The sequence below is a fragment of the Oreochromis aureus genome, linkage group 8 (genome assembly GCF_013358895.1).
Source record: "Oreochromis aureus strain Israel breed Guangdong linkage group 8, ZZ_aureus, whole genome shotgun sequence".
Lineage (NCBI taxonomy): Eukaryota > Metazoa > Chordata > Actinopteri > Cichliformes > Cichlidae > Oreochromis > Oreochromis aureus.
Window position 1 is genome coordinate 10,452,191 of NC_052949.1, and position 68,608 is coordinate 10,520,798.

At 41.5% G+C, this 68,608-nt stretch overlaps 3 protein-coding genes across 16 annotated transcripts; 2 read left to right on the forward strand and 1 right to left on the reverse strand.

The window, feature by feature from the left end:
- Positions 1–1,004: 1,004 nt before the first annotated feature.
- Positions 1,005–41,975, reverse strand: LOC116322699 (calcium/calmodulin-dependent protein kinase type II subunit gamma). 14 transcript variants are annotated; one of them, XM_031742838.2, is made up of 23 exons: positions 41,733–41,975; positions 39,614–39,708; positions 31,682–31,741; positions 28,082–28,136; positions 27,794–27,859; positions 23,257–23,329; positions 21,828–21,930; positions 21,282–21,365; positions 20,885–20,979; positions 20,336–20,458; positions 20,108–20,191; positions 18,805–18,847; positions 17,954–18,016; positions 15,316–15,356; positions 14,493–14,576; positions 12,661–12,705; positions 12,475–12,520; positions 12,157–12,237; positions 9,105–9,245; positions 6,657–6,732; positions 6,455–6,549; positions 4,629–4,865; positions 1,005–3,626 (listed from the first exon to the last, which is right to left on the reverse strand). In XM_031742838.2, the coding sequence occupies exons 1-22, from the start codon at positions 41,795–41,797 to the stop codon at positions 4,633–4,635; spliced, it is 1,851 nt and encodes a 616-aa protein (XP_031598698.1). In that variant the 5' UTR covers positions 41,798–41,975; the 3' UTR covers positions 1,005–3,626; positions 4,629–4,632. The 14 variants fall into 14 exon arrangements, with proteins under 14 accessions (XP_031598698.1, XP_031598697.1, XP_031598699.1 ...); XM_031742837.2 differs by having other exon boundaries at positions 12,466–12,520; XM_031742839.2 differs by lacking the exon at positions 17,954–18,016 and having other exon boundaries at positions 12,466–12,520.
- A 10,041-nt stretch (positions 41,976–52,016) lies between these two features.
- On the forward strand, positions 52,017–56,496 carry LOC116322710 (caspase b-like). The gene is made up of 3 exons (XM_031742859.2): positions 52,017–52,323; positions 54,949–55,276; positions 55,797–56,496. The coding sequence occupies exons 2-3, from the start codon at positions 55,009–55,011 to the stop codon at positions 56,015–56,017; spliced, it is 489 nt and encodes a 162-aa protein (XP_031598719.1). The 5' UTR covers positions 52,017–52,323; positions 54,949–55,008; the 3' UTR covers positions 56,018–56,496.
- A 5,521-nt stretch (positions 56,497–62,017) lies between these two features.
- Positions 62,018–64,694, forward strand: LOC116322709 (E3 ubiquitin-protein ligase RNF8-like). The gene is made up of 4 exons (XM_031742858.2): positions 62,018–62,077; positions 62,578–62,759; positions 62,953–63,356; positions 63,898–64,694. Exons 2-4 carry the CDS (start codon positions 62,636–62,638, stop codon positions 64,066–64,068), a joined length of 699 nt encoding a protein of 232 aa, XP_031598718.1. The 5' UTR covers positions 62,018–62,077; positions 62,578–62,635; the 3' UTR covers positions 64,069–64,694.
- The last annotated feature ends 3,914 nt before the right edge of the window (positions 64,695–68,608 follow it).

The window sequence follows — 68,608 nt, forward strand, 5'->3', positions numbered from 1 at the left end:
ATCCTGTGGGACCCACTGGGGTCAATGCAAACCAATGCATTTTGGCACATTAGACCTGGTCAAGACGACCTGCTGCAGTCCAAACTGACCATCAGAAAGGAAAAGAAAGGATTTAAGTGGTCCATCCTGATCTGCTTTTCTGTGATTTTCCCACACAACCATCTTTAGGTTTATAAATAACAGTCTGATTAAAAAAGAAAATCTCCAGTGAGTGGCAGTTCTTGGTGAAAATGCCTGTTGATCTCAGAGGAGAATGGCCAGATTAGAGACAAACCACTCATTTCAGAGGAGCGTCTCTGGACGTACAACACGTCAAACATTTATTAGCACATGGGCTACAGCAGCAAAGATCACATCGGCTGCCAGTTGTGTCAGCTAAAACAAAACAGGAAGCTGAGGCTACAAGTCGCACTGAATTGCCAAAATTGGGCAATAGAAGACTGATCTATGCGGTCTGAAAAGTCTCTTTGGCTGTAATACTTGAATGGTAGGGAAAGAATTTAGGATGGATCCAATTTTTTACACCAATTTGTATTTATAGTTCAGGCTGGTGGTGGTGTAGTGTGCACTGTTTGGCACACTTTTATACCAATTAAGCATTGTTTAAATACCCCATGTCCATCCTTTTGACCTCAGTGTGGCCTTCTTCTGATGGCTGCTTCCAGCAGGATAACATGTCATGTCAGAAAGCTTTGATGATTTGAACATGACAGCGAGTTCACTGTACTCAAAAAGCCTCCAGTCACCAGATGTCAATCCAGCAGAGCACATTTGAGATGCGTTGAACGGGAGCGAAACGTCATAGATGTGCAGCAGCTGTGTGATGCTGTCATGTCACTATGGACCAAAATCTAAGAGGAATGTTTGCCACAAAGAAAAGGAATCCAACTGTACTAACGTGGTGTACTTAATAAAGTGACAGATGAGTGCATCATATTGACATCGGCTTGTGTTGAAGCACTCTGTGACAATCCTCGCGACAATAAATGACTCTGAAGACAGACCAGTGCTGAAATAGTATTTTTATTAAATACTTTCAAGATCCAAGTTCGAAGAATAACAAAGCTATGATGAAGACCAACTAACACTCAGACAAACACTTGATAGTCGTCAATTCATGGTTGTATTTCATTGTACATCATGATCATGCAAAAAAACTCCAGCATCCATGTGAAGGCTGGGGAGAAAGCGCAGCCCAATATTATATCATTACAACGCAGGGAAAACATCGAGGGCCTCATACCAAGCTACGGCTCCTGAATCTTTTTTTTTTTTCTTTAAATTTTGTTTTTTTTTCAAATATTTTTCATGTCCTATTCAACATTCTGGATGGAGGAAATTCATATTTCAAAAGATGCAAATATCATATATTAACACTAGCTCCATCCGTATTCAGGTAGGTACATGGTAGAAATGTGTAACTGAAACATGCATATAACTAGGTCTTCCTGCTCTGCTTCGTGACATGTGTAGGTCCCAAAAACCTGCACGCCCACACCAGAACTTTCTCAAAACTCCTCCCGACTGAGCAGGCACAATTTAAAACCACCAAGGGTAGATTAGATAAATAAATAATTTAGTCCTGATCAACATCTATCATTTCATTGTCTTTACTGCTTCCCTCTTTTCCCTTTTTTAAAAAAAAAATTCCCATGTGCGAGGGACAGTGCAGAACTCCAGCTTGGCAGATCGGCAAATTACCAAAACGACAAAGTTAACAGCAACAACAACGAAAGAACTCAAACCAGTAACACGGAAACAACAGAGAGAGAGAGAGAGAGAGAGAGAGAGAGAGAGAGAGAGAGAGAGAGAGGTACAAATAAACATCTCAAGAGCAGAGTCTGAAAACAGAGGGAGGGGGAGGCGGACACCTTGCAGGTTGGGGGGCGGGGACGGTTTCGGATACAACTGTCGCAGATGGATGGAGACAATTAAGCAGCACGGCGAGGGCGGCGCCGATGGTTGCAGCAGCGGTGTGGATATGTTACACAGCTTAAAAACACCACCAGGCGTGCGCGGGTGCATAATATGATATGAAAAGATGGCTCACAGCATTGTGGGATCAGGACTAAGGACACTATTATGAAGGTCTTCATATCTAAATATGGATCTATTAGGCTGAAAATGGGGGGAGGGGTGCTCAAACTACTTTTCAAACTGTTATTTCTTTTATTTTTATTCCCCGTCTCAAAAAAAACCCAAACAAAAAACAGTCGTACGGCCATGGATCTAAAGCTGGTAGCCTACACAAGCGTGTGTATTCATGTTTGTCGTGACCGATTGGCGAATTTAAATTACAGGGAAACAAACAACAACAAACGTCGCTTCTAATCTACTCGGGGAGGTCACAGAGGTCATGGGGTGATTCCCACTGCCCAAGTGCACAGGATGAGTGTCTCTTAGATACATGTACATATATTACACTTTTCTACATATATCTATACATACACTGTATTTACACAGTGATTATAAACAAACCAGGGCCTTGCAGAAAGCAGAGAAACAGCGTGGGAGGGAAGGTTAAAAAAGAAAGTGGTTAAAAGAGAGAAGAGAGGCGGGAAGGGATTAATGAGGGAGAGGCGGCAGCAGCAGCCCACTCTCTTCCTCCACTGCATATAGACACAACAGAACCTGCTAGCAGCTAAGGTTAACTTTAAATTTGCACAATAAAAATCCCTCATTTTTAAAAACCAAAAAACAACAAAAACTCAGCTGCTTTAAAAGGAGCCAGAAAACATAATGAAGCGAAAAGGCTCCGATTATTCACAGGAACGCAAAAGGGATCAGGATGCTAAAAATGCAACAGAACACATAACCCCCCTCCCCGATTCAGAGATCCCCAGCCCACATTCCCACCCCCACAATAACACAGTTTCCGTTCTGGCGAAAAAACAAACAAACAAAATAATAATAAAACAAGCACACAAACACGTAAAAAGCCTAAAGTTCTACACTTTGGTGCGTCATGTTTTTGATATCAAGTTTCTCTGGTCATCGACTGTCTGACTGAGCCAACCTGATTTGTTTTTCCCTCTTTAATTCAGTGGGGGAAATAACATAAAATAAAAATCTCCCTACATCTTAACAGCAACAGTCCAGGTAGTGAGCACTTTCTACCCAGTAATCCCTAATGTGTCCAAAATCTCAGCTGCTAACTTGACACTCCTCCCTGTTCCTCCGTTATTAGATAGTGAATATAAATGCTTGGTTGGGTTTTGTTGGTTTTTCTGGTACATCTAGTCATAATTTACACAGTATATTCATAACTCATACTCATAAACTGTCACAAGTTCAACTGTAAATCCTCTGCTCCCCCAGGACGTCTCATCTCGCACGGGCAGAAAAAAGATGGCTGCCAGGGGAGGGACAGAGGGCAAAGACGCGCCCTCCAATCAGGCGCCAGATGCATGCATCATCCCATGGGGGCGGAGTCTTGTGTTCAGCCGGCCCCCAGCAGGTCAAAGGAGGGACAGGATTGGTTGGTATCGTGGAGAGGGATGCGATCTCGCCCGGCCGGGCTCCTGGCACTAGCCAATCCACGCAGAGGACGGACCTCTTAAACACGCTTGCTGAAAAAACACTGCCCCCCAAAACACACACTCCAGTAGACTGGAGGCTCAGGACCACTGGGAGAGGAGAGGAAAGGAGAGAGGAGAGGTTGGTACCACAGCTGGAATCATCAGAATGTAAACAGTTCCAAGAATAGTTCGAGTTTATTGCTGGTTCTTATTTTTGTCGTTTCACTAAGTTTGTGTTGGTGTTTTTCTTACAACACAGTCAGTGCTGCTCCAGGACCATCACTGAAATGAACCAATCACATTTTTGCAACCTAGGGACTGCAGGTGTGTCTTCAGGGCGTTCTGATTTACTGGAAACCATCTTCGCCTAAATCTAACCAATCTAACCCAGATTTCTTTTCTTTTTGCTTAAATTTGATCAGATTTGCCGTTTTGGTGGCTCAGCAGTTAGCACTGTTGCCTCACAGCAGGAAAAGTTCTGTGTTTGGACCTTGGTAGGGCCCTTTAGCGTCGAGTTAGACTGGAGGCTTGTGCTAGTGTTCTCTGGAGCTTCAGCTTTTCCTGTCACTGCCCATCTGTGGCCAGATTCTTGATCTCAACAGTTTGGATACAGATGGGCAGGAAAACGGCCACAGATAACGGCTGACGATTTAAAACAAACAAACAAACAAACAAGCAAGCAAGCAAGCAAACAAGCCCCCCCCCCCCCCAAAAAAAACCCACTTGCACATTTTTTAAAAATTGAATAATAGTCCAACAAGTCCTTCCATCATCCATTATCATTTCCTTTTTTCCTATCTTCCTTCCCAATTTACTTCATTTCTACCTTCTTTTCATCCTTCATCCCTACCAGTTTTCCTTCTTTCTTTCCCTTCTAACCTTTTCTCCTTTCCTTCCATCCCATGACACCAAACCAAGCCTTATTTAAGACAGTTGAAATAGTCCATGACGCACCATTAATTTGAATGTCTCAACATTATTGAAAATATTAATATTTTAAATATTTAAAACTGTCTCTTGTGGACTATTTAGACTTTTCTGTAACCCATCATGTTTAACCCAGTAATGCAGAAACAAACAAAAACTCTTGTGAGGAGTAAGGATGTGTACCTGATCACTGTAGTGGTGCAGCAGGCGCTCCCGAGCAGTGGAAGTGGACGTTAAGCCACTTGCCATCGCGGCGATGCCACACTCTGGTCTCCTCTGATTGGCTGGAACGGGGGCGGCCGGTGGAATCCACGAACTGTGTGAGCCGGATGTAGGCGATGCACGCGGCGTCCTCGCCGATCAGGTGCACGTGTGGGTTGAGCAGGGTGGTATGCACGGGCTTGCTGTTTTTGCTCAACACTGCACAAAGTGGAAGAAATGTCCACGGTCAGCAGCGACCTCCAAGTATGACAAATGAGTTGCAGTTCCTTCAATCCATAATCGGGTTGTACCTGAAGTTTCCTCATGTTAAAAGGTCAAATAACCATATTTAAGCCTGGCATAAATTTGTAGGTATAGCTGATTTCCCCTTCATTTTTTAATGTAAACAGTGAAATCACCCATTAGTATTTATTAGTACGTAAACTGTAAATATTAAGGGCTCGACTCACTGACACTATTCAAGTCACTGAGGTGGACCTCTCGATTGAGTCTTTCATGTCACAGTATGCCATTTACGTGTATGTCACAGTTTTCTGTGTTGATGTGATGCAACAGTCTATGAATGCACCATGCTAACAAAGCTTAGCCCTTCACCTTCTCATGCGTACATGATTTCAGTGTGGCTGTGTTCATATTTCACTTACAGTCTATGGATCACAGTCCTCACTGGATACAGAGACACCACAGGATTAACTCACACTGACGGCCAAGCAAAAAATACTCTGTGACTCTTTGACATTCACTGGGAACAATTCAGCTATTACTGGAAGAACATCTCGTCTCATAAACTGTGCAGTTAGCAGACTTGCCAGCTTTACCTGCAGGAGCCTACAGTGCACCTCACTACATGCTTTACAGCCTGGTACTAATACTGTATATGTATTCTTCTGTCATTTGTTTGTTTGCTTGATTAAAAAAAAGGCTGAAATGTGTTGGTCAAGTAATACTACAAGACTTGTTGTAGCTTGGAATTCTTGAGATCATTGTTCTTTTTTTATGCGGGCGATCGTGGCTCAAGAGTTGGGAGTTCGCCTTGTAATTGGAAGGCTGCCGGTTCGAGCCCCGGCTTGGACAGTCTCGGTCGTTGTGTCCTTGGGCAAGACACTTCACCCGTTGCCTACTGGTGGTGGTCAGAGGGCCCGGTGGCGCCAGTGTCCGGCAGCCTCGTCTCTGCCAGTGCGCCCCAGGGTGGCTGTGGCTACAATGTAGCTTGCCATCACCAGTGTGTGAATGGGTGGATGACTGGTCGTGTAAAGCGCTTTGGGGTCCTTAGGGACTAGTAAAGCGCTATACAAATACAGGCCATTTACCATTTACCATGCACTTATTTAGAATTTATTTTTTTTATATTTAAACCGCTAAAATAAATATTTTAAAAATCACAACCATTTTTGACAGATACTCGTCTTAACTATAGGCTGAACACTAGTTCAGGCTGTGGATTGACAGAAAAATGAGGGACTGGATGTGTACCATCATCATGGTTACATTTTCCCTGCTAAATCAGAAATCTTGACCTTCCAAATGCAACAATTTCTTTTTTTAAATTTTTTTTATTTATTTATTGGACATAATTGGGTTTACAACTAATTTGAAGGAGCAACCAAAGCTGTATGAGTTGAGCTTCTTTTCTTTAAACAATTAAATAATTATTAGTTGCAGTCATAAATAGTCCAATAGTGGAGTTTATCCACAGTGACAACTATTCTTGCTATTTCCTAACTTGCCTGGTATTTCAAACTGCTTAAAATAAACTGTATATTATGCAAGTAAAGAAGAAGACTCACAGTTTTCAAAGTAGAATTTGTGAAAGTCCATTCCCTCCACCAGGTTTCCCAGAGCCTCGGGTTCGAAAGAGGTGAGTCCAGGATCACAAATCCTCCTGAACATGAAAAAACAAAAACGAGATGAGCCTGTTACCAAATTGCACTCGTTTCCACTCACAGAAAGCATCTGCTGCTTTTCACTTTTACACACAGTTGTACTCACGTGTAGGCATCGAAATCTCCATTGTTGATTGCTTCAATCAGCTGCTCCGTAATCTTGATGATCTCCTGTTTACGAGCTGCAGACAGAACAAGAGACAGAAAGAGGCAAACAGATGGCAGCTGGTGAGATGCCAGTTGGAAGGTGAGACAATAACAGTGTGGTGGGTTTCTGCACAATGACACTTTGTCTCATCGCTTCAGCTCCTGCCTTCCTTCACGTGCTCTTCCTCTGCGGCTACGGCTCGAGTCCCCTCTTTAACCTGGTCGCCCGGATCCAAAAGCTGCCTCATCACCGGAGCTCGACCCCCATCACTGTCTCTCGCTCAGCTTCTCGCCTTTGCGACGACACAACAACTGACTGAACACGACTCTCCGCCGTGAGCACACACTGCCAACCAAACAGAAGCAACAACTCTGCTTGTAGAGATCACAGCCTTCCTCACTCGAGGCCCACTTAGCTTTCTCCTGTTATGACCAACTGTTAGATGCACAAGTGAGCAAACTTGCCAGACTTTGACGGTTTTATTCACTCAGCTATTCCTAGAACTGATTAACAGTAATAGTCTGATCAACTTCAATCCCTTTCCTCTTCAAGTTTCTTTATATGGTCTTAGTTAACATCTGTTCCACACCAAACAAGCCATAACCTACAAGTTTATCATTTATTTATGTTAGTTGTTATTCAGTGTAAAGTGCCTCACACACTTTTAAAGTAACAGTAAAACCAAATGAAGAGATTACTCGTGGTACAACTTTTGTCTCCACAAAATCAATCAAGCGATATTTTCTTCTAGTCAACAAATTCAATGGAAAACACTAAAACCAGCAATAAACCGAGAGCACTGCATTTTATTCTGTGCCTTAAGAGCTCTACTGATTTCTAAACACATCAGTGAACCACACTGATGGGCCAGACGACATGCTCGGTTATTAAAATCAGCATGAGCGCTACAGCTCATCTTGACTCGTGTAGTTGTTAAGTTGTTCCTTCTACTTTTAAGATGAAATGCAGAAACAATACAGATGTTTTATTTCATTACTCAAAGCACTTAAACAACAAATATCAACGGTTTCCAGTAAATAATCGCTAAACATCCTTTCACCTGCATTGTCAGGATTACTGCTACTATACAGTATTACAGTATTATCTAGGTCAGTTTATGTCAGTAGTTCATAAAAACTTTGTTGCATGCCCCACTTTAGGAGGAAAAAAAAAAAAGAATTCACACCTCAAAAACCACAATTTCTGTTACTAATGATGTAAAAAGTGAAATAAAGATCAGCATGACAGACACTCGGGAAATTCACATTTATTTTTGCTGTGAAAAATAAAATCATATTCATTCATTCATCTTAATCATTTTCCATGTTTTTCTCCTCATCTATGGTGCACCCACATAATTTGAAAATCACTGCCATATCTAATGGCTGCCCATTACGATTTCAGAGATTATTACTAAGAAATTGTAGTTTAATAATACAATTTGCTATAAAAGTTCTTGCCATCTACTACTGTTGTAAATGATCTGGCATGTTTCTATGCATGTGACGTTAAAGACAGCTTTCTGACGCGATTCACTGAATTAAGGGGGCATTAATGTAATTTTTTTCCAGCTGAGAAGTTGTATCATGACTTCAATAATAAGGCATGAACACACCTTTAATCACACACACCATCTGGCTGCCTGAAATACTCAGAAGGGCAACAAAACCAGAATAACCTCTTTTTCTTTCAGCTGCTCCCTTTAGGCGTCGCCACAGCAGATTATCTGCCTCCATCTCACACTATGGTTAAAAGTTAAATCAGCTCTCTGCATGTATTCCTTCAATACATCCATGAAACTCCCCTGTGGCTTCCTCTTTACCTTCTTCCTGGGAGCTCCATCCATTCGCCAATATATCCACCATCACTCTTCTGCACATGTCCAAACCATTTCAGGCTTGCCTCTCTAACTTTATTTCCAAACAGCTCATCCCGAGCCGTCCCTCTGACATCCTCATTTCTAATCTTGTCCATTCTAGTCACTCGCAATTAAAATCTTAGCATCTTCAGCTCTGCCTCCTCTCTTTTTGTTAGCGTCACCCTCTCCAAGCCACACATTATAGCAGGTCTCACTATCAACTTTGGAAATCTTCCCTTTTACTCTTGCTGTCATTGTTTTGTTGCAAATCAGGCTTTGCTTCGGATTGTTGACCCGGGTGTTTAAGCTCATCGGCCTTCACTACTTCAACATGGTACTTAAAATCAAGACAAGTCAACTGTAAAGAAGCAAAACTGGTGACCAGACGACTCATTTGCAACCAGCTTTAAAAACAAAAAACAAACAAACAAAAAACTCAAAAAAACCACTAACACACTCGAGGAATGCAGAGTTTCAGCGAGCAGCAGGTAACAGTGAGGCGATTGCAGGGAAACCGAGTTAGTCAGTTAGTGCGGATGTGTTCTTACTCTGCTTAGTGTTGCTTTTAGCAGCGACAGTGTTGCTCCCTAGTGGAGCGGCAGGTATGGATGACTGTGAGAGTTCAGACTCGGGGCAGGAACTGTTGCCTGTGCTGTTCCATGCAATGCGCTTTACATCATGCGGTGGAACTGAAACACACAAGGGGTGGTCAACAAACAAAAACATGTGGATGGACAACAGACAAAAATGACAGAAATATGATCATCTACACATAACACGCGCACACTTAGCTCATGCAGGATAAAAAAAAGTTGATGAAGGTGATGTGGGTTAGTACATTTGGTAGAATAAGAAAGAAATAAACAGCTAACATTGCGTTTATGACAGACATGCAGATGGGTGACATGAGGACAGGGTGGTAGCTGGAAGCCAGATCAGTGCCGCTCTGATCGTGATGCTGTGCGATGTGGAAGTCAGTTAAATGCCTGCTCTGCTCACATCTACTCTACTCCTAACGGTCATACACATTAACATTAAGCCTCCTCTGATGAACTGGAGCACTGAGCAAAGAGACGATCGAAGCCATTGTTTGTTATTTGCTCAAGTTATGCCTGTGGGGAAACTTAGCATGTTCAGGAAGGAAGGCAGGAGTGGAAAATGCACACAGGAAAGAAGTTAGAAGAGGAGGAGGAGGAAGGGAGAGGGGGAGAGATTAGATTGTACTTTAGTGCAAGTTTGCCTTGCAAGAGCAGGAGGATGAATACAAGAGGTCAACAGACTAGAGGAAAGATGATAGAGAAGATTTGATTGGTGAAGAATGGTGTATTAAGAGAAATGGAAAAGAAATTAGAAGATGAAAATACACACACACAAAAAAAATAAGTACAGGAACACTGAGAAAGTGTGAGGACATGACGCTCTATGGTGTGCATGGTTCCATTAAAGTCAGACAGGCTGCAAGGTCTGTGAGACTGGGTGACTACTTTAGGACGATCAGCTGCAAGGTAAGCAAGACTTCCTCCAGATGGAGCTGTCACATTAGGAGGACAAGGGGATAGATGTAGCCATCACCAAAAAACAAACACACACACGCACACACGCGCACACACACACACACACACGCACACACACACACACGCGCACACACGCGCACACACAGGTTTCAGGGTTCCCACAGTGGCCCCGATGAAAATCAAAATCAAAATCTGTGTTTTTGAAATGACTTTCCACAATTAGGTCGAACACCTGTACAAGAGTTAACATGAGAAGAAAAGAAACAAAAGACAGGGTCTGTTATTTTTTAAAAGTTTGATCAGAGCACAGTGACGTTAAAGGGGACCCGTTATGCTTTTCCTTGTTTTCTGTCTGTTACAATAGTGGATGCTCATGTTAAACAAAGTGTCATATAGCCAGAATAAATTATACGTTTTCTTCTACTCTTGGTTCTAGATGATATCAAAAACATCATTAAAATGGTTGTCAGAGGCACTCGTCCCCGCTGTCCGCTGTTCAAAACCTTCTGTTTGCAAGGGGCAGCCAATCAGAAAGAAGTTAGCATAAAGAAGGGGGGGTTGAAATGAACTATTGATCACACAAAGCAACTTTAGTAGAGTCAAAGCATTAAAAACAAGATGGTGTTAAAGGAGCATAACAGGTTCCCCTTAAAGTGTCCATTAGAAGAAGTTACACAAGATCTGTGTTGCCTTGCTCTCACACAGCGAGCAAGAATGGAGAGCAGGAAGTGTGTCAGCAGTCAGTGTGCTTAAAAAAAACTAACAAACAAACAGCATGTTTGTCATAACTGCTAAAAGATTATTCCAGTTTATTACAACCTAGTTTCAATAAGACTGCATATAAACTAACTGCTCATATGTGGAAATGAAGTGGCACTGTTGAGGTGAAATCCAATAGGCCAAAAAACACAAATGACCGATTACCCAAGATGTAAACCAGTGACTTAGTGATTTGGTGGTTTTCAAAGAGAATATGATGCTGATTGTGTGGTCACAGTAGGAAGACTTTGCTTGAAGCACTTAAATTCTGCCTGTTTACTGTTTTTAAAATTATTGAAGCAGTGTGGGATCATTTTGGCAGAGTAGAGTAAACGGCAGGAATCATCCAAAGAAGAGCTTTGTCCTTCAAGAAGCCTGGGGAACTATCACTGAAGACTACTTAAATGACAAGAAAGCTTACCTAAGAGTTCAGGATATGTTGAAGAATAAAGGCGGTCATACCAAATATCGACTTTCAAGCTTATTATGTGCTGTATTTCTATGCATGTTTGCACATGTTTCAATGCATCGCTGCACCTGTGTCCCATTCTCCTAACAAAATATAAAGAAATGAACCATGGCTCTAGACTTTTGCAAAGTACATGCTACCATCACTCACTGTTTTGTGTTAAGATAATGATTATAGTAATCGACTGTGCAAACCTCAGAAAAATATCTATGTTTTTTTGTGCATTTGTGGGAACGGTGAATGAAATATTAATTAATTATTAATTATCTGAATACTGAAACGTCTCAATGGAAACCTGAGTCGAAGAAATTGTTTTCCTGCTGGGGAAATAAAGATTTCTGTCACTTAATTCAATGACTTGTTTCTACTGGAATCTGTCATTTGTCAATGTGCAGCAAATGCTACTGAAAATAATAGGTTTCAGAGCAAGGTAGTGCTGTCGTGTCCCCATGATCCTGTTAAGAAACTGATTATTGGAGCCGTGTTACACAGCATTAATTGGAAAGCCGTTGCTACAACATGGCCAAATGGTGTCGTTATGCTAAACCTACCAAAATAAGATCAAAAATGCAATAAACTGGAATTAACCTACAGAAATTTGTAAAAGCCAAACATAAAGGTGAATCATTTCAAAAATCTAAAACCAGTGGGAACCCTAAAAGAAAAAAAAGCTTGGTGGATCAGAGTGAGGGTGGGGGCTCAGAGATGTAAGACGTTATTGCCGGTGACTACAGAAAGCCAGGGTGGGAGTGAGGGGGGGCAGGTGGTGGTGGGGTTGGGGTGTGGGGGGTGTGGGGGGGTGTTATGTCCTAGCCAGAGGCGACCGTATAGCTTTCCGGTTGCCATGGATAAACTTACTGGCAGGTGAGCTTTGAGGTGAGGGCAGAAGTGGGGGCATCTCCTCTGTGGCGCTGCTCTGACTCAGCGCCGTACTGTCCGCTAGAACACACATACAAAACGCAGCCACACACACAATAAATACACACATACACACACGACAGACACAGTCAAAAGTGTGACAGACACGCGTCGTATCTCAGCACACCTGCCAGTCAGTACAGTCCAAAAATAAATAAATAAATATATAAATTAAAAAAAACCCTGCACATGTCACTGAATGGGAGACAGAAGAGAGAACAGGATAAAGGGAATAAAACACTAGAGTACCTTTCCTACCTTTCATTTCCTCCTCGTCGTTGGTGGCATTGCTCTCTGTTGATCCCTGGGATGCAGAGGAAAGAGACAGACACATGCTGAAATCAAACGCTGCCAGGATCCGGCAGGATCGAGCCCGTCAGGTGCGTGTGATGCTCTGCGTCGGGCTTTCAGACAGAAATAAAAACAACAAAACACCCATCTCACCTTGACTCCATCGGGAGCATTGTGCACCACTGTGCTTTGAGATTCCTGCGATACAGAACAAAACAGTTAGTCCAAACTATTGTCCTTAAACAGTGCCTCTCAACTGGATTTAAAGTGGGCCCCTTTATTTTTTACCTCAGCCAAAACCTAAAACTTAAACATCTTCACAACAGCTGGTGGATCCAAAACTAAAACACCAGAAAAGAGTTCGTAATTTCCCCAAACGCTGGTCACATACTAAAATGCATCTTCAGATGTTTGTTTGGTCTAAACACAGAGATGCTCTCAGAGAAGACGAAACACAGGGGAATCATTTGCTGAGAGCTCACTCAATCAATTAATAGCCTCATCACTTCTGGTCTGTTATCATTTATCAGATTTTACTGGAACTACACCGAGATAATGAGAGCATACAGAGTTATTGTTTTACAAAACACAGTTAGGAGAATTAAATGCATTAGCTGCAGTTTTCTGTTTTATGTGTCAAAGTATTATGAATATTACTTTGAAAGAAAAAAAGCAGATTCTGTTAGCTTTTAAATAACCTCAAAGCAGACACCTGATACGTGACCCGAGACTTCACAGAGCAAAGAAAATGTGGCCACAGTCCCACAAGCACTGGGTCAAAGAGGTAACGTCCCATTTTAAACTGGAACAGTTTAAATACAACGCCCGAGGCTGCACCCAGAAGTACCATGAGATCTGGCAACTGTTTCTGTCCCATTTCAGGATGGAGCTTCTTTCCTTTCACCACACAGTCTGTCCTTTTTTTGTTTGTTTTCAATTCCGCTCATATAACCGAATCCAATAAATGCATAAATTACTTTATGGAAGGAGTTTTGTACTTTTGAGTCCTGAATGGTAATCCATAAATTAAAAGCTTAATAACTATTATTACTCAGTTTAAAATATTTAAAAAATACGTAATAACAAACCCTCAAGAACGAGAAGCTGCTCAGATTTTGCTCAGTTAAACGGGTAATATTTCATGATAACTGCTGCAGGTTAACAGTAGGTTTATTGGCTCCGTGTAGTTTTACCGTGTATGCATTACATAACTGGGGCACGGCTCTTTGAGCTGATCGTCACTTTCTCTATTAGACGTTTTTTTAAACATAATATCTGTGTCTTTGGGGACCTGTACCTCCAGTTGAGAAGCACTACCAAACCAACCCGACTGTTATCCAACCACAACACTACAAGATGTAATTTAATGCATGCTAGTAAAAGCTTCTCAAAACCACAGCATGCTAGTGCTGGATTGGAGCACAATGGTCAAGTTTTTCACTACAATGAGGATGTCAATGGGGATGTTATGGATGGTGCGAGGTTAGAATGACAAAGAACAGCTGGCTAAAATATGTAGATGACAAAGAAAGATGTTAGGATGGGAAAAAGATAAGAAAGTAGCCGATTGAGGATTATATACAGATATAAACATGGGGGCTATTACATGAGACAGAATTGTACTTGGATATTAACAGGTGGAGGTCTCCAAACGGGGTCTCGACAGCTTTACGAGCTGCCACTTTAGGTGCACACAGTCCTGCAAACAAGGTCATGCCCCTGTGGCTGACAGGGTGCACATGTGCACCTGTTTAGATTTTTTTAACTAAATTTGAATAATTTCCAAAAGTGTTTCACCTAAATCAGGAGCACACGTGCATCACGGATGCTAAGCTTATCGAGACAGGGGATGTTACAGAGCAAGACCTCCTAGGTGGTAGATGAAGGATGACAAGCAGATGATGGAGGATGAGGCCCAATGCAACTACTGAGGGGACAGGGGGGGATTAAGAGGCAGGAACTGACACTGCGGCGGCCTACTGTACCATCTGTGCGTTCGTTGCCATGTTGGTGTCTTTCAGGGCATTGATGGCGCTCACTATACTGTTCTTACTGTTGTTGGTAGAAGGCTGGGACGAGAACGCAAACACTCAAAGTGAACACATACGTCACACACACATAGAGAAAGATGCATTAGAATTGAAACACGCCTTTCAGGAAACGGGGCTAATGTTGGTGGAAGCTCCCGGGCTATTGAGAGCTAACAGGGTAAATGAGAGGGTGAGTGCCATAGAATGGCCTCTAGATCATCCCTTTTACTGCCTCACTAACTCTCTATGCCGCTCCCACTTAACTACACAGAGTGACCCCTGGGGCAGAAAAGAAAAAGAGGAGTGGGGAGCGAGATGCTTAATAGCAGCAGAGGCTGATGGAGATTGCTGGGAAAGAGAGCAGCAGACATTTGACTGAAACTGACTAAAGGTGAAAGAATAAAAACCAGCATTAGGGAACCAATATTTATAAATTATGAGTGAAAATGTTGGTTTAAAAAAAAAAAAAAAAATGTTAAAAACTTGTGGAAAGGACTGCAGGATTATGGGATCTAAAAACATGCCATAGAAAGAAACTCCTCTGCAGATATAAAACAAGGTCAATGTGCCTAAAAACAAAAAACTCTTAAAATTAATAATAACTACTGCACGACAAAAGATATTCGTTGAAATAATAGGAGGAAAAGTGCGCTAAAGAAAGACTGTGAAAGACAGAAAAAGAACAGAAGGCAGAAAATCGAGGTCAGCTGACAGAGGAGAGATAGGACACCATGTAGCAGAACAAAAGAGGGCAGAGAGGTGATGAAGAGAACCTTACCTTAGCAGAATCTGACTTCTTGTTGAGTAAACTTTTGCATGCTGTGGAAAAAAGGAGGATAGAAGGGGAGAGAAACAGGTAGAAAAGTTAAGATTTACTGACGATGATAGTTCGTTCGTACCTCTAACCTACGTTACATCTATGAATCCCCAACACCTCAGTCACTGTGACAAAGTAAGCTTAGATGTTTCCAAAGCACAACATGCATTTAATGGATTTCTCGGGCATTTTTCGCCCCTTGGCTGTACAGGTTGCTACACTCTGCAAAACCCATTCACATCGTAATCCATTCATTGCCATCTGGGGATATAAGAGAAACCTGAGAGCAAAGTAAACTTCCTCAATCCATTTCCTGCCTGGAAGACCCCAGCAGATCTAGAAAGAGAATGATGGCCAGACTCAAACTGCCGCCAGGACTGACGGTGATGAGCTAGGTTAATGTAAATCATTGATTTCCTTTAAGGGCTCCAGTCACTTTTCCTCTCAGTCTAACGCTCTCAACTCTCTCTTGCTTGCTTTTCTCTTGTTTTTCTACCAACACACACAGGTTCCAAAAATCTTATCTTGAGTTTCTTACCTTCCAATAGGAAATTGGAGAGGGATAGAGGGGGAGGGAAGAGGGGGGAGGGTTGTAAGAGAGGGCTTAGTATTTCAATACATGAGAGGAGAGATAAGGGGCACAGCATTTACAGCAGCAAACAATATCAAGTGAAAACTCATGCTCCCTAATCTTGGCTGTTGCATTGATAGGCAGCTTATACCTTGGCCTGGCCATGCAGCATCCAAAGGAAAAAATATATATTTTTTGCAAGTTTCATTTTCAGTTTTCATTTTCATTCAAAAACTAGAGAAAGGGGAGCTGATTGTTCACAGTGCAAACATCTGCTCTTCATTTGGCTACATCTTCTATCAAGCAGTCACCAGGGTGCTAATGTGACAGCATGGGACTACCACGTTCACATGCTCTCTAGCACAAATTTAACATGGCAAGATGGGTAAAAGTCAAGGTGACCCACAGGAGGAGGGCTTCACCACTCAAGCAAGATTCTAGCTAGGTGATGAGAAAGGAAAAATGCATTAGAAAGCATCTGAAGGTGTGTCTCCCGAGAACATTTTGTAGGAATTAACCACACAGGACACCCACATGCGAAAGGCAGCAATGCAAAAACCGAATTAGAAACACAGAGAGATGCTTCAAACTCACACTTCTGTCACATTCTGCTATAATGCCATTAAAAGGAAACATCATGAGCAAACGGCCAAGCCTTGCCTCAGAAATACTCTACAGAGAAGTGCAAGGAAGCAGTTATAGGTTTGCAGTGATGAGTGACATCATCAGAGGACCAAAAGCCAAAAGCCAAAAAAAAAAAAAAAGAAAAAAAAGAAAGAAAATAAAAAACAAAAATCTTAATTATGGATGACTTAAAAGGAGGAGAGATGAGGAGTCCAATCTGGAGTGATGATGTCACACATATTTACAGAAACTTACAAAACAGGCAACTTGGTCCAGTCTCAGTGAAGGAGCCCGCATTCGGAGGGCTTTAGCTGACAATTAAAGCACCACAGGCACCCCGAATCTCAGCGCACCAATCACACATCCTAGGATTAACACCCGCCTCCCCTTAGGTGTCTCAGGTGAAGTTATCTCCCCATAAACATTTTACCTTTATCCTGCCTACAAACAGATCCTATGGAGAAGTGTATATAAACACTGCAGAGCAAAAAAGATCCTCCGTTCTAAAAAGGGAGACAGAGAATCCAGTCTGCTCTACATTGCTTCTAATGTACTCAATCCATGGAGCCACCATTGGAATCGCCGACCTTCACTACCCATCTCCACCGGGCAGGATGAGAGGAAAATCTGATTTTAATACTTTCAAAACAATCGCTCCATCTAATGTGGCAGACTTGCTGCCACGTTAGCTTGTGGGGTTCCTGTCTCAAGGGGGAACTTTGTTTTGAAAGTACTAAAACAGACCTTCAGAGGGGGAGTTGAGACGTGGGATGCCTTTAACCTCAAGTGATTCATCGGGAAGGAACGGTGATGTTTTCAACAGTAGTGGTACTGAAGTCAGCACTCCCATCCCCCGTCTCAGTTATTCTCCCCTCTAGCTCCTCAACATCCAACTTTCTTCCTTTGTCCCATCAAACCCAGGTCTGACGATGGCAGCACGCCAACCCAGCTCTTGCCGGCCCCCTGCAATGTGAGTTCCCGCCCCCAGGATACATGCCCCTCCTCATCCCCTGCCCCAGTCCGACCTGTGCGAGCACAGAGACGTAAGGGGTCAGCTGGAGGTCAGGATGGAGCTTGCTGGAAGTGACGCCATAACTAAGTGAAGATGAAATGTGGGTTACGAGGTCATGATTAAATGGCGCTGATGTGTGAATGTAAAAAGCACTTTTTAGTGCAGGCTGACGTAAACTCAAGTGAAGCTTATTTACATGACTGCTACACAATACCCCTAAATGAGCAAAATCTGTGAGGGGATGCATGCTTGTGGGTGTGTATGTTGATGAGGATGCTTGCAAAGGCTGCATGCAGGATTTGGGGGATGGTGATGAGGGCCAACCCTGTTCCATGAAAGAAAGTAGCTGTGTATGTAAAGAGGAAGTGGATGGGCGTGTCTCTGGGACGTACCTTCCTGAGCCAGTGAGGCCGTGGAGGAGGCGGCAGCAGCAGAGTTGGTATGCTGCCGGCCCACTATTGGATAGAAATGCTACAGTTGGGAGGGGCTATGGAAATTATGCAGGTCGATCTCATGCTGTTCAGTCATGGGCCGAGAAAGCTACAGGGGGTGCTGGCTACAGCCCAGATGCATCTCAGACTTTGATACAAATGGGCCAAAGCAAAGACGTGCACCCCTGTGGATTCCTAGGCCCAGGGTTGAAATCATTAGCCATCGACTGACCAATTACTTAAAGGCTGAGAACAAGGCTTCAACGAAAACAAGTCACTCTCAGCAGGCTGAGATAAAAAACACAGAATCTTAATAGTCACCTGGTTTTATAACACCACACTTGCCCCCAAACATTAAAAAAGAAAAATCTCATTAAAGTCTAGGCTTTGTTCTCTCAAACATGCTCCATGGGCAGCAGAAAAGAGGAACACATACGCGCGCACACACACATACACACAGGGAGAGATACATTAGCACAGACAAGGACATAACTGACACCCACATATAATCTGGTACATGACAGAATATCAAATTTTAGCCTGCTAACATACATAATAATGCACTCATAATAATCCAGTAATACAATATTTCTATCATATCACAAAGGAGCTTCGTGTTTCAGTTCAGTTTAATGTTGTAAGCAAGCAAACTCCTGGGCGCACACAAAAACATTGTTATTTTGAGAATGAGTGGGTGAGCGTGCGTGTGTGGTGAGGGGGTTAAAAAAGGTGCAGAGGACTCTATCCACTTTCCTTCCTCCACTCCCTCTGCATGTGCTGCGTGGGAGGCTGAGGGCGAAGGGCACACCCACCTGAGAAGTTTCTGGACACCAGCATGGTGGTGAGAATGGCTCCCTGGAGGAGGAGGAGAGGAAGGAGAAGAGAGAAGTGAGGGGAGGTATAATGAGAGCATGGCGTTTTTCTTTATTTAACATGAATTCTTTTTTTTTTTTTAAACTGCTATGCATGCATTTCATTTTCTTTAAATGCAGTGAATACTTAATGTTGTCTGTAAAACTGTGCCTAATGTTAAAAAAAACAAAAAAACAAACTTGTATGCTGTCTGGGGAGATGCACCTTTAACTGTACATTCTCACATCTCAAAGCCCTACACTCCTCTATGCAAATTAATTTAAATGATGCGGCAAAACAGAATAGCTGATACTTGAGGCATGAGTTTGCATCAGTGGCAGTGAATGCAAACTACAGTAACTGGAGCTGGTTGACATTTAAAATGTTTCCAATAGAGGAAAAAAAAGCAGAGGTTCTCAAAAGTAAAATGTTCACATGCAGCAATTTAGAAACTCTCAGAATTCACCTTTTACACCAGAAAGAAAAAGATCAAAGACTTTGTCAGACATGTGATCTCAGGGTTTGGCTGATAGTTTCGATGATTGATATCAACCCCTCAAAGCAGCATAATTTACAAACCTTAATATTTTAATTCTCACAATCCAAAATATTTGTCAAAATGACATAGTAGACAGGGCAGGTCTCAACAGCTTCACAGCAAATGACAATGAATGAGATGCACAGCTGTGCGTCCAAAAACAGACACACAGCGTGAACAGGAGCTTTCCAACACTATTGCATTGTTACAACTCAGAAACAATCGTCCAAACACACGTTTCCTTATTTTTGTGCTACGTTTCTATGCTTACACAATAACTAACTCATGAAATGTCACGCACAATAACACCCGTATCACAACTACATTGCACAATTATCTAAGATACACAATGATATCTATGTAGCTTAACATATAATACACCAAACAAGGGAAAAGCAGAAAGCATCCACTTATTCACTGCACTGTTTTGTCTTTGTGTCTTGTCATTATTATTCAATTCAGTTCAATTAATCAGTTATATGATCTTTCTCTGCCATGTGCCCCATTCGAGTCATGAAATGCTGACAGATCAAACTGGAATGATGAATATTTTAAGAGCACCTACATCTTTTAATAAAAGTATTGACTGATAGATCACATCTCCCAAGAGGAAGAGATGTGATATACTTCCACACTGATATTTTGTCCCAGCCCTTTAAAAACATAGGATAAAAAAAAATAATAAAGTAACCAATCAAGGCTGGTTTAAAGCCTGAGAAACCTACCTTGAGTTTTCGGCGAGCATTGAACTTGCGGAGACATTCGACTGTTTCTTGTCTGTGCATCATGGACGCCACTGTAGAACGGTGCTGCAAGGGGACAAAAATGGAACAAAATAAATCAACAGATTCTCAGGGCACGTATGAATCCGAGTTATAGTTATGTGAAGGCTTTAATATGGTAAATCCCTACGTTTCTCCATAATGTACTCTGTGTTTTAGGTGAGTACTTACGCAGATCCATGGGTGTTTGAGAGCCTGTTCGGCAGTGATTCTTTTGGCTGGGTTAATTGTCAACATCTGGTTAATCAGGTTCTTTGCCTCTGGGGTCACCGTGTCCCACTCTGGAGACGGGAACTGAGGAAATAGGAGAAACAAGTGATGCGTCAGTTGTGAGAGATTTCTGGTGAGCTGATCAAATGGGTTTCTAGCAGATCCATGCCATATGGAAACCAGTGCTTGAGTTCACTCATTAAAATAGGGAAGATTATGGAAGGGAGGGGGGGGTTGGATTCACAGAAAACATGCTGCAGTTTTAAAACCAAATCCCTGCAAACAGGCTGAAAAGTGACTTCATTATTTATCGACTGAGAGAGGAGAATACCCCTTCTCTGACTCTCACACACTCTCTCTCACACACACCCTCTGCAATGCGTCAGGAAGGCCCTGATAGGATCAATAGCTTTGGACCACATCTCAATTGGACACTATTAAATGTTCAAAAACTGCTTAGCAAACCCCTGCACTGCACCCATCACACCTAACACACACACACACACTTACATCGTATGCCCCAGCTTTGATCTGCTGATAGAGTTTATGTTGATCTTCATCCCAGAATGGTGGATATCCCACTAACAAGATATAGAGAATAACACCTGACAGGAAACAAAGAGGGGAGAAGTGATTCAGAAAGATCATGTTACAATACCATTTACCGTGGGCAGCAAAGAATAAAATCAAGACAAGGAAATGCAACAGTAAGAAAGGGAAAACTTAGTTATTGCAACACTTTATGAGCACAATGAAGTCACCTCTCTGAGAGAGGCTGCAAGATCATCATGCTTTTTTTTTATGATTCCCATTAACCCCTACAAAAACAGTTTTACTTTTAAATGATACTTAAAAGCTGTTGAATAGGTTCATTTGACCTGAGGCACACACAGGTGTCAAAACTCACCACAGGCCCATATGTCCACAGGCTTGCCGTAAGGGTCCTTCCGCAGGACCTCAGGGGAGAGATAGCCAGGAGTGCCTGCAAACCCTGCCCAACAGATAAATCAGAAGATACAATTAACTTTTATTAAACTCCCGGTAAAGGCTACTCTCATGCCGTTATATAAACAGCTTAAATTATAGCGACCCGTACGCAGGGCCAGATTATGATAGTGTAGAGTCACTAGCAAATACCCATTAATCATTTCATCCCCGCCACAGAGTCAGCCAAGTGCTGGCAGCTTGGCTGTTAGCCAAGACACAATGACCTAAGCATGACCTGGAAAGTGGCAGTGAGCCTCTTAAGCAATGCTCCTGCAAATATTCTGTGGCTTCAAAGCAACAGCAGATGTGAATCTATGTGTCTTGCTGTATGAAAGAGCCTGTTCAGCAGTGATTCATGCCCGGTGTAGGAACTATCAAGTGCTAAACACCCAGATAGAATAACAGATCAGGTAAAGGACCTGCTCATTTGATATGCGTGTTTGTGTCACTGTTTTTGTTTTCTTACCAAACCAAGCCTGCTGGTCCCCCTGCACTTCAATAGCAAGTCCAAAGTCTGCCAGCTTCACTGCGGCTCCCTTCATCTTACTGGCCAACAACAAGTTCTCAGGCTGAGACACACACACACACACACACACACACACACACACACACACACACACACACACACACACACACACACACACACACACACACACACACACACACACACACACAACACACACACACACACACACACACACACACACACACACACACACACACACACACACACACACACACACACACACACACACACACACACACACACACACACACACACACACACAGAGCAAAGCAGAGATCAAGACAGTGAGAGACAGGCAGTTAAAGGCACTTTTCAGTAAAGCTTTTCCTCAGAAATATTTATATTTGATGTGTTTGACACAGCATGTGGGGGTGGGATAAAGGTGTGAGAGCGTGATGGAGAGACAGAGGAGGTAGGGAGAGGATAAGTAGTTGAGAATCTCCCCAACACCGTATATGGGCATGGGTCCGTAGCCATGGAAACCACTCGGGAGTCATTTAGGTAGAGCTGCAGACTGCATGCTAAATGGAAAGTGTACTTAGCGCGAGGCGGCGTGTGCGGCAGTGTTGTAAATGGCCGTTGTTTGGGCAGCGGGACATAAAGGGCCGCAGTAAAAAGCCCACTCAGGATAAAAGGCCAACAAATCAGACAGGCAGCGCTCGAGGTTATTCTCTGACATAGTGTGCGCACGTACAAAAGCCGCCCACATGCGTCTCAGACATCCCTTGAGATAGCGTTTTTCCCCCCTACCCCCCTGGCCCTCACTTCATAGTTTCAAATTCAGTACATATATTATTAACATCTCATCAACTTAAACTGGGTTAAACGTAAAACTGCAGGCAACAGAGAAGCCATCCTCATCCTCTGCTCTTTACATCTCTACCCATCAGCAATTTGGGACAAATCAAATCTCCTGACGCTTGAAGGGTGGTGTGATGTCACGCTCGTCTATGCCTCCGCCCAAACACAGCCCCCTCACGAGTGAGCTTGTGCACGTATGAGCTCTTGAATCCTTGCCATAGGTGAGACGAACTCTTCCACGTGATCATGACTCACCGTCTCTGTGCTCAACATGAACATACATCATGTGATTATGCACACGCGCACACAAAAACACACACACACAGTCCCGGTCAAGGACAGGCAGGATGACAGATCTGACGACAGACAGAGGAGGGCGGGGGCAGTAGACGGCAGAGGGATGCAGGGGAAAAATAAAAAGGATGGAAGCAAAAATTGCGGAGAGGGAGAGGAAGAGAGATGGAGCAACTGAGAGCCATCTGTGTGTTGCCATGGCCACGAGCAGAGGTGTGTGTGTGCGTGTACATGTGTAAGAGCGTGGTTGTCATGGAAACGGGCAGCCACTCACCTTGAGGTCTCTGTGCACAATATCATGCTGGTGGATATGATTGACACTCTCCAAGATCTGACTAATGCAGTGACTACGGAGAGAGAAGAGGGGACAGAGAGAGAGAGCGAGACGTGTCAGTCACCGCCCTTCATTGCAAAAACAAAAAACATCACACATTTACCCCACATGACTTGTCTGCCAGGCAGAAAACAAAAAGGATGCATGGTATTGCCATCATTAGAAAAAACAAAGAAAAAAACCCCCCCAACAACCTGACATCGTTCTTGATCACTGTGACAACTGGCAACATGAAACTGGAGCTGTCGCACAAAAGGATTACATATTTTCCAGAGACAGACAAAAAAATAAGTTCAGACAACCTGCACCGTTTCCCACAGAAATAGATTCTATTTGTGGCATGTAGTGTGTGTGCTCCACTGCAAATATTTTAATTGCCCAGTCCCTTGTGACAAATATACAAAACAGAAATGTATTCACTGCCTCTTCAGTGAACCTCTTGTCCCAAGAACCAACTCCACTGCCTCAGACAGCAGTTGGAAACTGTGCTCCTTGCTTTGCTGCACAGCCCTAGTCACATCTGCGTAACAGCAGAGCCAGCTCTCCACCTGCTGCAGGTTCTGGTTGAAGTGGCTCTCTAGCTTGCAACTGATCTCCAGAGCAGAATAAGAATTACAGTCAGCTGAAGTCCATTTGACCATTGGGCAGCTGAATGATTCAGCCCGGCGGCAGTCCTATTTTACATGCACGTTTGTGAGACAAAAATCATACAGTTTGAGAAAGAAGAGAAAACGAGCTTTACAGAGATATTTGGTGTATCAAAGTAGCAGAAAGCATTCAAAAGGTACTGCTGTCTGAACACAGACAGAAAAATCTGTCCCTGGCTAGATTTTACCACTTGTGTTTCACGTTAGCGTAACTCCTCGACCAGTTTGGGCTAGAGAGAAAATGCAAATGTTTCTTGAAAGATGAGAATTATTCTGTAAGACAGCCAAATTACATAATTCTTCCAAGCAGCCTATATGATCCTTGGGTTAAGGACCATATCGTCCTAGTATGGAAAACTGGTTGAAGAAAACACAAAAACTTCTAACTAGCTAGCAGCTAGTTAGAAGTGATTTAAGTTTCAGTATAAGAGTGAGGCAAAAATGTCCCCCAGTAAGTCAATCACGGACAACCTCACGTTCTTGGACAACTGGAAAAGAAAATAATGCTGGCAAGGCTGCAGTTATCATACCTGGGCAGCCTGCCAAGTAAAGTCTATGTGTGGGAAACACTGGCTTTTGAGTGATGAATTAAACATTTCAAAAAAGCGAGATGTAGTGATGGAATGATAGTCAAAAGACCCAGCTATAACCGTTTTCCAGGCAAAACACTAATACTGCATTGCTACAGCTTTTGGAAAAACTGCACCTTTTTGACTTTTAGCTGTATTTAAAAAAAAGCAGTATGAACACGTCACCGTGGATATAAAGCTTATGTAATATACGCTTGACGGCCAAGAAAGTTAACCAGTTAAAACAGTTAACTCGATTAATTAATGAGCACACTAGCTGTTAATTGCATCTCTACTGTGATCCCTAAAAGCAATCAATTTTATGTTTCAAACCCATTATCCAGGTACAGTAGCTTAAAGAACAAATACTACGTATCTGATGTGGGAAGGCTTCAACCATCCAGTCAATAAATCTGTATCCCAGTAGCAATTCTAATAATGGGGGCGTCAATTCAGCTGCCACCGATATCGTTGCCATTATTTCTCAACACTGGCTCAAAAGCATGTTTCACACAATCCTGTGGAGTGTGTTGGCACATTACGCGTCTTGTGAAATTTTCTTACATGCCCGTACAAGACCATCCTCTTACTGTCTTACACACTGTGGCACCGGGTGATGATTTCACTCTCTAATGCTCATGTTCAGGTTAATGGGTCAGATGTCACCTTCCTAAAAAGAGTGAAGCCCAGGCTTAAATCATATGGCTTGGTTTCTGTGGGTTTGTTCGCCCCTTATGTAAGAACGAAGACCCCTACGCTAACTCAGGCAGAATTCATAATCTGCCCACCACACAGCCACAGGAGGAGAGCGCAAACAAAGACAGAAAGATTACATGAAACAACACCAACAAATTCAGAGAAAATCATGTAAAATGCCAAATAAAATTTCACAAGTTGCCAAGGCGAGGTCCCCTAAACACATTCAGTGAACAGTAATACAAGTCTTCACATCCGAGCAGACAGAACTGGCGTTTTTTGCCTCATAAAAAGGCAACGATAATCAGAACTGTTGGTTGACTGTGCAATTGTTTCAGTATTATTTGAATGGTCCTATACTACGCCTATTTTAATACAAGTTAATCTAAACTTCACATGTCTGAATGAGTCTTTCAAGGTCACTAAGATGCACAGATTATTCAACCTTATCCACAGTAGGTTATTATGCACAGACTACAGACATTATAAACTCACTCCTATATTTGCTCTTGCAGCCAACGACGCAACATTTGCTGTGCTCTGTTAGCTGAGACATTTTGGAGTTAGCATCATGCTACTCTCTACCCCTTTGCACTCACTTCTAAATAATATAGCAGTGACGAGGCTGGATTACACACTTTCTAGCTGATTGATTATCACTGGCTTGTAGAGCTGGAGGGTGCTCGACGTATGAAAGTATATCTTTAACAAATTTTCATTTAAATGTCACAGTTTATTAAATCAAAACAAAAACAAATAAACAAAACAAAAAGAACAGAACTGCATTTTTACTATAATGGGGGGAAAACAGAGTGAGACGTGATTAAAGAGAGAAGGGGGAGAGTGGGGAACCAATGAACTTGTTGACAAGTAAATGCATTTCCTGATAAGAATACCAGAAAGCCAATTACATGCACCGCTGTGTGCTTGTGTGTTCATAAAATGAGAGTATTTATATATTTAATGGGATTATGCTGTTTGTCTGCAGCATCGTGTGTCTGCATGCAGAAAACACATATCCCAAAAAAGATTGGGTTATTTGTAAAACTCAAATGACTGAAAAACAGTGCACAAACAACACAATGTTGAGAATGAGGACAATTTTTACATATATAAATACATCCATAGCACAGCATGTGAAAACCAGGATAAAGTTGAAAATTAGTTTTGCTTTTCTTAAATTTCAAATTTTGAAAAAAACAAAACAAACAAAAACAACCCAACCCAAAATCTATGTATTTTTGTTAATCTTGAAGATGCCACATTGTCCCAGTCTTTAAATTATTGTGGTTTAACATCAGTGTAAATAGATCAAGACTTAGGTCATGTCAGCAGCTTCATAAAGGGGGCATAATTTGCCGTGCACTGGTCTGTTTCTACCTTTAGGCATGTCTGTGGTTGTGCTCCAGTTTTGCTGGACTTTTTTTGGACTACATTACAGTTTTGAGAGATTCCTCAGACAGAGAACTTCACCTAAACCACAGAAATATAGGAAAGTCTGGTTGCATCATTGCTTAGCAGTTTTTGTACGCAGCCAGATTCTCAGTCTGCATCTCTGACCAGCCTTTCCTGTGCTGCGTCACATATTCAGGTTATGAAAGCCAGAAACAAAACAAAACCTGGGTGCTGAGCAGAAGGCTGAAGTACAAAACTTAGTGTAATATCTCACAACCAATCAGGTTAACAGGTCAATAGCACAATTGTGTATATTAAGAGATATCCTCTATTTTAATAAAAACAGAGGATATCACCACATTAATGATTTTCCCATCCATTATTTTGCAAAAGTAAAATCATTTCTGAACTTAAAATGGCAAAGAAGTGGGAATGTCAACATCTATGAAACACAATCTTAAATGATTCAGACAATCTGAAAAACCTCTCTACAGACGAGGAACAAGGCTAATAACTAACATCGTCTGGCCTTCAGACAAAATGTAAATGAGAAGCCCAAGAACACTTTCTAAAATCCAAACACCATTCTCAGTGAACACAGAAGCAAAGAGCACGTCCTGCAGAGTAAAAAGTGCATCTAGCTTCTTATTGGCACACAGTTCAAAAGCCAGCATTCCTGATGGATTCAACACGGTTTGAGGGTGCTTTAGTGCACGCAGCATCAATAACTTGCACATCTGTGAAGGCACCATAAATGCCAAATGATGTATATTTAGGTTTTGAAGCAACAAATATTGCCATCCAGTCAACGTCTTCTCTTTGTAAGACCTTGATTATTTTCAGGATGACAATAACTGAATTTAAATGAGCATAATGGTCCAACAAACCTGGCATCCACTGAAAATATTCCCCGCACCACAAAAAGAAAGAAAAAAAATATTCCAAACTGTTGAGCAGCTGAAAATCCTTTATCGAGCAAGGATTTTACGTCACATTTTTGTTTTTTGAAGAGGTGATACAACACAACTATGAACATGCCAGTCAATATGTTTTCATTGCACCATTTTCAAATTAATATAGAATTCAAATGAGTTGCAAATCATCACATTGTGTATTTCTTTATATTTTACATAGCGTCTGGGAAGAGCAGCTTCATTAAGGGACGTTTACCTGGCATCAGCCTCACTGTAGTACTCCCTGGCTACAATGTCTTCAAAAAGCTCTCCTCCTGTCACCCTGCAAGGGGAAGGGAAGGAAGAAGGGGTCCGAAGAAAGAGACAGAGAGAGACAGGGAGTCAAATAACAGAGAAGTTGTTAGCATACACAAACAAACCGCAGTCACACGCATGGATAAAATATCACTGTGTGTGCGCGCTCAAGTGCCTGTGTGTGTGCGTGTGTGTGTGTGTGCGTGTGTGTGCGTGTGTGTGTGTGTGTGTGTGTGCAGAGGATACTCACAGGTCAAAGACTAGGTAATGAAAGCCTTCCTCTGAAATGCTGTCATGGAGTCTCACTGCAAGAGAGAGGGTGGGAAATGAGACTGACAGCAGCTAAGTGAAAGACATAAAAAAAAATAAAAATACTGTTCTGTTTGGCTGTAAAGCTTCACGTAAACTGAAAAAACAAAAAGACAAAGCTCAAATATAAATATGTGAAGAGAAGAGAGGCAGACATGGAGAAAAATAAATGTCACTTATGATTGTGATGTATTGATTCTCCTTTCTTAACCACAGCAATATGAGCACACCCAATGATTAGGCAATTAGTGAGCACTTAATTCAACCATACTCTCCCTGCAATTACTGCAACTGAGTGATGGTTTCTGGAATGGACTTTGTTTGGGGCAAAATTACTGGTGGTTTAGAATACATCTTTATAATGGACACAGTAGGGTTAGGATGCAGGAGTGACTATAAGCAACTGTAATTGTAGGTTGTGATAGCATTACTTAAAGCTATGTCTGACCCAAACAGTAAAGCCCTGTCAAAAGCCCACTTTTATCCAAATTAACTTATTATTATTTCAGCTTTAACAGTACTTCAAACATATTTGCTGATAGAGAAAGGACATAAAAGAGTCTATATACATTTATGTATTTAGACAATCTGGGGGAGTCTTTGATAGTTGGTGGTGACTAAATAGGAACCATGTGGAGCGATAACAAACCAGGGTATATGCTAAATCAGCGGTCCCCAACCTTTTTTGCGCCACGGACCGGTTTATGCCCGACAATATTTTCACGGACCGGCCTTGAAGGTGTCGCGGATAAATACAACAAAATAAAACTAGTACCGGTACCGAAAAAAAGATTTATTCATAACACACGTGAAAAGACCCAGGAAAACAGAGTTAACAATAAAAACGATAACAGAATAACGCTGAAAACCGATAAAAACCCTGAAAACCATACATTTCACACCTGAGCCTCAACTCTCGCGGCCTGGTACCAAACGACTCACGGACCGGTACCGGTCCGAGGCCTGGGGGTTGGGGACCGCTGTGCTAAACCATTAGACTACTTGGACACCTCTAAACAGGGGTATTTTGTCCCAAGCAGAGAGCAGTCACTCATGCATCCTTTTCTTCTTTTTACATGTCCACTCACAGCATTTTGTTTTTCTGTTTTGCCGCCTGTTTCAGGTACACAACATCCTCATTCTTAATAAGAAAGCACAAAACAAGACCCAATTGTAAACCTCTAAAATAATTAATTGCAAACAAAGACCTACAAAGACCAGAACCAGTCTAGGAAATGTTATTTTTTGTGTTTCCTGATTGCTGAGCTATCCAAACCCCTAGTCTGAAACAGAAGTAGCGAACGCACTAATGAGTTCATTCTGCGGTTATGCAGTAACCGCCGCGGCTCTCAGCTTGTCAACTTAACTAAACAGCAGCAGAATGACGAAGCAGGATCCAGGCTGCACAATCCAGGAGTTACAGGACGGGCCTGAGACACAGCTTAGGTTTAGTGTCAAGAAAGAAACTTATTGTTATGTAAAGCGAATATCAGTTGTATAATAAGATGAAGTAGGATGGCCCCTGCAGCAAGAAACAAGAGCGACTGTTCTTTACTCCTCCTCCCATCTTCTCGCTCTCCCTCCATCTGTCTCCTACTCCTGCTTTCGTCTCTCCATCTGTCTCATTTTCATGCCCTCTTTTGTCTAAAGTTTGAACGTATACGATGCCAAAATATGCCAGAAAAGGGGGAAAGGACATGAGAGCGAAATGTATATAGAGAGGGAAAGAACAGGAAAAGTAGGTGAGGGACAAATGAGCGCCGCGGGTGGGGGGGGCTTTCAGAAAACTAGGACATGAGGAAAATAGAAATGAGCAGTGCAGTGAGAAAGGTGTCATTGATTTTGTCATTCTCCCCTTTGTGCCCTTTAATACCAATCTCTCCTGAACATCTCTATGAGGAGATGTATAATTCATATCACTGCGATATGAGTTTCCATCAGAAAGGTAAAAAAATAAAAAATAAAAAAATATCACTATGTAAAGAAGGCAGAGAACATTTCTCACAAGTCAGCCTTGATGATCTTAATTTTTCCACACACACACGCAGCAAGAGTCAGCTTCAAGGCAACACTCAAGGCGTCTTCACACATGCACCTTAGGTCTAAACCTTTCTAGACGGTCTTTAACCTTCAAGCACCCAAGCACAAACTCCGTGTGATGTCGGATTGAGCTGAAGTGTGAATATCGCAGTTAATAATCTGGTGCATTCATCGTTAGCGAGTGGGCGTCACATGTGCTGCCTCCTGCATGTTCTATCTATGCAGCTCCCTCGCCTATGAGTATTTCCAGTAGTGCGAAAGCGTTTGAAGCAGCCTATTTCCTGCTGTGTGCTACATACAAGGAAAAAAAAAAGGACTGTGGAAAATATCCTGACCTGATTTTCCCAAAAACTGACCAAAGATTCTGTGACCTCTTACTCTGAATGGCACTGTTCATATCATTTGTTTTTAAATCAGTGATGGCGATGTCATCAACAAATGTTTCTGTTATCATTTATAATACGCCATAACTTCCATGATTGCTACAAAGGGTAGATTTTAGCAGAAAGTGGTGCAAACCAGCCTGATCAGTGTGTCGTTAGTAATCTAACAGCCAAACATTGGTATAGGCAAAAAGTTGTTATCAACCCAACAATTCAACCGCTGCCTACCGCAGAGACATTAGAGGAATGGGTGATGGAGATCTTCAGAGATTATTTCAAAAAAATGAACAAAATGAAACCCTGCTGCTGCAAATAAGATACGACAGCAATGCTGCAGGAAACGATTAATCTTGTGATTTGATCATCACAAGCACAAGCTGGAAAATAAATACATTAACTCAAATTCATGTATTTATTTTACCACTCAGTGCGTTCCCTGTGATTCTGTTTATGTCTAATGTGACAGCGGCACGTACAGTTACACATTACAACGTGTTCAAAGAGTCTGTGCTATAGATTAGTAATGGAGATGGTCACCAGATTAAAAGTAAAGGGATTTTATTGATTTACAGGTATTACTGGTGGAAAAAAAAAAAAAAAAAAAAAGGCCTACAGTCAAACCTTCAAGATCAGTATCTCCAGTTTCCTTGAATTGCTTCATATCTGTTCAGATAAGATCAATCCTCGATGTAATCAGCATGCTGACTCTCAAATGATCCATCATCGTATAGTTGACGTCTCTGAGTTAAACATTATGCCAGTGTTACTGGAGTGTTTATTCTGTTTTCTATAAACAGATTATGAAGACTTTAAGTGCATTAATTAAATATTCCAGAAATCCTACCAGAACCACAGTATGTGGTATGCGTAACACGCCAAATGATCTATTACATAAGAGTCACCCACTTGCAGCTCTGCTTTGAAATACCACAATAATATTAGAACAAAAAATATCTTAATTCAAGGTCAAATCACTCGCTTTTCTTTCCTCTTATTTCTTTGCATTTTAACAACCATTTCTATTTACAACGATGTCTTAAGCCTCACAAACAATATTTGTGAAATTCTCTGCTGCAGATAACTACTACAAGGATTGCATTCATTGGTCAGATACTCACCAATGTTGGGGTGTTTCAGGAGACGGCAGATACGAGCCTCTCTCTCAAGCTTCTGATGATCTGTGTAGACAAAACAAAAAAGGTTTATTCAAATTCAGCCACAGTAATAAAGTATTTAATAACATAATATAATTTCCACTTGAGGTGCTTTAACAAAACATATGTTCAGCTGTACAAGATGGATTAAAATAACTAAACACCTATTAAGCGAGCTGAACATTAGCGCTGAGATGGGATTTACTGAGGTTACCAGCTGATGATCATCTAGTTTGCCACATTAATTTTGCACTTCCTCCATGTTCCAAAAAGTGATGTGAAATATTATTAACATTTCAGATATTTTATGATGAAGAGAGGTAAAAGAACTGGCTCTGGTAAAGTAACAGACAATATATTATCATAAATAGGTAGTTAAAGATCCTGACTTACAAAGCTAGAGCCAGTATTTGTGACAATGAGCCTGTTTAAGTCAGCTATGCTGTTCTGGGTTTACTGTCCCAGTGCATCAGTGTACCGTTGCTCACCAATGCACTGTTGAACCTGACATTGCTTTACACATAAAATAATAATTTCCTATATCTTGCTCATAGTGATTATTAGAGCTTAATTTAATCGGTGCATATGTAACTAATTCTATATTGCTTAAGTATGCATATCAGTAAAAGAGTTCATCCCTAAAACAAATCTTCATAATTCAGTTATTTTTAGAAATACATACAGGAAAGGCAAAGGGAGTCTCAGCCATGTGACATGCAATGCTGAATGGGGGACAATGTGGTTTTATGGTGTGGGTCTTCACCTGCTAGGTGCTACATTATCACCAAATGTTTGGAACAATAATGTTTGGTTTTTACACACTGTGGTGTTGTCAGCAATATACCCATTAATGTCCTTCAGTCAGAAGAGAAGGGCCACCTTTTACAAAGCCCCAAGTATAGCACACACCTTCATTATTTATGTTCTCTCCATCCCAAATAAAAATTTCAGTGCCTGAGACTAGAGCACAAGAAAACCAAGGCACTCGTGTTCCTCTTAAAAACTGAGCTACAGATGTTTAGTATTAAAAATCTACTTAGTCATCGGGCGCTTTCCTGGGGAATTACGATGTACAGCAGCTGTCAGTCACAAAAGTGTCTCTGTATGCAAATATTTAAATGAAGATGTGTTTTATGTGCAGAAAGAATAAACTAGGCCAACGCTCATAAGCAGTAGCAATACAGTCATTTGCATGTAGAGACGGTCTATCTCTGAAATCTAACAATGTGAATTAAAACTGAGCTCCAGTGCTAGCATTTATGCACATGTGGTTTTCAAAAACACACAAAATCAAACGAAGAAGTCTGTCTGTAGCAACAGGTGCAGCGGTTTGCATGCATGTGTGAGTGTATGTGCTACAGGGTTTACTGCGAAGCTCAGTTATGGACAGTGCAGTATTTGCACTTTAGACAAAGATTACACACCTGCCTCATCTCCAAACCAACATCCTTGTTTGAGGATTTGTCCAAGTCCTGTAGCAATGTGCGTTTACACGAGTGCATTTGTGCAGGGTTTGCAGGTCTAAACCACACGACACTTTTAAACTACTCCATCTAATTACCATGGGAAGAAGCCATGCAACTGCTGAGGTCAGAGGTCACATGGGGTAACTGTAATGAAGAATGACTCAGTGTGTGTGCTTTATCACTATGGTGAAGCCAACTCAACAGCTCCATGGCGATGACACCACAGAGACACAGACTCACTAAGATTTGCATTCATTTCCCCAGCGCAGCAACTACCTCAGATAAAATTCACATGCTGTTGCTGAGTAATCAACTATCACCTTACCCAGCTGTTCTTCTATATTGCAGTATAGCGTTCACAGGCATTACAGCATGTTACTATAAAAAGCAGCATTATTGTTCTGCATTTTTCTAGATGGTTTCTGGCTGGCATTTCTACCAACGCTGACAGATAAATTATATTTACAAACATGTGTTATAAACACATTATAAATGGTTGCCTGAAAAGCAATTAGAACAAAAGCTTTATGAACATACATCATATGACCTTTGGCTTTTGAGTCAAGATACATCATGCCTAAGATTTGTTTTTTTAAATAAAAAAATGGAGATCGAAACCCCCCCCCCCCCCCAAAAACACCAATGACAGGCATTATCTAGTATGACTTTTGGTTTCTCGAGCTGCAGCTAACACAGAGGCAGAAGAAAGGCTGCAAACCAGGAAAAAAAGTGAAAGATAACCAGAATTGTTAACTTAGCTCATCTTTAAGTTCAACAAAAACCTTTCTGAGTAATAACCCAATACTGCAAAGGCTTCTCTCTCAAACCTGCTGGACAGGAGGCGTAAATTTGCGGAAAAATGTGAAATCTTCAGTTTTTATCCGCTTGTTTGAATGTAGTATGTTATGCTACCTGTTCTGTTCCATTTGAACGTGGCACATCTTTTCATATTATTGTAAACTTGGCTCTATGAAGAGAGCATTTTTAATCCACCTATGCATATTTAGTTAATTGAGTTTTTTTATAGAAAGATATTTGCTGCTGTAGATATTACTGTTGCTGCTCTAGAAACTCAGTTTAGTTACTTATGAATATAAACATATCCTATTATATTTAAAGCCAAAGCTAGCCAATAATTTAATATACAAGACGATTAGAAAACCCCCAACCACCTCAGTGCTCTAACCCCAGCACCTACGCTCTCCATAAACCTGGGAAAAATTTTGAATTTAAGTGTACAATTTATGTCCACTTCAGTTTTTTAAATTTGTTTATTGTACTTAATATTATCATAATGAAAAGCTGCAGACTTCACATCATGAAAGCCTACTTTCTTTGCTGTATTCACCTCCATTTTTTTTTTTTTTAACTTGCTGAAGATCTGTTTATCCGTCCTCCTACACCGTGCCACAATCTCTTTTCCACGAACCTCCCTGTTGTCTCGCTACAGGTGTAGATTTCCCTCATCTAAGAGAAAGCGAGTGAATAAGGGAGAGACCTGAACCACCTCCTAATTACACCAGTGACGCAGGACAGAGACAGACAGACAGAGAAGGAGGGAGGATTACATGAAACGTCCATTTGCTAGAAGAGGATCACAGCTCCCCTGTGTGTGTCTGTGTGCACGCGCACGCAAGCTTCTGTGTGTGCGTTTGTGTACAGCCGTCTACCCTGGTGCAGTGTCACTGCAGTGCTCACTAATTCATTCAATCTCCTTATTTGTTGGTGCGAGAGTATGTGGTAGAGGAAGACAGGAAAGAGAGGGCTGGAGGGTAATTACTGGCACTTCCTGCTGCTCTCTAATTGGCCATCTGCTTTGCCATGGGGCGGGCCCACAGCCATCTTACATCAGCTGAGAAGGATGGAGAGGACCTGACACACATACGCACACCCCCCTCTTTCTGCCACACAAAGCTGACAATCTGACTGAAGGCTTGAGGATCCAGTTCAATCTGTTTCAGGCAAGTTTACATCCAAAATGTTAGGACGGGAAATACTGACAAAACGAGGGAAACCATGTCAGTACCAGCTACAAAACCTTATTTTAGGGGTTCACTACTTTCAGAGAAGTTTTTACTAGAGGTGGTTCTATGCTGCTTATTTTTCTTAAACTTGTGGTTTAAGAATGAAAATATACGATACAATTAAGATGTAAAACTGTTTTTCCTGTTCCTTGAAAAGTATGGCAAAACTTGTCCTATAAAGCAGAAATGTTCTCAAACAAAAAGCACACATCAAGTAAAAAACATGTAGTATTTCAATAAGAGACACACAAAAAAAGGTCATCATTAAATAAGCCGTGCTACACACGCAACATGTTGCCCAATATGTTGCTCAATATGCTGCTTCTGAGAAATTATTTTAAAGCCACTATCAAAAAGAACGAGAAGGGAGGCATAACACTGATTCGACTGTCACTGGGATATATATATATAAAACCAGTTCCCTCAACAAAAGGTTTTAAAAGCTTTTGTCCTATAATATTTCCCTACTATGCATGTGAAGTTTTACCTCCATCTCTAATAAGCATGTCATTGTATGATAATAATTAGAAATGCCTGCCACCACACAACCGAAATAGTCTCGAACCTCTACTGTGTGCACGTATTAACGCAACATGATTGGCTCATTTTCCCCTCCAATCTGACTACTTAGTGCCTCCTTAATTAAAAGCATAAAAGGTGCTCAAGGGAGTCTGAACTGTCATTTAAATTCCCTACGTCATTCAGTCAGAAAACATTGTTAATATGCAATGACCTGCCACTTTATTAGTTACACCTTGCTAGTACTGGGTCGGACCTCCTTTTGCCTTCAGAACTGCTTTAATTCTTTGTGGCATAGATTTAACAAGGCCCAGGAAACATGCCTCAGACATTTTGGTCCATATTGACACAACACCTGTTGCACTACATCAAATAGGTGCTCTATCAGATTGAGATCAGGTGACTGTGAAGACCTTTCGAATATAGTGAACTCATTGTTTAAAAAAAAAAAAAAAAAAAAAAAAAGTCAGATGATTTGAGCCTTGTGACGCGATGTACTTTCCTGCTTGGAGGAAGCCATCAGAAGATCGGCACACTGAGGTCATAAAAGGTAGGACACTGTCAGCAGCAATACTCAGAGAGGCTGTGGTGTTTAGACCAACCATTTAAAATGGTTTAGTACTAAGGGCTCCAAAGTGTGAGAATAGCCCCCTAAACCATTACACCAGCAGCCTAAACCGTTGATATAAGGTAGGAAGGATCCATGCTTTCATGTCGTTTACATCAAACTCTGACCCTACCAGCTGAATTTTGCAGCAGACTCAGACCAGCAAAAACTTCTCTAATCTTCTTTTGCCCAATTTTAGAGAGCCAATGTTAATTGTAGACTCAGTTTCCTGTTCTTAGCTCATATGGAGGGCACTTAGTATGTTCTTCTGCTGCTGTAACTGCTTTAAGCTTCCATGTGTTGTGCATTTAGAGATGCTCTTCTGCATACCATGGTTATAACAACTGTTTATTTGAGTTTATGCGTCTTTCTATCAGCTTGATGCAATCTGGCTATGCTCCTCTGACCTCTGGCATTTTCACACTCTGTAAACCCTAGAGATGGTGTTGTGGGAAAATCCCAGTAGATTTCTGAAATGCTCAGACCAGCCTATCTGGAACTAACAACAATGCTACGTTCAAACTCGCTTAAATCAGCTTTCTTCCTCATTCTTATGCTCACTTTCAGCAGGTTGTCTTCATGTCTAAATGCATTGGTTTGCTGCCATGTGATTGCCTGATTAGAGATTTGTGCCAATAACTGGTTTAACAGGTATACATATCGTTCTGTAGGCAATTTCAGTGATTTAACACCTTTCATATTTAAATAAATTTACAGATTGATGAATTTTTTATATATATATATATATTTATGCATCATTTACTTGAAAACCATTTTTTGCTCAATTTCTGTAAAAACAAACAAACAAAAAAACCAAAAAAAAAACCCAAAGAAAAATCATGGAACAAAGAGACTTTATGAAAAGTAATTCTAAGCCTCCTTCAGAGAGAAAACAGATGAATCTGACTGGTTTGCTGTTAACAATAACAGTAACAAGTGACTCTGGCAACAGGAGATGAGCCATGAACCTGCGATGAAATTGCTGAGCAATAAGTGCAATTTGTAAAATACCGCAAGAGAAATCATTTCACTGGAACAATTATATCGCCCCAGGCCACTAACTGTAGGAGCACAAAATGCTGAGAAGAAAAAATATTAAAGTAGTATTAAAGCAGACAGTTTGTGCCTCTCTCTCAGACACACACACACACACACACACACAGTGTTGCTGCAGACAATGCAGCAGCCATCAACCTTCCAGTCACTCCAATCAACAAAATAAAACAGAGCATTCATACTGCGCAGATAGACTCATGCTACGCCAGTGCAGATTTAATACTTTGCATTACTTTGTTACATTTTTCACAATTTACCTCACAGTCTGTCATTTTAATTAATTACACTCACAAGTCTTTGGCAGCCAAACAAAGCCCTACCCCACTTTTTAGCTAAAGCTGCCAAAATGAAAGCCTCCATTTTTTTACAGTGAGAACCAGGTGGGTGTCAGTGCCTACTGCGCATGCTGCTGCCCACTTGCATCCATCCCAAAGGGCCTGTGGACAAAACTATACCACAGCCAACTCCCTACATTTATCTATCCCCCCCGCCAACATCACCCACTTCCTTCCTTCCTGTTTTTTTGGTTTCCATCCTTCCTTCCTCCTCCCTGTCTCCCCTTTCCCCCTCCCTCCCCCTCAGATTACTGCAGTGTTTACCAGAGCTTTGGGAGACTTACCCACCAGGCCACGCAAGAGGTCACACTTGCCCTATCAGGCTTTAAAAAAAAGAAAAAAGAAAAAAGGACAGACAAAAAAAAGAAACCCCACCCAAATCCTACTGGGCAAGTTGCCTGCTCATGCACTGGCCGCCTGGTGTGGACGTTGTTGTGTTTGTGTGTAGGTGCATCTTGCGTCAGCAAGTCAAGACAGACTACTGCAATACTTCTATTAGCACCAAATTCTCTAATTCATTCCTTTGTTCAGTCTATTGCATCTCCTCCTCTGTCTCATTTTATCTCCCTCCCCTGGTGTGGAGTGTCACCAAGTTTCTTGCAAGACTACACTGTTGAAAATTTCCTCCTCCTCCTCCTCCCCTGGCCAGCTTTCTTCTCCCCTGGCAAAAACACAGATATGCACAGACCTACATTGTACTCCATGCCTCTGCAAAGAGCCAACAGTTTTCTGCTGAGCCTGTACTTTTCCTTGGTGGGACATTAATACTGGTAGCTGCCCTATGTGGACACTTGATGGCAGGGATAGAACAATAACAGCATTACAACACACTCACACAAAACAGACATGCTCCATTAGTATAACTCCCGCTCTCTCTCAGTCTCCCTTTTCACACAGACACACAAATGCCATCAGACACAGACAACAACAGGGAGGCGCCTAAGGAATCCGTGGGGTCTTAGTGGTTGATGAGATACATTTAGCGTAAGTGGATTAGCCTCAATACAAACCAATCCCCCATTGCAGCAAGACGAGAGAAAGGCAGTGAGAGAAAGGCTGGCTGAGAAAGAAAGAAAGGCAAAGATGTAACAAAAGAGTACAGGAAAGGAGAACAAAGGAAGCTAGGTGTGTGTGTCAACACCAGAAAGGAATCTGCGGCACTAATTTGGCCCATACAAAACTGAGAAAACCTGAAGTCAGGGAAGGTCCTGACATCGTGACATAAGCTCCCGTCATCATTGCAACATTACACGCCACACCATGCATGAGCACGTGGGTGTGAACGTCTGCAGGGAGGCACACAAGTGCAGCAACTAATAAAATTCAGGTGTGGACTGTGCAGCAGCAGCAGCGCCAATCAATTAATTGTACAGCGGCTGTCTGCTCGCACCACAGAGGAGCGATTGAGAGTTATTTAATACAGAGTTTTTAAAGAGCGTTAGAGAAGATTCTGATAAGAACTCCCCACGGACAAAACGACCCAATAAATGATTTCCTCTGCAACTGGAATCATGGGACTTCTGTTTCTGCACAATTTCCAATAAGCAGGATTTTTCTAGACAATATTGGGATATTTTATAACTTCAATATCTGTGGTAAGCCACAGCAGGAGGTGATGAAAAAACAAAAACAAATCAGTGACGGAACTGCTTTTCAACAACACTGAATTTATGGGATTTATACAACGATAAGGTGAGTACCTTGATTTGTTAAGCATTAGTGCACTGGATTACCCACAAGCATGAATTTAAACCTGTTATACTGCTTCTGAATATGGTTTTCTGTGGCATCAGTGCGTACAAATAAAATAAGCTATACTTCTCAATATTTATCACAAACAAAGCAAATGCACATCGGTGTCTGTGTCAGTGAGTGTGGTGTTAGCATACCTCTTGCAGACAGCTTCTTAGTGTTGATGATTTTTGCAGCATATTCCTGTCCTGATGACTTCTTTACACACCTACGCACCACTGAAAAAGCTCCCCTAAGAAGAAAGAACATAAACAACCAAAAATCAGTTCCATTTCAGACGCTGCCTCTCTGGCACACACACACACAAAGTGTGACATTTGAAGCTGCATCTACATGTGGCAGTGGTTTGTTGTGAATACTAACAATCTCACCCTTTCCCCCCTTCTCTGCCCGTCTCTGTCTCACACTCACAGTTTTTTATTTTTTTATTTTACAGCCATCATATACTACATCACTATAACAGGGGCAGTCAAGCTGAAAAGGTGAGACAATCAAGCAAACCAGCAGTCATAACAAGCTTCTCAAGCAGCTATAAATATGAACGACCAAGTACTTTCTCTAATCTCTGATATGCACACAACACAATGCAACCTACTCCCCCCCAAGAGGAAATTCAATTTGCAACAGGCAGTACAGAGACTGGGCTGCGTTTCACACAACAATCGTCAACATTTAATACATTCACACTCAGAAATGCGCTCAAACATAAAAGGAAGTGCACACTACAAGACGCCTGCCACTCTGAGGAGTTTCATATTGACCTAGATGAATGCTCGCACAGTGGCTCTGGTGATTCTACCAGTCTGAGCAGTTACACAAGATGTAATTACACATGGTTTTCATATCATCTGGACAACCTGCAGTTTCGAGCCCTCAAGAGTTTCCCCAAAAGAGAAGAAGGGCTCCTTTTTTTTGTTTTTCTAATGCTGTGGATGATATATGGAGGGCTGCTCCTTTCTGCTGCACACTGCTCCTGGTCTCGATGATTCACCAGTAAATGAGAAGCGACAGGTGACACAAGTACAAGTCCGTGACTTGACATTAATAAGCTATGACGGAGCAAAATTCATTATCAAACAGGTGCAGAAAGATAAGCCGGGGTAAGTGGTCGGTCTGGAGGAAGATCAGGGGCAGTGGAGGGAAGATCTGTAGGTGTGTGCGTGTGTGCCAGTGGACTGGCTATGTAATCAGTGCCATCGATTACTGTCAATTACAAAGGACAGAGTGGAAGTGGCAGCTGAAATTAAGGGCAGTGTATCTTTATACGGCCAGCGTCGCCCTGCTGTTGATTTGAGGGATAAAAGCCTTAGCCGGCCAAGAACAGCAGATGCTGTCGCTGCTGCTGGAGCAGAGGAGGTAGCAGTCCGATTTTTCTGCCGTCATCAAAATACCGAGAAAACACGTCATGCCTCTTACACAGTAAACGCCAAATTGCCCTTGTAACCACCCAGAAATCACAGATTTGCTCTCTTACGGAGACATAACAGAGATTCATTTATTGATAACATGATGGAGGGGACAGCTGGTGCGCGGAGCTTATAGGTATTACAGTGCAAACATAAAAGCGGCAGAGCTTGGACCGAATAACTTCCTCATTAACTGATCCAGGGGTACGTAGCGTTACTCAACACAGTAACACAAATCATCTGCAGCTGCTTGGAGAAGAAGAAAAAAAGAAAAAAGGGAGGGGGGGTCGGCCTAGTTAGCTAGCGACCACAGCCTTAGGTCGAGCCCGCACAGAGCTGCCAGCCCCGTGGGCTGGTGAAATGTCACAGGGCTACGTCTCCGGCGTCTCTCGGGGCCCGGCTGACGGGTCAAGCAGACCAGAAAACACCGGCTACCAGACGCGGAAAGGCCAGCAGCTGCTCATACACCAACATCTGCGCCTTCTGTTCATCCCTACCAGCGATTAAAAGACGCAACGCTAGTCGGCTAACTCGGCCAGTTTATCAATATCAGAGTGGTAGCTCCCTGGCTAGTAACTGAACGTTAGTGCGCTCTTCCCGTCACTGCGGGAGCAGCTGTTAGCCTATAGCAGCGGTTATTTAGCCTGACTGCACTACGACAATAGCACACGCCTGCTAGCATGCACTGACAGACCACTAAAAGCAGTCAGCAGAGTTAAGTCTACAAGCAATTTTGGCTAACTATCACTGCTAGCTGGCTAACCAGAAATAATATGAGGCGAGGTTGCGGGGGTGGGGGACAAAACGACAAGACAAACACGATGCACACTGTAACGTTGAGGCTGCTTACTTCCCGAGCTCCTCGTAAAGCTGGTACTCGTCAGTAAACCGGGTGGAAGTAGCGGTGGTTGCCATGGTTGGAGCCGTGAGAGGGGAGCCCGAGCCTTGGGGTACGACGGCGGCAGCTGCGGCGGCAGGCTCTCGTACGGGGTCCGAGAGGAGGGTAGCCTAGCCTCCAATACTAAAGCACCTTTCTGACAGGCAGGCAAGACTGAAGAGAGGAGAGAGGCGAGCAGAGACGGAAAGGGAGGGGCTGGCTACGAGAGGAGGAGTGATGATGATGGTGGTGTGTGTGTATGTGTAGTAGAGGTGCAATCCTCGCGAGAATAGGCTCGTGCAGCAATGAGAGCGGGGCCTCCAATTCAATGAAGTCACTGAAAAATGTGGGGAGATGATGGTGAAATGTTCTCTCAGTCATTTAGATTAAATAATTCATCTTTTGCCGGGCAGTGGATCTCACAATGAGATGCTGCTAAAGTGTACAAGAGCCACGTGACGGTCCAGAGAAACAGAGTTGGCATCCAAGATCCGTCTCTTCTCATTTCTTTCAAATTATTTTGCAGGCAACAACCTGCAGCGTTTTTACTGCACCGGTCGGGATACACCCATCACTGGGTCACACCTCACTGCAGCAGAGTCAGACTGTGACACACACACACATTCATACACACACAAGGCATAAGTTCACACTCAAGGAATCAATATTGATTAATGCAGGTCTTGCTCTCAACACAGGAGGTCGGCCTTCCTGAACAACTGAATTGACTTTGCATTTGAGGGGAGTGCATGTGCATAAGAGAGATAGGGATGGTTAATGGGAACAGTGTGACTGCTGTATCAGGTTTCCACTGACGAGCATCCACAGTGTGAGGGCTGTTGGCTTGGCGGCGCTAAAAGACGGTGTCACAAAGATCCAGAGTGCCTCTCTAAATGTTTAATGTGGCATGAGTGGGAGGCCATCAGAGGACAGGCAAGGTGGGGCTGGAGAGTTACAGTTAGAGGGCCTCTGCATGTGAGCAGTTCAGCTCAGAGGTGGGACAGCAAACAGCACACAGACACAGTCATAAGAAAAAGAGAGCGAAATGGTGATTTCACTTGAAAGTCTTTATGCGTGGTTGTCAGCGTGGGAACGCAAAAGCTGAAAACGCTGAAAAGTTCAAATATTACGAGTGGAGCCAGCTGAATCGGCGATGGAGAGCATGAAAAGGAGGCCGGCATTTATGTGCGAGCGTGTGCATGTTTGTGTGTTATGTGGAAGACAAACGAGCACTGCATTGTAGGCTACTGGCCCTATCCTGCCCTCCTTTTCCTACGTGCTAACCCCGCTGCCTCTCCTCCTCTTCCTCCACCTCCTCAGCCTCCACAAAAGTTATATAATGGTGAACTCCTCAGCCTTTGTTATCTCACACCAACCACACACTACGCCTTGCCCGCTTCATGAGAGACAGAGGAGTGAGGAGAGAGAGCAAGGAGAAAGTGGGATGATTTCTCATGAAGAAAAGAAACATAATCTGTGATTTTTCATATTTTATTTTCAGATTGTAACAGTCACGCATATGCACACACTGTGCACTTTATATGCATGTGTTACTTACAGTGACGCTGACACCGGCTGACTGTGACTTCTCTCTTGGTTTTGCAATGAAAATGGTGCATGAAGGTGGCAGCTATTTATGCTGACATCTCTTATTACTCCCATGCCGCCCTGCAGGGAAAAACAAAGCACTCAATGTCTATGAAATTGCACTCAATCTCACAGGAAATGCTGAATTATCATCATATTATCACATGTTTCACTATACGCTTTAAAGGCACATCAAAGGCTTCCCTTAGTTAATGTATAGCTGCAGAAATGTATTTAGTAGTTCTTTTTTAATAGCACCAGTTGAGGTTCTGCGGTATTCAGAGCCAAAATATCATATTTCTGTTTGTAGCAGACTCTCATTGCTAACTGAAGCTGTGTTTATACCCAGAAAAGACTAACTGTGTAATCAAAGCTTGAGTAGCTGCGATACATTTAGGAATGAATTTTCCTCTGTTGTGACTAATGAGGGTGAATATGCCATCTGTTACATCATCACAACTGAGAGGGTGGATGTGGCCAGAAGCTGAGTCATGACACTCCCATTCTCCACCGCTTTTGGAGAAATAATCCGACTGGGGGAAGTGAATGAGTAACACTCTTCCTTCCTTCAGCAGATACTGTCGTGATGCCCGCGAGCAATAAGCTACCGACCCCCAACCGCTCAGGAAGTCTGTCGTTGATGATCGTGGCTGGGCTGTGCAGCGCCTGGGTGTCAGTGTGAGTAGCTGCATGGGCGAAAAGCAGGGTGTTGCTGATGAAACGCCAGTGTGCTCTGTCAGCTCGGACAGGATAAATAAATAATGGTAAGTTTGTGAAGATCACAGCAAAAATCAGGGGCGACATGTACTCAGCTCCTGTTCGTGATGATTACAGAGTTTAGTCATTCTGTGTTTCCTCCATTTCAGGGAGCGCTGCTAGAAATTCAAGCTCTGCTGACTCAGCCTGGGATTACTTCATGTGGACTATATCACTACCTATTGAAAAGTTGAGCCATGAGCTGCAGTATCGGTCAGACGTTTACACACACTCATCACAGGCATGAATGTCATGGTAATTTTGGGCTTTTAATGGTTTCTTGGAACTGCTCTTTTTACAGAGTGGAATGATTGTACAGCATACATCTTTATTGCACAAGGTTGAATATATTTTGCATTTTCTCCACACAGTACCAAAAGTATACATACAGGTTCAGATTTATACATACACTCACTAAGTGGTGCTGACAGTTCTACAGTGTCTTCTTACTTAACAAGGCCAAGGCCTCTTAATTCCTACGACAACTGGTAGTTTCTCTTTGCCAGTATAAAAAGTATTTGTTTGACAGCTCTCTTTGGATTGACCAATACTCAGAATGATGGGGAAGTCCAAGGAACTCAGAAGAACTGTAGATTTACACATGCTGGGGAGGTCTGTTCTAAACAACTGCGGATTCCAACATCAATTCAGTTATGTACAATTGCAGCTGTACATACGATTGGGGTGGCTGTAGCTCAGGAGGTACAGAAGGTCATCTACTGATCGGCATTTTGGTGGTTGGATCTTGCTGCTCCAGTCTGCATGCCAAATATCCTTGGGCAAGACACTAACCTCAAACTGCTCTCAGATGCATTCATCTGAGTATAAATGTGTGTAAATGTTAGATAGAACGCACTTACATAGAAAAAAAGCATAGAAAAACCATAGCTTGTACAAATGGGTGAATAAGGCAAGCTGACCTTTTCAGCTTGGAGTGCTCAGGCAGAGTAGAAAAGCGCTATATCAGAAATTTACATTTATGTAAGTAGAAGTGATTTGGATGTATCACCACTTTGCCAGAGATCTGGAAGAAGACTCAGACTGTTACCCTCAGATAAGAGGAAATTGGTTAGGATGTTCAGGAACCGCCAAGGTTTAAGCCTGCCATGAACTGCAAACTGCATGAAGAACAGCATCACTGTCCACAATGAAACAAGTCTCATCACAGGGACTGAGAGGTGCTGACCAAGAAAGAAGCCCCTGGTCCAAAATTGACATCTTCAAGCTGATCTGATGAGACAAAGATTGAGCTATTTGGCTGCAATGACAAGACGTATGTTTGGAGGAGTAACAGGGAAGCATTTAAACCTAAGAACACTGCACTAACTGTCAAGCATGGTGGTGGTAGCATCATACTCTGGGACTGTTTTGCTGCCAGTGCTACTGGTATGTTGCACAAAATGGATGGAATAATAAAGGAGGACTACCCCTAAATTCTTTAACTTCACCTCAAATCAACAGGTAGACAGTTGAAACAAGGGAACAGTTTTGTGTTCCAACAGGACAATGATCCCAAACACACATGAGGACTGGTTTTTGAATGGATAAAGGAGGCTAACAATGAGCTTCTGAAGTGGACTTCCCAAAGCCCTATTGAAAATTTGTGGACTACACTTAAAATTGGTGTTCATTCCAGGAAACCAATAAATTTAAAGAACTACACCAATTCTGCTAAGAAGAGTGATTGAAAATCTAGTTAGAATTATCCCACAAGCTTGTTTATGGCTACCTCTGCTCTGGTTGAGGTGCAACTTGCTAAGGGACATTAACTCAAATATTAGAGTAATGATAGAAAATCCCAAATAGCCATGTTATACAGTATTTATAGTCCATTTTTTTTAATAATTTTATTTTCTGCATGGTCAGTATTTTCATTGTTACCTCCCTCACACCTTTATTTAAACATAAATCTGGATTGGTTACAAAAGTTATTCATTTGTAAATGTTGACAAAGTTGATAAGATTAAAGGTGATAAAACAGAAGAAGATACTGGATGTAACCCCATTGTGCAGCCCAAAGATAAATAGACATTGTGACATCACCTGCTGGTTTTGGACTTTGTATTTTGAAGACTCGATTTTGTGGAGCCAGAAGTGATGAAATCTGGATGAGAGGCAGGAGTGCTAAGTTACTGGGTAATGCCTACAAGCTTTTTTAACAAGCAACATGCACAAACATATGTACATATCTGCTAATTAGTCCCAAGTAACATGCAAGTATACTCACCAGCTTTGTAGATGTTAAGCACCCCACAGCATTCTGTATTACTTGCCAGATAACTCCATTAAAAATGCTCCAAAATACACAAATACCACAGACACTGTGGAGAGGTCCAGTTCACTGATTCTAATTAGCTAAGCTTTTCAAGTGTAACTCAAGGATAAGTTATACAAACATTACCTGCTGTGCAGTTATTATGAAAAGGGAACACTAACCATAGAGGCTCAAACCATTTTTTATTCCAGTCTGTTAACAGGCTTTTTAAATGCAGTGTATCTGGACATCTTAACATGGGAATCTATGGGAATTAACTTATATTTAGAGCCCTCAAGTGGCCATCGGTGGAAGTGCTGTTTGTGTGTTCGGCATAGCTCCTTAACAGACCATTAGGTTGTTTTCCACTTCAGGGAAATGGATCTAATGGTCGTTTTGTGTGGCCTGCAACTTCATGTGTGTTCCCACGATGGTACACTGTCCTGTAGGACTGTGTGTGTGTGTGTGTGTGTGTGTGTGTGTGTGTGTGTGTGTGTGTGTGTGTGACAGATCATCATAGACTAGTACCTTTAACATTGAGAGAGAAGAGAAAATGGAGACAGCTGAGATAAGCCTGGAGTCTATTTTTTTTATAAACAGGGAGCACAAAAGAGAAATGTTTTTAAATCTCTCTTGTGTGTTAAAGCAGCTGCCGCTACATTAGCAGGCTAATTTGAATAACCTTTGCGTGTCTTCATCGTAGCGGAAACACAGGCAAACAATGGTCTGAAGGGATGTTTAAGTGCCGCGAAAAGGGTTCCTGAGGGAAAAGGTTCCAGGTACTTTAGATGGAAAAATAACTACTGGTTGTCCTAGAAAGTTTATTCTCATCTTCTGGATGTTGAATTTTTTAGTGCAATGTTTTCAGATGATAGAGAATGCATAAAGACTAGGTTGTGAGAGGTGGGCACATTTTATTTTATGGTGGCCAAGCCCATTATTTGGTTCTGCTCCTGTACATTTAAGCAGAGAGCCAAAAATTTTCAAGTCAACTGCTTTGAGATACAGGGCACTGAAGCAGTGTCCTTCTCACACTGTACTTCCAGTGTAAATTATAGGGGAAGGAAAACAATAATGCAAAAACACATTGAAAACTTTGATTTTTAATTCCTGTTTTAAGTGGTCTTCTTCAAGCTCTGCTTAGAAACGCTGTAGACAAACAAAGAGGGACAGTATTTGAAGATGGATCCTCTTCTAGCAAAAACAAAACAGAAAATAAGATTAGTTTCATTATATAGGCTATATATATATTCCTTGTTCTTTAAAAAACAGCCTTTGATAATGATAATGAGAAAATTATAATTTTCTCTGGGGGTTCTTGTTTCTGTGGCCTGCATGAAACAACACGGTAAGAACACTTTAGAGTGAGGCAAGATGCACATTTTGTAGTCAACCTTCAGAACATCGTATGTAAATGCAGCAAACACCTACCATCACATTGTTAAAGTGTCAAATGTAAGTGTAAATAAGTCTTTATCAGTTCTCCTACACACCTTTCTTTGACCACATGACGTTTTCCATCGAGGGCTGGGAAATGTTGTTATGAAAAGATTGTAGGAGGTACATTTTTGACAAGTCAAGTACACCCTGGATTTTTTGTAAATGAGCAGAAGTTGGCCCAAAAAAGAGGTTCTGTAGGGTCTTGACCTCACTATATATCAAATGATCTAAGATGAAAAGTGTACAGAACTGAATCAGTTTAAGCTTGTGCTCCACACGCTTTTAAACCAACAGTACACAACTTGGACTTTACTTCCATCTTGTGTTCAACAGAGAAAACTGCAGCATGAAGGAGGAGAGTAAAAACATCCGAACAAATGCAGCTTTTCACAGCACTGCTGACTTACTGTATACCACACTAGTTAAACACAAGCATGCCTGAGAAAAAGAAAATCCAAAATAAATTCAAGGTTGTGTCCCCAGTTCTTGTTTTTTTTTCTTTCTTTTTTTTTTAAAAGTCATTAAAAATGAATGATATACAATCAGTCCACCCATCAATGACGAGTGTATGTAAACTTGTGACCACAACTTTATATTGTTCTAAACTTTTAAGAACTGCCTATAAAATAAGCAAACAACAAAACAGTACATTTGCAGTGGTAGATCTTATACAGTCGATGTCATTTATCTACTTATTTTTTGCACAGTCAGTGCATTCTTTGTTCATATGTAAATGTCAACAAAGTTGATAAGATTAAAGTTGATAAAACAGAAGAAGATACTGGATGTAGACCCATTGCAACCCCTCTATGACATCACCTTCTGGTTTTGGACTTTGTATTTTGAAGCCTCAGTTTTGTGGAGCCAGAAGTGACGGAATTTAGATGACAGGGTGGCGGCTGATATCAGCTACTGCTTTTTTGTTTGTTTAGTTGCAACTAGTTGTAACTAATAAGTGTCTCGCCATGTGACACTAGTTACAAGTAAACTATATCATTCAAAACACTTATGCCATTTAGTTCATTTTCAGCAAAACTAGACCAACCTGAGTTTCAACAAAGACATAAATAAAGAGTCACACATCAACACTCATGAAGAGTCGTGTGATGAAGAGTCCTTCATCACACAAAGTGGTAAAAACATCAACTTGCTTACGTATTTTTACTGCACGTGTGATGCTGTAGTGTGGCCATAGCATCTGTAAAGAAAGTGCATGGGGTAAAGTGTAGGAAATGCCCGCCTCTGGGACGTCAATCAATCCCAAACCTCGGATTAATTTTTTCTGAACGTCTTGAATAAATGCTATCGAAAGAGGTGATCCATCCATCAGAGTCATAATAGGTCAAGAAACTTCCATCCATCCATCCATCCTCATCCGCTTTATCCGAAGTCGGGTCGCGGGGGCAGCAGCCTAAGCAGAGAAGCCCAGACCTCCCTCTCCCCAGCCACCTCCTCCAGCTCATCCGGGGAACACCAAAGGCGTTCCCAGGCCAGCCGAGAGATATAATCTCTCCAGCGCGTCCTGGGTCTGCCCTGGGCCTCCTCCCGGTGGGACATGCCCGAACACCTCACCCAGGAGGCACCCAGGGGCATCCTTGTCAGATGCCCGAACCACCTCAACTGGCTCCTTTCGATGTGGAGGAGCAGCGGCTCTACTCTGAGCCCCTCCCGGATGGCCGAACTTCTCACCCTATCTCTAAGGGAGAGGCCAGCCACCCTTCGGAGGAAGCTCATTTCTGCCGCTTGTATCCGCGATCTCGTTCTTTCGGTCACTACCCACAGCTCGTGGCCATAGGTGAGGGTCGGGACGTAGATCGACCGGTAAATTGAGAGCTTCGCTTTTACACTCAGCTCCCTCTTCACCACGACGGGCGGTGCAGCGTCCGCATCACTGCAGCCGCAGCACCAATCCGCCTGTCGATCTCCGGCTCCCTTCTCCCATCACTCGCGAACAAGACCCCGAGATACTTAAACTCCTCCACTTGGGGCAGGAACTCATCCCGACCCGGAGTGGGCATTCCACCCTTTTCCGGCTGAGAACCATGGCCTCAGATTTGGAGGTGCTGATCCTCATTCCCGCTGCTTCACACTCGGCTGCGAACCGTTCCAGTGCGAGCTGGAGGCCCCCACCGATGAAGCCATCAGAACCACATCATCCGCAAAAAGCAGAGATGAGATTCTGAGGCCACCGAAGTGAAAGCCCTCCGCCACTTGGCTGTGCCTAGAAATCCTGTCCATAAAATTATGAACAGAATCGGTGATAAAGGGCAGCCCTGGCGGAGCCCATCACCCACCGGAAACGAGTCCGACTTATTGCCGGCAATGCGAACCAAACTCTTACAACGGTTGTATAGGGATCGAATGGCCCGTAGCAGTGGGCCAGACACCCCATACTCCCGCAACACCTCCCACAGGACACCCGAGGGACACGGTCGAATGCCTTCTCCAAGTCCACAAAAGACATGTAGACTGGTTGGGCAAACTCCCATGCACCCTCAAGTATCCTCGAGAGGATAAAGAGCTGGTCCAGTGTTCCGCGACCAGGACGAAAAACCGCATTGTTCCTCCTGTATCCGAGGTTCGACTAACGGACGAACTCTCCTTTCCAGCACCCTGGCATAGACTTTCCCAGGGAGGCTGAGGAGTGTGATCCCCTGTAGTTGGAACACACCCTCCGGTCTCCCTTCTTAAAGATGGGGACCACCACCCCGGTCTGCCAGTCCAGGGTACTGCCCTGATCTCCACGCAACATTGTAGAGGCGTGTCAACCAGGACAGCCCTACAACGTCCAGAGCCTTCAGGAACTTGGGGCGGACCTCATCAACACCAAGGGCTCTGCCACCGAGGAGTTGTTTAACTGCCTCAGTGACCTCGACCCCAGAAATTGGCGGGTCATTCCCTCATCCCCAGACTCTGCTTCCTCCTCGGAAGACGTGTCAGTGGGATTAAGGAGGTCCTCAGTATTCCTTCCACCGTCTGACAATTTTCTCAGTCGACGTCAGCAGCGCACCACCAGCACTATACACAGTGCAGGTAGAGCACCGCTTTCCCCTCCTGAGACGCCTGACGGTTTGCCAGAATCTCTTCGAGGCAGTCCGAAAGTCTTTTTCCATGGTCTCTCCGAACTCCTCCCACACCCGAGTTTTTGCTTCAGCCACTGCCCGAGCCGCATTCCGCTTGGCCTGTCAATACCTGTCAGCTGCCTCTGGAGTCCCACAGGCTAACCAAGCCCGATAGGACTCCTTCTTCAGCCTGGTGGCTCCCTTCACCTCTGGTGAACACCAGAGGTCAAGAAACTTTATTTGCTAAATGCCAAATGCTAATTGTTAAACTACGTTACATTTACTCTAACAGATAAAAATACTTGGAGTTTGTTTTTCATACTGTTGCTTATAAAGCTTAAAACGATCCTCTGAATTTTCATTTAGATCCGTGAAGGTTCAAGATTTCCATTTTGGTTCATTGACTTTAATGCAAACCATTACACTCGTTTCCAGGTTTATATCTTTTAAAAGAAAGAAAACAGAAAAAAACACCCCCCAAAAATCTTTTACTGGGTTTTAGTGCAGACTTTAGTTCATCCCCTGTTTGGAACAAGCTATTTTAGCATCTCCTTTCAGTCAGTTTTCTTTTTGTATACCTGTGTTCACACCCAGACCTGTGTGTTTGTGGTGACTGTATTAGGGATATCTGTTCTTAGTGAAGTCACTGAATAGAAAAGATGTAGGGAACAGAGCTCTTAGAGCAGTATGAAGCATGAAACTTTGCTGCATGCACGCATATACACATACACACTCTGTGTGTGTGAGTGTGTGTGTTCATCTGGATCACCTTCCTTGTCTTTACCACACTTAGAAATAACATCCAGATGTCTTCACTGTAGATCTGGTGAGGTTTAGGTGAACTGAGGGAACAGAAAGGGAATACAGAAGGGAACTAACAAACCTAAAGTAAACTAAAACTAAACTAAAAACAAAAGGCACAAATAAAAGGACAAGAAGCAATAGAAATCATCTTAGGATAACTCATACACACAAGAAAATACGAATTAACACTGTTAACAGAAAACTGTAAATAATACACATAGTACACTGTGCAGTCAAGAAGCCCCACTTTCTGTTTCCACCCAGGGAGGGAAAAAAACGTATAAAAAATACCATCCTGCAGACAGCTGCTGGCATGTGTGGCTCAGTAGGCAGACAGTAGGTAAGTATTGCTTCTGAGGGTGTGTACATGTGTGTGTAAATAGGTCATTACAAAGACCTGCAGCTTTGATACTAAAAGAACGTGAACGAGACAGAGACAGTAAAAATGTAACATGTTTGCTATGCATTTTCAAGCAGAGAGCACAAAAGAGATATTTTTATAAAGACCTGGGTGAAAACATCTGTCTGAATAATAGACACAGACAAACACTGATGTGCAGAAAACCTGAAGAAACACGGAAGTATTTGTTCAGGAGGGTGGACGATCAGATCTGCAGAGCAAAAAACTAGAAGCTACTTGGAACAAGGACAGAGAACAAAGGTGAGCGGCAAATTATGCTAATGAATGATTATAACAGTGTTTTATGTTTTTACATGGATTCAGTTGAGTCTGTTCTTTTCACTGCGTGTCAGCTGTTGGGGTGCGTTTTGTTAAGCAGGAGTAGACAAGTTCTAAATGATGCCAAATACAGCTGCTGCCAAGAAATGTCGCTCAATAATGATTAAAAACTATAAACCAGTGTAAAAGTGACAATTCACTATAGATAATAAATACCTAAATATAATCCACTATTCCCAAATCACACATTACAAATACTTAGTGTTGGTTTGGGAATTTTTGTCGCTCCCTAAATTGGCGCGCAAATCATCAAAACTTTCCGAACGTGTTCTTTAGTCTAAAGTTACTGAAAACCATCAAGTTTTCACATTTCAGGCCACTTTGTGAAACTCTGTGGGAGAACAAGTTTATTTCCTTCTATCAAAATATTTATCAGGTAGCTTGAAAGTGATAAAACCTTTGTATTTTGATCCAAAGGGAATATTGCACACTTTTTTTTCACAATTCCAAAGACCAGTCTTATTATTAAGACCGGGGTTATTATTCTAATGGTCACTTAGCCTTTGGTAAGTGACCTAAATTGGCGCGCAAATCGTCATGGCCTTTGATTTGCGCGCCAAATCAAAGGCGCGCAAATTGGTAAGTGACCATGCCATAGGTAGTAGAAATAAAAGTAAAGAGGATGAATAAAATGTATGTGCTCCGAACTAGCGTGTGAGCAAATGAGGAAGTGTTCCAGTTGTTGGGAAGTTTTTCAGTTTAAAAAAAACTGAGACTTGTTCTGTTTTTTTTTTTTTTTTTTTTTTCTTGAGGTTGAATTTTACTGCAGGCATGTTCAGGCAGCTCCTCCACACACAAAGACAGGGAAGCACGAGAGGCAAATATGAGGTATAACTCAAAGCAAATGGATGTTTTACCTGCAGAGAGAGAAAATGGGTCCAAATGGATTTTGTTTTCAGTGCTTCACAGCTCTGCTGTCCACAGGTTGCTGACAGAACCAACTAAAGTTGGTATCACAGCTAACTGACAATTTAATTTTTGTTTAGCTTTCGAGTAAAATGCCTTTTTGGGCTCTGTTTTTATGAGGGTGAGGGTGTAGGTGGTTTTTTTTTTGGCTTGTTTACTTTGTTCTATTCATTCCTGACATAAGAATAAGCTCCAGAAGTTACAGTTTTTCTCGATTGCTTAAACACATTTCAAATAAAATGTATTATTATTATTATTATTATTTCTTGAAACTATGCCTTGTATTCTCAAAACAGTACACACAAATCCATAATGTCTCACCCAATTTCCCAAACATCGTATTTTCAGGTCAAATTGAAGCTCTACACTCAAAACCATTCACTCTTGCTGAAAAACCAAACTTTGGCCACAGACATCACACACAAGGCCTAAAAAACACACACACTACAACATAGTCTTACACATTAGTGCAATAAATTAAAAACAGTATTTCCAAAACTGGCAAGTTATGTTGCTTGTGCAAATGCGACCAAATTTTTCAATGGTGTGACCAAATGTTCGAGGAAAAATAAAGTCTCTGCAACTCTGAAAGTCTCTGTGTGGTCAACAGACACACATTATGCCCATTATCGTGGTCTAAACCAATCAGAGATAGTCAGGGGCGGGACCTGTCTGATTGGTCGTAGTCCAAATATTCCTGTAGTCCGTGTGTACGTTTAAAAGTTCAGGCGGATAGAGAGAGGTGAGTAGCTTGAATAAAGCGATTCATTAAATTCTGAATCGACTTTTAAATATAAATGTATTTTGCCAGAAATGCCAGAATCTCAGGTTAAAGCTCACAAAACTATTTCAACAACCGTTGAAAAAGCACAGTGTAGCCAGAAAACACACTATATGCAGCGATAAATGCACTGCCCAAGTGTCCCCTCTCCCCACTGCCTTTCAGCGGCAGGCAGCAGCAAACAGGTTGTTAGAGGAGGCCGAGATGATGATTAAGTTTAACATTGTCTACAGTATTGAGAAAGAGTGCCAAAGCACGTTAAGCACAAGCACAAGATTGTTAGTTAATCATTTACAAATCAATATTGTCTGTATGGACAGCAATTTGTGCACATGTAAAACTGTGGTTGAAAAATTTAGGTGCACCAGTGCAACCATGGCAAAAAGCCCTAATAAATATAGAAATTACACAAGAGGATTAGGGCCACTGGAAAAAAAAGTGGGCACATCTTTTGTTTCTTTTCCAGAATTCTGAGAAAAAAGTCAGAATTGTGACTTTAATCTTAGAATTCTGAGAAAAAAAATCAGTATTCTGGAAAACAAGAGGAAAAAAGAAAAAGAAGAAAAAAGAAGAAAAAAGTGGCCCTAAATGTCTGAAAAATAAAGCAGGCACTGAAATGCATTAAATCTGCTTGGCCAGCAGGGGGTGACTCCTCTGGCTGCAAGACCTTACAGTTGTATCGATGGCTCCATTCCTTAGCAAACGAGCTCAGCAAACACTTTGATGACAACTTTATGGGCTGTCAGTATCAGACAAAACAGTTTTTTATCTGTTACATGATTTTAATGTTTAGATTTGTTATTTTGTTCCACAAATTACTTCTAACATCTTCTTTCTTGTCTTTCATCATCAATCCACAGACCTGAAGACCCTTATCAGCTGATTGTGCACTTCCACATAAGACTTGCTGACAGTTAACAATGACTACTCAAGCACAAATTAAAAAACTGCTGAAAGATTACCTGGACGAGCTAAATGAAACCGAGCTAAGATCCTTTCAGTGGTACTTGCCCTTGAATGAGACAAAGGGATGCCGAATTATCAAGACATCTCATCTGGAGAATGCTACCAGAGAGAAAACTGTGGACAAGTTGGTCCAGGTTTATGGGGAAGATGATGCTGTAAAGGTTGCAATTGACAATTTCAGTAGCATTAAGCGCAACGACCTGGCAAAAGAGTTAACTGAAGGTAAAATTTCATGATATGGTGGTGTTGTCACATCATGCAAACATTTAAATCTCTGTTCATTTGTATCTTCCTGTCTTGTTAAAAGACATCATCAAAGATGGATGTAGCTTCTGGGGCAAAAAAATGAAGACAATGCTTAAGTGCCTTTAACCTGCATTATATGTAAAGGCCACTAGATGGCGACAAAAACCTCTCCAGATCTGTACAAGTCAAGGCTTTCTGACTTGACCTCTGTAAACCCTTTCCTCCTGAGTTCATGGTCTCTATCACTTATATTTGGTCATACTGAATAAAAATGGTCTGTTTTGCAAATTTGGGCTATAATATGTTATCAAAAACATATCCTACTATTGGTATTGTCTGCCCACTCATTGGCTAAGAACTCATAAATACTACATCCATCTTTTATTGTGTCTACAGCTTTAAATAGCAACGGGCTTAACTAGCAGTAACTGAGAGATGTCACATCCTTTACACTGGATTAAATAAACAATAACATTTGTATATATTTCATTTTAAGCAACTCTCAAAGAGGAAGAGCTGAGTGATGAAGAGGCAAGTGGTGAAGATTCGACTGATGAGGAATCACAACATGAAGAGGCAAGTGATGAAGAGTCAAGAGATGAAGAAGCAAGTGGTGAAGAGTCACGAGATGAAGAGTGGAGTGATGAAGAGTCAAGTGATGAAGAGTGGAGTGATGAAGAGCCAGTGGTCAAAAAGAGAAGAAGACTCCAGTACTGAAAACACAAGCGTCTGTATTTTCACTGAGACACTGATGCTTCAGCGTGGCCACAGCTTCTGTAAGGACTTTTTAGAAAAGTGCTGGAGGTGGAAAAAATCTAGGAAATGTCTATTAGCAAGTCATCTACAACCCTGAACCTCCACTTATTTTTGAAACTGTCTTTTCCTCTGGACCAACTGACCACTTGGAAAAACTGTTTTCTTATTTCTGTCTGTCTGTAATTTTTTGTAATTTGCAGATGTTACTTGGTTTGACATGCTTGAGTCACTTGTAAGAACTGCCACTGACACAATTGTAGGAAATTCAGATTTATTTGTTTTAAAATGTTATATGGTACAAAAAATTAAAAAGTGCTAAGTCTGCCAAAGAGTAATTTCCCTGTATAGAAAAAATAAAGTAAAATATGTTGTGGATGTTTCTGTTAAACTGACTTTTAACACACATAATGCTCACAGAAGTAGAGGACAAGAAATCCCTCTTCCTGTTTTCACACAGGAAGGATGGTGAGACCATTCTGCTTATGTACAAATGATCACAGTTTAGTAATCAAATACCATCAAGATCATGGCTGCAAATATTAGTGTTGTGAATAGTTTGTTTCACAGATTTTGACTTTTGTTTTTTAGCCTGTCTTGTTGCCACAACCACGCCTGCCACAAACACTTTTGTAGTCTATCTTCAGGACATTGTCGCATTGTTAAAGAGTCTAATTCAAGCGCAATTGGACACTCTGCACCGTGTGTCTCGTTTGTGAAGTCCTTCTTAATTGTTCTTCATACCTTTCCTTGACCTTGATGGAAAATGTGGAAAATATGGTCAAGGAAAGGTGGTTGAAAAAAGAAGACAGGAGTATGATCTTTTGGACAACTCAACTGCACCCTGGTGATATAGATATATTAAAAAAATTCCTCTCTCACCTCTGCGGGCAGGCTATCCTTCAAGCTCGGGTCCTCTACCAGAGGCCTGGGAGCTTGCGGGTCCTGCACAGCATCATTGCTGTTCCTAAGACTGTGCTGTTCTGGAAAGACATCTTGGATATTGTTCCTGGGATCTGCTGGAGCCACTTGCCTAGCTTGGGAGTCACTGCACATAGCATTCAGATTACCACTGGGACCACTGTTACTTTTGCCTCCACATCTTCTCCAGCTCTTCTCTGAGCCCTTAGTACCCTTAGGTAAAAAAACGATTATAACCCTGAAAACCATAAATTTCACACCCTCTCATGTCCCGGTACCAAACCATTCATGGATCAGTACTGGTCCGTGGCCCGGGGGTTGGGGACCACTGCTCTAAGGGTCCTGTTGATCTTGTATAACTCTAAGCATTCCAGGATCCAGCTGTGGGGCATCGAGTCATAGGCCTTCTTGTAATCAGTGCAGGCAGTATACAGGTCGGTCAGTCTGGTCTTGCAGTCTCGGGTTACTGCTCTGTCTCCCAGTAGCTGGTGTTTTGGTCCTCTGGTATTCCTTCCAATTCCTTTCTGTGCCCTGGTCATGTATTGAGCCATGTGCCTGTTCATCTTAGCCGCTATGATGCCTGACAGGAGCTTCCACGTGGTACTGAGGCAGCTTATTGGCGAGCAGTGTTGGGCAACTTACTTTGAAAAAGTAATCAGTTATAGTATTAGTTACTTTTTCAAAAAAGTAACTGAGTTAGTAACTGAGTTACAGTATTGTAAAAGTAACTAATTACTAGGAAAAGTAACTATTGTGTTACTTTAAAAAAATGTTTAACCCTCTGGGGTCCAGGGTTTAATTGGCCGTTTTTGACTACTTTTGATTTTACCTTTTTATTTCACCTTTTTTTTTTACCTAACCATCTCAAACTATTTACAGAACAATAAGGTGTTCTGTATCAAATAATATGCCACACAAATGATTTAAGTCAGTCCAAAAAATAATTTCCTTCCACTATAAGACAAAGGAGAACATCACAAATCTGATACCTGCAGGCCTGACAGCAGGAGGTTTGTCACTCCTCCTGTTTTCCACCTGGAGACAATGTCTACACTGCAGTCTGCCTTTGTTGGCTTTTTGGCAGCAACTGTGACATTCACTAGTATAACTGACGCACAAAACAAAACTATTGACTACACTACACACCAACTATATACTATAAACACGCTAAATGTCACAAATCTCTCACAACTCAAACCTCGCTCTCTCTTTTTTCTTTTTGTCTTCAGCCTTGGCGGCGCTGTTCTCATATTGTTCCCTTGCCACTGAGAGCACTCCTTGGCTGCTTCTGTGGAGAACAGCTGGTTTGTTCTTCTGCCTTCAATCTTTCTGGTGTACCTTTTCAAACAGCTGGCCAAGGCTGTGAGTCTTACTTGGCAGTTTCCAAGGCCTCAGGTATGGACAGCTTACTATACTTCTTAGACGCCTTTCTGCAGCTCCGATGGCAACGTGAATAAAAATTATGACGTGACATGTAACCTTTAAATTTGCAGTTTATCAAATGCCTCTGCTTTGTTGAAGGGAGTTTACTGTTGATTATTTTAGCTATTATATTAATATACAAGATATCAATTATTAGAAATGTGAGTAAGACGCTCAGGTCAATAAAGGACCACTTTCTGTCTGCACCTTATACCTACAAAAATAGCCAACTTCCAGTGAATGAAGAGAATAGTTTCTGCTTATATAGTAACTGGTGTGTCTAGTTTACTGGAACGTACCGGCCTTAGTTGGTGTTGACAGATGTTCAACAGGCAGAATTTGCATACAAAGCCATGACATCAAGGTCTAACTCATTTACATAAATTCTTCAAATTTAAAAGAAAACAATCTAAAAGGACTGAAATGTTGTAAACCACAGTTATTCATGTTTCCTTTATGATTTTAAGGGAATATCTAAGTTAGTAAATTTTAGTAGCAACTATCACACCTTGTGCTACCTGATGCAAATGTAGCACATTTAATGGCCATCTCATGGTTAGAATAACCGTTTTTCCAATTACAGTGACACAGAATAACATTTCTGATTATTCAAGATGCGACACATTATCTGGATCATTAGCCTCTCTGGGTTCTCTGGGTTCCAAATACTCTTGAAAGTCCTCTAATATTAATCAGAATTCTTTCTCCTCAAAAACGAACTAAAGTCACAGGAGGTTGCAGACAAGAAGAAATAAACAGCATCAGTGTCTGAAGATACCCTCATGATTTGTCTCAGCTCACGCTGGTCATATTAACGTCAGTTCAATATTTTTTTCCACAGACTGTCCTCATCTGTTTCCCTGTCCTGTGTGTGGGGGATGTGTTTCCTGAGAATCACCAACAGTGATGTTCTAGATAAGAAGCAGCAAGACCAGAAATGAAGCAAAACGAGCCTCTTTTTGTTTTAACTGTGCAGGCATGAGAGGAGCGTGTTTGCACAGATCTGTTTACTGTTTATGGAAAGAGTCCGTTTCTGGCAGAAGTCCCATTCAGGAGAAATTGCACCACAGTGGAACACTTCTGCCCCCCCTTGCTAACTTAAGGAACAAGGAAACATTTATTTGAGAGCGCAGCAGAACAGCTCCACACAAGAAAAGAGGAAAATTATGTTAATAAGCAATTGTAAATTTTTAAGATGTATTTTAAGTGAAATTTACATTTTGTTCTTGTGTTTGCTTTGAATTCTGGTCACTTTATGTGTTTTCACCCCATTCAATTTTTTTAGTCAAGTAAAAGTGAAAAAGTAGAGGCTCTGAAAAGTACTAATTTGTACTACCGATTTTTAAGCTATCTGAACCTAGCTATATTAATTTAATAATAAAATAATTATTGTTAGTGGGGTTAGGTTAATTGGGGATTCTTAATGCCCATACGTGTGAACGTGAGCATGAATGGTTGTGTGTCTCTATGTTTAGCCCTGTGACAGGGTGCACCCTGCCTCTCGCCCTATGACAGCTGGAATAAGCTCCAGCCCCCTTTCCCCCAACCCTGATAAGGATAAGTGGAAGAGAATGGATGGATGGATAAAATATTATCAGTAGATGGAAACACAAACTTTATTTTGGTCTAAATTTTAATTCTAATTAATTAATATGGTCAGATAATTAATCAGGTAAGTAGAAGATGAGCAGAGAAAAAGAAAGAATATAAAAATAGCTCTTTTTTCTGTTGCCTCATTGTAGTGGGTGACTTTGTGTTTAAACAGGAAAATGTATACAGTCAGGGGTTCAAGTGGGTTTCAGCAGGTGGGGGAACCCTAAAATTGACTGTAAAGCTCAGCGTGAGGAAAAGAATCACAACTCACAAAAATTTCTATCGAGAGCTCCAGTAGATTTTCTTAATGTACAGGCTGTGATCAGCTGATCTAAATCCATCACAGTACAGCAAACTAACCGGTTTAGCCTGCACTAACCTGCAGAATATTTGCATGTAGCAGTTCTTCTCTGAGGAATTTGAGAAGGATAGTCTGCCTGGGCTGGTGATGGCACCAGAAAGTACAAAACTTTAAGGCTGACTCTGCAAGAGAAAAAATCAGGGCCATAAATTCTGGTGTTAGGGAATGCTCTCTTTCCCCCTTCTCTCTCTCTCTCTCTGCAAGCCGGACACCAACCTAGGATGGTTGCCGTGGTGATGTGAGAAGCAACATCTCCCTACAGGGAGATGTCCGAAAGGTCCAGAAGATAAAACGTGAGCAGACATGGGGTCTAAAGGCTTTCCTCCAACTTTGACCAATCATGTTTTTACCAAGTATTTACTGCCTGGGGATGGCAGCCTTTGTCTCTTGGAGTGGTGCGGAGAGACGGAGGTTCATGGCACCATGTAAAACTAATTTGAAATTCTAACCATTCGATAACAAATTTTGAAAACTTATAACTGACCATGTTTGCCTTTGTCACACCTGTAGCACCTGTGATACTGTTTAGGCTCAATCTGGATTAAAGGCCCACAGTGACGTGAAATAATAACTCGCCTGAAATGAGTCAAACCAGAACTAACGAGCCTGTTTTGAAAATGTAAGGAGTAGAAAGTTCAGGTAATTGTTTAAAAATGAAGGGAGTAAAAGTAAAAAGCTGTCAGAAAAATGCATACTCAAGTAAAGCACAGAAGTACAACAGCAAAGATTTGTACTTTGTTACTTCCCACCCTATTTAAGTTGTATTACACTTCATTACTGTTTAAAGGATTTTTATGTTAGAGGTTTAGTTGTGGATTCTTATTAGTTATCATATTAATACAAAAATGTCCCATGATTAGAACTGTCAGTGAGAAGCTTATGTCAGTCCGCACTTCATACACAGAAAAACACTCCACTTCTAGTGAACAGACAGTTATTTTCTGATTTGCATAGAAACTGGTATGCCTTGTTCACTGGAATGCACGGGCCTTTACGGTGATGACAGATGCTGAACAGGAAGAATCTTTACACTGAAAGTTGTGCTCTTATATCATATATACATATGTTCTTACAGCTCTGCAAAATAAATACTTTCTTGTTGCCCAGAACTGCCTGACAGTCCTTTGTTTCATGCAGGTATACTTGTGAAAATATATATTATATTTCCCTGAATCCACAGATATAGTGATGTTATTACATGGCATGAAATATATAGCTACTAACTGTCCAAATACCCTCATATGTACTGTTATAGAAATCGTCTTGTGTGGCTGCAAGAGGTATAACAACAGATATCTGACGCAAACCTGAAGTAAGAAAAAATGGCAAAATCTGGAAATAATAATAAATTTGACATTATTAGTTTCATAAATTCACAGATGATTCTGTGCCATGATGTTTGCTTTGCTGAATGTTAATATTTATAGTTGTCATATTAATATAAATTATGTCACATAATTAGAACCATTAATGAGCAAGCGTATAGTCAATATAACATCGCCTTCAGTCTGCCCCTGCAAAGTCGGGGCAAGTCGAGAGGTTAGTTTGTCCGCCTATTTTGACCAATCACATTAAAGAGAAACCACATTAACAAACAGCAGCCCCGCCCCCTTCTGTTCCTAATAACTTGAGCAAGGTGTGCAAGTTGTTGGTTATTTGAAGAGTGAAAGAGCAGCTCTACACAGGAAAATACCAGGAGCTACTTGGAGTTAGCCTGAAAGACAAAGGTGAGGATCGAATTAATAAGTTTTTTCCATTTAAAAATCTATTTTAAGTTGAAATGTAATTTTTTTTACTGTGTTGGCTTTGACTTTTGGTCACTTTATGCAGTGTGCTGGGGTATGCTCTCACAGCTGCAGACAGATGATGAGCTATAAATTCCTTATTATGCAAAATACAGCAGCTGTTAACACCTCAGTAATGTTTAGACAACTATAAGTCCTATGTTGGCTCCTTTATTGTCACTTAGAGCTGAAACTTTAAGAACCTTTTCAAAGAGTAAAACAAACCAGGCATAAATTTTCTGCTTCCTGTCTTTTTTCTTTTTCTTGCTTTCAATAGAAAATGTATTTGCTGAATTAAGTGACTTTATCCTTACTCTAACCTGTCACTGTAATTCTATGCAGCCAGAAACTGCTGGGAAAAAAAACAATTTCTAAGCCTAAATAAAAATTAAATTCTTCTCTAAATTAATTCTAATGTCTTGTTTCTGGACTTTCACCATCAGCCCACAGCTCTACGTTTCATTGGCACTTTGCACTGCATACGAGAGAGAGAATCTAACAATGTGCGACCTGGAGAATACTTTGGACAAGCCGGTACAGATTAATGAGAAAGATGCTGTGGATGTTACAATGGAAAAACTGAGGAGCATTAAACACCACAACCTCACAGTAAACTTCACTGAAGGTAAAATGTTGTTGTACAGCAGGTCTGCCTGACTGTGTGCGAGGCACAATCCGTATCTGCGCATCATGCAAACATTTAAATCTTCATTGATCTGCAATGATTTGTTTGTTACTAAGCAGTTAATGTGATTAAATGAACCATACCATTTCTATTTCTTTACCCTTTATTAACGTACTTTTTAAATTTGCACCAGATTGGCCTCGAGTGCTGAGTCACAAAGATCCAAATGATGAAGTTCTAGATTTTAAAGTTCGAGAACGTGAAGATTCAGGCTTTGAAGATCAAGTCGATGAAGAGCCTTTCGATGTCACAAAGAGAGATGAAGAGTCAAACAGCGGTTTAAGCTCGAGTGATGAAGCGTTCATTGAGGATTGTTGTCCACTTTGTTCACATGTTTGCACTGAGCCTGCGGTGCTGCAGTGTGGCCACAGCTTCTGTAACGGCTGTGTGCAAGAATGTGAGAAGTGGAAAAAGTCTTTTAAATGTTCACTCTGTAACAAAGTCAACAACAACCCAGAGCCTCCAGTTAATGTTTCCATGATGTGTTCAAGTGAAAGCGACAGAGTTGATCCATCAGGAGGACAAAGAAATGTGCAGGTGAGTGTGCTTCATTCTTTATACGCTTTATACGCCGATATAAAACCATATAGCTTCATCTTAATAGGGTTATTAGGCACTTTGACTCAATCATAGATGATCTGTGATAACTAGTCAACATTATCTTTATTCAGCTACTTATACGACCACACAGAGTGCTCAGAAAATTAGCAGTTGATTCTATGGAGCTCATTTTCAGCTTTAAAGTTTTACTCTGGGATCCCAGAGAAAAGCTTGTTTTCCATCATTCACTGACTTTCCTTGTGCTTCTGAGTGTTTGGTTTCTTTAAAGTTATCCATTATCCATTAGGGACATGATGGATGATTATAGTAACCATGAACTTTTTCCACACAGTAACTGTTAAGAATAGAAATTGAGAACCCCAGAATGCAAGGATATTCTGGGGTTCCTCCAGGACCTCCAGTCCAGGATTAGAGAAGATGATTAGCAACATAAAACACAATAATCTTTAATCCAGAGAAGATTTCCTGTTTCTTACTCACCATCAGTGTTTTTCTGTTCTGCTTTTTTAATCTGCAGCCCCTGAAGTTGTTGACTCCTTCATCTCCAGAGCTTCCACTGTCTGAAGATCTGACTGAGGAGACTTCAGTGTTTGGCAAACATTACAAACCCCATGTGCTGATCATTAAATATATTGACACGGAAGATGTCACAACTGTTATTACAGTTGAGGAAGCTGATGAAGACTAAAACCTTTTCAGTTAACTACAACATAATAACCTTGATGAGATATGAGGGTTAAATGAGCCTGTGCTCCTTCATGACCCTCTCAAACATTCCTCCTTATTTTTTTGTATTTGTAACTCCTCACATGGTTTCTGTTCATGTAGTGCATTAACAGGCTGGTGTTAACTCATCACGAGCTCGTCTTTTTATGAAATGGTTTATTCTGTTGCCTGTAACAGTATATTTTGAGTTTTTTTTTTATCCCTCTTTCTTTCAGATGAAAAGTAGCACTGTTTATGTTAAATATTCTCTTGTGTCTTTCCTGCTAGTCTTATTTATTTGTAGATCTTACATCATTTAAAGTTCTTTTGGCAGTATCGTGTGTTTTGTGTGCCGTAAAAGTGACAAAGCACAACTTGGACTTTGCTTCCATCTTGTGTTCAACAAGCACAGCTACAGTGTGCAGGTCTGAGAGTGTGAAACCAAACTGTGAACAAATAGGTTTTTTAACGTCTTTTCAGTGACTGATGCCACGCTAATGCTTTTATATGTAATATTCTATTTTGGTAGAATCAATTTCTGTCTTCTATCGAGAAGGTTCATTTGATTATTTTTATGTTTTTTTGTCTGAAGTTGCATTAAATAAAATGTAAAAGCAAAAATTAAGACTGGATATTTTTTTAAGAAAGCAGAACCATTCTGATCTAAACCCAGACGTTCACTTTAGCTTGACTCTTTTTTCACTTTTTTCTTCCTTCCTTTCCTTGACCATATGACATTTCCATCAAGGAAATGTGGTTGCAATAAGAAGACAGGAGGTAACTTTTTGGACAACTCAGCGGCACCCTGGAAATTTTCTAAATGACCGGAAAGGTCTAAAAAACAGATGGTATTAAGTCTCCATCTCACTGTATATAAAATGATCTAACATAAAAAGTGTTTATTTTTCATATGTACAGAGCTGAATCTGTTTGATCAAAGATGATCTTGTACACATTTTAAGACCAATAGTACACAACTTGGACTTTGCTTCCATCTTGTGCTCAACAGAGAAAGCTGCAGCGTGAAGGAGGAGTGTAAAAACTACTGTGACTAAATGCAGCTAGTTACTTCACAGCATCAATGATTATACCAGACTAATGAAACACACAAATTGTTAGAGTTATTTGGGCAGTCGGAGGTGCTGCCAATATGGGTTTCACACTTTGAAATCTTAGGCCATGTCTGAACATGAATATCTCAGCAACTATTAAAGAGTAATTGGCAGGTGGTTCAAAATTCGATTAAGATCTGGGGTCAATTCAGGAAACATTTTAATTTGACAAATACATGTAGCTTCTGTAGAATTATAGGGATTATTTTATATAACCATCATCTTTGTCATTGCATTAATTATCATTTCATCCAAGCATTTATTGAAGTTGCTGGCATTATGTTATAATTTATATTATAGGGGTTATCCTAATCAAATATTAACATGTTTATTACAGGTGCAGTTATAACTACTTTAAAATGATTGAGTTAAATATATATGTATCATAACTCATATGCTGAGTATATTGTTACAGTAAAATAGTAGCTGAGCAAAGGCCTGAATGTATTCAGCTTCTTGTGGTATTTGAGTTTGCTTAGTTACAGGTGACGGAAGGATGTCCAGTCCATGGTGACCTCAAAGGCCTTAGGTCATCACCATATTCGGAAGAGTATGCCACAAGGAGGAACCTCTATGTTGCATTTAATTCTTAAAATACATGAATGTTCTGTACATGCAAATTATGTGTTTGTAAACGCAAGAAGGGCGTTACAATACCCTGATGTTATAAAAGCAATCTAGAGTGTATTTTGGGTAGAGATGTATAACTGTTTTGCAGTTTACACCTCTCCACGCTGCGTGCATTCATTAAAATCAATTGTTTGAACCACCTCTTCTGGACTATCATTGTTTTACTCTCATCCTCAATTTCGAACCCGTAACATTTGGTGCATTGGCCGAGGTTGAGTAGAGAGAGTTGGAGGTTGAGACTGAGAGGGTCCAAGGTGCTCAAACAGGCAGACACGAGTCAGTGGTCGAGTGAGTGGACATAAGCGGCTTATTCAAAGGTAAGGCACTACCTGTTGAATTATTTCCAAACAGTGCTGAATTGGTTCTGACAAAATTGAAAGTCTACTCACTGAAAATTACTGGTAAAGGTCTGTTTTGGTTTTGGTGAAAATCTCATGAGAAGTTGAAGTTGAAGTAATGATAAGAAAAAGAGTAAAAGTGAGTTAGAGTCTCACTAAAGGTACTGGGTTAAAGTCCCAAAGGAATAAGAATAAAGAAGATTTAGAATAAAGAGAATTTAGAATAATAGGTAATTGGTGAAGTTTGTGACATTAAAGTCTCAATTGAATATAAAGCCGGGCTTGGACACCGATATGGTGGGTTTGTGATTTTTGGGGTGTCTTCAAAATAATTAAATTGTATAGAACGAGACTCTGGGAGTCTAACAAGTGCATTTGTCGGAAGGTGACGCTTCCAATTTGTCGGTGACGATCGACAGCTGCCTCGGGGAGGGATAGTTCACTTGGCAAGTGTGGAGAACTACGACACTCCAAAATAGCCACTGACTGGGTCAGTTTACCGTCCGGGACGGTGGTTTGCACTTTTTTGGTCAGTAGAAACCGGGTTTCGGGCGTGTAACTTTAACTTAAAACTTGGGGAAGCCTGGGATGTGAAATGTCCCCAAAACAGAGCTTTTCGGCAGGGGTTGAGTTGGTTGACGCTTTTAAATTGTGTAGGGTCTTAGATATGTGACCACGGCCCGGGGCCGACACTGGTTAAATTGATGACAAAAAACTCAGGGAGTTTATCGGTCGGACCGTTAATTTAAAAATTGTCTAAATTGTGTAGGTTTTGAAATGAGAGGCCTAAAATCTGTGCAGTTGTAATCATAGGACGCCTGTGTAAATAGATTAAGAGACTTGTCTGAGTCTGAGAGTCAGGCTGGTATTATTTTTAGACTGTGTGTGTGTGTGAGAATGCAAATAAGGCAGCTGAGAGGCCAATAGAGTATGAGGAAGTTAATAGGGACTGCTAGACATTGCTGATGCATGTACTTAAGACGCTGGTCTTGTTTATTACAATATGTAAGTAAAGTTTTATTTCTTCCCATGACTGTATGACTTTTTGAGGGGTTTTGAGATAGGATACATAAACTGTTGATACTTAAGACCGTTACCTGGGTTCTGAGAACTGAAATTGAATTTGAGATAATTTAATTAATAAAGATGTCTGTAAGCGATGTGTGTTTTGGGGTGTCGAAGTAAGATGTTTTAGGATTTTTAGATGGGTTTTGTTTCAGTTTGAGATAATATATACAGTTACATTTTCTGTGTGTGTTGTTGAGTGACAACATGCGCAGTTTAAATTGGGCGCTGTCCCTTCCTCTTTTTAGTTTCAAAACACAAAGGCTGTGAGATTAAAATTACTGTGAGTAACGGTTTGACTTTTGACTAGGGAAATAATATGCTTACTTTTGGGTCTATGAAGATGAGAGGTTGAGTTTATTTTTCTGTTTAAAAACACATAAGTATATGCACTTAGTACACCCACTCAAGAAATGATTGTGTGATTGATGCTACAAAACTGACCTAAAGAATGGTGATGTGTGTGGAGAAGTCTTAGTTGTCCTGATGTGTGAAAGAGCTATTAAAATGTGTGTGAGTGAAATGAAGGCATATGGTTTTTAGTAGAATTACTGATTATTTGTAGATTGTGAAATTAAAGGAAGTCTCTGCAGAAGCTGTAGAAACAGGAAACCGTGTGTGTGTGTGGGACAGGAAATGCATGCCCATAAAAAGGGAAGCTCACGGTGACAAGTGTGCACCCAGAGTAGAGAGAGAGAGTTAACTCTAGGCACATGAAGCAAATGAAGCCTTTAAGAAAAAATGAATATAATACTAATTATATGGTTTAGTGTGTCAATACAGGTGGGCGTCTTTCAACTTTGCAACCTTGAGTTCAGCAGCAGAAAAGTAGATTAAAAGAATTGGGAAAATAAGCCAGTCTTTGGCTCGAAATTGTGCGGCTGGATCTCTCACTTTGTCCCTGAAGCGGAGAAGAAGTTCAAAGGACAGTCAATCGCCTGATGAAGACCGATAGAACATCGTGGACTTGAATACAGCAGGCAAACGACAGTGCCACTGATCCATTAACACTGATGACGACTGACGACCAGCAGCAGCATGTAAGAGTAATGCAAGATGTACTGTGAAAATACAGGCTGGGCAGTTGAACAGTGGGATAAAGAATTGTGGAAGAGCACTGGACATTGAGTGATATTTTGCCATGCTGGGACTTAATCTGAAAGAAAGACTGTAAAGAAACAGAGAAGAAGATAGCAGCTGAGTTGAGACTGTGTTTGCTGGAGCTTTGAAGCCCGAACAGGACATTGTGCAGAGAGGACCAGTGAGAGATGAAGCTGGACGAGTTTGACTGCGAGAATATAGGATATAATTGGATTGAAAATTGAAACCTGAACTCATGAATTGTTTAGGGATGTCCACCATAGCATAACAAAGAGGT

Excerpts from the sequence above, each read along its gene's own strand:
- LOC116322699 (XM_031742837.2), bottom strand. The coding sequence starts at position 41,797 with ATGGCAACCACCGCTACTTCCACCCGGTTTACTGACGAGTACCAGCTT. Across the intron at positions 12,238-12,465 it reads GGAAATGAAAGGTAGGAAAG|CGGACAGTACGGCGCTGAGT; the intron begins GTACTCTAGTGT and ends TGTGTGTTCTAG. Across the intron at positions 4,866-6,454 it reads CAAATTCTACTTTGAAAACT|TGTTGAGCAAAAACAGCAAG; the intron begins GTGAGTCTTCTT and ends CACTTTGTGCAG.
- LOC116322710 (XM_031742859.2), top strand. The coding sequence starts at position 55,009 with ATGACTACTCAAGCACAAATTAAAAAACTGCTGAAAGATTACCTGGAC. Across the intron at positions 55,277-55,796 it reads GGCAAAAGAGTTAACTGAAG|CAACTCTCAAAGAGGAAGAG; the intron begins GTAAAATTTCAT and ends TTTCATTTTAAG.
- LOC116322709 (XM_031742858.2), top strand. The coding sequence starts at position 62,636 with ATGTGCGACCTGGAGAATACTTTGGACAAGCCGGTACAGATTAATGAG. Across the intron at positions 62,760-62,952 it reads CACAGTAAACTTCACTGAAG|ATTGGCCTCGAGTGCTGAGT; the intron begins GTAAAATGTTGT and ends AATTTGCACCAG. Across the intron at positions 63,357-63,897 it reads GAGGACAAAGAAATGTGCAG|CCCCTGAAGTTGTTGACTCC; the intron begins GTGAGTGTGCTT and ends TTTAATCTGCAG.